General features: G+C 47.7%; 2 protein-coding genes across 2 annotated transcripts in view; both read left to right on the forward strand.

The window, feature by feature from the left end:
* Positions 1 to 3,386: 3,386 nt before the first annotated feature.
* Positions 3,387 to 29,159, forward strand: LOC149353337 (annexin-B12-like). Its single transcript, XM_089575804.1, has 13 exons — positions 3,387 to 3,588; positions 6,010 to 6,018; positions 7,293 to 7,562; positions 7,614 to 7,822; positions 9,835 to 9,910; positions 14,842 to 14,936; positions 15,046 to 15,250; positions 16,069 to 16,148; positions 16,325 to 16,381; positions 18,082 to 18,275; positions 20,953 to 21,004; positions 21,705 to 21,827; positions 29,103 to 29,159. Exons 1-13 carry the CDS (start codon positions 3,387 to 3,389, stop codon positions 29,157 to 29,159), a joined length of 1,629 nt encoding a protein of 542 aa, XP_089431930.1.
* Positions 29,160 to 53,199: 24,040 nt separating this feature from the next.
* LOC149353338 (annexin-B12-like) overlaps positions 53,200 to 71,185 on the forward strand; it is a 23,442-nt gene continuing 5,456 nt past the window's right edge. Inside the window, exons 1-12 of the mRNA XM_089577322.1 lie at positions 53,200 to 53,401; positions 55,775 to 55,783; positions 57,055 to 57,324; positions 57,376 to 57,584; positions 59,595 to 59,670; positions 64,825 to 64,919; positions 65,029 to 65,233; positions 66,037 to 66,116; positions 66,293 to 66,349; positions 68,066 to 68,255; positions 70,211 to 70,269; positions 71,103 to 71,185. The exon at positions 71,103 to 71,185 is cut by the window's right edge and continues 40 nt beyond it. Coding sequence (XP_089433448.1) covers positions 53,200 to 53,401; positions 55,775 to 55,783; positions 57,055 to 57,324; positions 57,376 to 57,584; positions 59,595 to 59,670; positions 64,825 to 64,919; positions 65,029 to 65,233; positions 66,037 to 66,116; positions 66,293 to 66,349; positions 68,066 to 68,255; positions 70,211 to 70,269; positions 71,103 to 71,185 — 1,535 coding nt within the window. The remainder of the gene's footprint in view (positions 53,402 to 55,774; positions 55,784 to 57,054; positions 57,325 to 57,375; positions 57,585 to 59,594; positions 59,671 to 64,824; positions 64,920 to 65,028; positions 65,234 to 66,036; positions 66,117 to 66,292; positions 66,350 to 68,065; positions 68,256 to 70,210; positions 70,270 to 71,102) is intronic.

Here is a 71,185-nt window from a genome sequence, read left to right on the forward strand (position 1 = left end):
GAAGGGGCTAGCGTCAGCTTCGGTTAGCTTGAACCATGCACCTCGCCGCGATCAGTATTAGCAGGCCTTTCTTTCTAGTCGACCGCATCGGATCCCCGACAACATACTGGCGGAAATTTCCGCGCTGCATTTTTCAAGCTCTTTGCTCGGTGAGCCGCCGTGGTGGCTCAGTGGTTACGGCGCTCGGCTGCTGACCCGAAAGACGCGGGTTCGATCCCGGCCACGGCGGTCGAATTTCGATGAAGGCAAGATTCTAGAGGCCCGTGTACTGTGCGATGTCAGTGCACGCTAAAGAACCCCAGGTGGTCGAAATTCCCGGAGCCTTTCATTTGCGGCGTCCTCATAGCCTGAGTCGCTTTGAGACAGTAAACCCAAACAAACGAGTTTCTTCGTTGGATACATAATTAATCGAGTCTGCTGTAGGTCGTATAGTATTCTTGCTTAACTGCCGTCTCTATTCTAAATTTGCGCTTTCTTTCCGTCCCTTCTCTCCTTAGAGAAGACAGGCGCCGCGCCTCTTCTTGTGGCTGTTACCAGCCTATTCCTTGCTGTTTTTCCTTTCTGCTGTTTTATATTGACAGCTTGCAAATGTGACAATAATAGCTTCTTCATATGCGTTTTATTAACGAGGGAGAAACCGAAATAGTATTAAAGAGCCCCCCTCCACCCGTTTCAATTTTAAGTCACCCTCCGTACAATCATTTTCACCTATGGACCAGCTTTCTCATGGACTTCCCTTTGAGGGCGGTCCTCCAAATAAAGCCCTTATCTTCTTTCTTCTTTGATTCGAAAGCTTACCTGGTTGCTGACATGAATATTGACTGAAGAGAAGGGCGAGGAAGATTTTATGCTATCGCAGGCACCACCAGCTCGCTTTTTTTTTGTTTTCATCTATATTCAAAACCCGCCCAAGCGCAAAAATCTTGCCTGGCACACGTTTGGCGTATCAAAGCCGCATCTTGCTCTCAGTTATTTTTATTTTCTCCTCTTCATCTTCAGTTTCGTCGGCTGTTTGCTTACGTGTGCTAACTACCATGAGCGGGCTCGTGCTGAGGCGTCTCGAGGTGCCTGCCAGATCGAGGACGTCACGCACTGCTGCCTCCGTGCCAAGCGCCTGAACGAAATTTTCACTCGTAAGCATATTCCGCATTTGCGTGTTAAGCTTCCCTCAGCAGCTAAGCTATTATCTAGCCAGCACAGTGCAGCATGTGCACTGCATGCCAGTTCGGCAGCTGAGTGCTTCCAAAGAACGTTCGTGGTGGCGTGATTAAGCCTAACTTGCCTGCTCTTTGTCTGGTCCTCACGATCTCTGCGCAAATTATTGCGAAAGCGTGGTGGTGTTTTTACCACCGTGAGCTGTCACCGAAAGCTGTTCGCTTTGGTTAAAAGCGCTTAGCACAGCCTGCATCAACGCGCTAGACATAGGCGATACAGATGCCGCAGATGAGCAGCCTGCTGCGGGCCGTGTTGATTCCTGTCCGGCGATTGTTTTCGGGCGTCTGACTGTAGTTTAGTAAACGCAGCCATGTTATAAATTGTGTATGTGCTATTGTGAAATGAGAAATAACAGGACCGCGTGCTGACGATGATTAGATTGGGTCTTCAACAGGCTTTAAACCCTGTTGTTGACACTTGTCGTTCACCATCGTATCAAATAACCAGTCCTATTGCTAACCAGTTCATATCGTCGATGTGTGCACGGAAGAAGACCAAAACGTTGTGTAGAATAACCTGGTGCACAGGTGCGTAGAAGTGCGCGGCAGAGAGTTCTTCTGTGTTTTTCTTATTCTTGTCGGGTGTTTTCTATTGTGCGGTGTGTATTTTTTTTTACCCTTTTGCCTAGTTCCCGCGCAAGACAAAATAATTCACCGTGTGTTTAACACATCATGAATGGATTAGCTCGCTAGTTCATGATTTGATCATGATCATGGTGACATCACCTTTTCAAACTTAGCTGTCCATGCGGTAGCCGACTTTTTCTGCGTGCTTTGCTCCAGTAGTTGCCTGGTGTTTGCTGCGTCTGTAAGCTTTAAGCAAAATGCCTGTCAGCTATAGCGCCTGTCTGCAAAATCATCAGTCAGCCTCGACTTTGTGGTGGCGATTTTGCCGCGTGTTCTTAATTCCAGCGCTTTTCTTCCAAGCAAGAAGTGGTCGCTCTGTAAGCAATTTCACAACTGCCTGCCCTTTTTTCCCGCTCATCCTAGCCTCGTGAAGTGCCTCTGAATGTCTGCTGTGCAATTCTGGCGCCCATCACTCAAACTTTCCTTTTGCTTCATTCTGCATGCTTTACCATTCTACTCAATCGGTGATAACCGTGACAGCTTCTAAATTCATGAGAATTTTCAGCTTTAGTTAGAGTTCGCGTGAACTGACGATGCCTCCTTCATGACGTACAGCTGCCGCTTGTTGCACTGCGTTTCGTACTATCGATAGCTGGATGCCGTAGCCAGGTTTCCAGTGCAACCAGTGCGCAGAGCAACACCCCACCAGTTGCCACTTATTTGCTTATTGTCTTATTTCATACGAAGTAGAGCGCTTCACTCTTCGAGGCCAAGGCCATGAGCTGTCGGAAAAAAACTTGATGGTGTCAGGGATGTATGCTGCAGCTTCTTTGCCAGAAGTAGCCAAACATCGGGGTTTGTTTCTTAACCTTTTGAGGCCTATCAATCCTTAGGGGTGCCGTAAGGGCTCCACTATAAAGCTCACAAGCAAACCCCATCGCCTGGCTACTTTTGGCAAATACGGTACGTGCACACGCGAGATGGGTTAGCCGGTTTATGGGTTTATGGGTGTTTAACGCTTGAAAGCGACTCAGGCTATGGGGGACGCCATAGCGAAGGGCTCAAAAAATATCGAACATCTGAGGGGTTCTTTAACGTGCACTGACATCACATAGTGCACGGGCCTCTAGAACATCGCCTCCATCGAAATTCGACCGTCGCGGCCGGGATCGAACCCGCGTCTTTAGCGCCATAACCACTGAGCCACCGTGGCTGCCATAGATGGGTAAACCATAGGAGGCTTTGGGATCCGGTGCATTAACATCCGAGCCCGAATAGAACAAAAGTAATTGAAAACCTGACCGTTTCAGGGTACAAAAGTAGTCATAAAGAAGTCGGTGTGCGCTAAGTAGAGGTAGGAAGAGGTGGCGAAATCAGTAAAATAAAACCAGAGAATATGTGCTTAGTCACTAAGACTGAGAGCGGAGTGAAGGTGAACTGTTGCAACCTTGCGAAATTTTAAGGTTTGTGGCCAGGCCTCGTGTTGGCTAGCATGGTGACAACCACCGCTGCTCCTGTGCGAAAGGGCGGCCTTTAAATATTTTTTCTGTCTATAGGCGAGCCGTGGTATAGCGCTGCTCCTTCACCGGGCCTTACGCATCAGCGATGAGCGCCTCCTCTGGTGGTGCTGGTGGAGCCTACAACCCAGGCTATGCCCCAGGATATCCCCCTGGCTACCCTCCAACCAGCTCGTCTAGTTACCAATCGGACGCCTCGAGACCGATGGGCTTTGTGGATCCTGACGAGCCGCCGCGGCGCATGCCTACACCACAGCCCAGTTTTCCGGAGTCCTCCACACCCGCCGCAGGTGCGTAGAGGCTGCTGCGTGTACTTACGGAAGAGCATCGTTTCACTTGTGAACTTGCATTAGTCTCCCTTACATGCGAACATAAGCTTGTTCACTGGTACTGCGCTTGTTAAGTGCAATGCCCCCCCCCCCCCTCCTTTCCCAAGAAAAAAAAAAGAAAAAAGATGGACTGAAAAAACTCATACCTTCAGGTTAAGGCGCGTGATCGGTGGTGTAGCTGTTTTGCGAAGTCATTAATGCAGTGATAACGCCACGCTAGACTATCACTGCCACTACACTGAACTGCCATTGATCAAGCACAAATAACTGCAGTAGCCTATGAATAAGTGAGCGGATTCGTGGCTGAGGGGCAGAATACTTTGAATCACGGTTCGGCTTAGTGCTTCCGTTGCAGTTCGAGGTTGCCCGAAATTGCGTTCATCGGAGAGAGCCGCAGTGTTGTACTTTTGTATGCTATCAGTGTCTACGTTTTAGTCCGACAGCACTATTGGCCTCATAGCCTGGAAAATGCGGTTGTGTGGTGAAGCCTCTGAAGTTAGTCACGTGATGCGAGAAATGGCGGGAAATGAACCGAGGCTTTGAATGAGGGTGACCTTGGCCAACCTGGAGAAGTAACAAATATTGCCGCGACTGGGTTTCGAACCCGCGTCTGCGCGAACAGATCAGCCTCGCTGCCACTGCACGAGAGCACTATGCTCTTGTCGCAGCCAATCACGCCTGGTGTTAAACCAACAAAATCTCGCGCTGGGCATTGCGCGTCGTGTCTCCATGAGGATCCGCCTGTGCGCAAGTCATGTAAGGAAAGGAAGCGCGCTTTCGGAATGGCGCTTTCAGGTAGGTGGGGTTGGTTGTCACCTGAAAAAACCTGCTTTAGCACAATACTTCCTGATTAGCAATGCTAAACCCCCAGCAATTTTTTTTTGCTCCGGGCCTTCCAACGATGGTGCATTCCTACAGTGATGGGAATAGGGCATGTGGACGCGATGTCGACTACGACGACGCGAAACAGGGTAAACTAGGTTAGTACACCTAGCGCTGGAAAAAGAAAGGCCCGGATGCAATGGTTTCCCTTAAAGACAGTCGACTCGTTACGAGCGAGATCTTAGTTAAGATAGCTAGGTATTGGTAACGATTACGCAAACTATTCGTAAGTGCTATTTGCTTAGGTAAAGCTGTTCACAGCGCTTATGTTCTCCAGATGCGTTATTAAAGCAAGATGAGTGCCCCATGTACAAAAATAGCACCTTGGTTGGTTATCTATTTGGGACTGAACAGCGCAAAACGAAAGGAGGTAGACAGGAGAGATTCGACAAGGAGACAAACGCAGGAGACAATTAAGCGCTAGACGGGAGACAAGACAGAAGACAGCGCTTGTCTTCTCACTATGTCCCTTCGTTTTGCACTGTTCACTTCCAAATATACAAAAAGTGTGTTCGGACAGTTGATAAAGATTAAAAAGTAAAGTGTCCCAGCCCGTGCCATGTCCCCATTTACAGAGAAAACGTGTCAGTCGTGGGCGTGTTTATTATTATCCTTTCCTGTCGCTAAGCCTTGATGCACGCAGCAAGAAGCTGGAAGAATTTCATTAAATTATATATTAAATTTTGGAGTGTAACATCCTGAAGCGACACATGTGCTTTGAGGGACGGCGTAGAGGAGGGCTGTGGGTAAATTTAGAACACTAGGCGTTCTTTAGCGTACTCTGACAGCGCATAGCACAGGGGTGTCTTTTGTATTTCGCATCCATCTAAATAAGGCCGCTGCGGCCGGGATAGACCCGGCAAATTTGGGATCTGTAGCGGAATGCCTAAGCCACTGAGTCAGCAATAGAGCGAAAGAATTTTAATATTTTTCTCTATGTCTGGCCTAGCCAAACCGAGACCTGCGCTTGACTGTTCACCCTGGTTCGTTTTACCTCCGACTGTTATTCTGCAAAAAAAAAAAAAAAAAAAAAAATACGAGGACGTGAGTGGGACAGGCCACAGCGCTTTGTCTTTTAACGCTTAAAAGTTTTTCTTTGGTATGAGTAACCAACTAACCAAAGAAACAGCCTTGCTATTTGGATTTCGATTATGTCCAGATGCGCTAGTAAAGCAAGCGTCCACCGGAACTGAGGCTTATTCACATTTATTAAGATTTCATGCACTTATTTCCAGCCGACAGTAAGGAAAAAAGTAAAAGAAAGAAATATCCCATAAAGAAGGCCATTCGCCCGGGATGTTAGGACAGTGGAATGGTTCATCCGTAGCCCGCAGTAACCCAACGTAGAGATTCGGCTTGCTGTTTGCAGCAGCTTTGTATCCGAAAGTGGGAGCTCTGTCTTGCTTGTGCATCAAATATTTGCATTCTCGGGCAATATATAAACTCTGCTTTGAGAACACGTCGGGCTGCTATAGTAAGGAATGCAGTAAACGCTGTTAGGAAACAAAAGTAGCAAGTGAAAGGAGGTAAATTATTATCGCGATAGCGGCAGGTCGGGCGTTCGTAGGGAAAGCCATGCGCGTTGACACACTAATTCAGGATTGGTCGAGAGGGTTGCGACGTTATACCCTTAATTCGCTTTGGATTGATAAGGAGTAAAACTCAATTTAAATTGTGTCCAAGAGGTCATAGCATGGCTGAAATGTCATTAGACGTACAGGGGTGCAAAGCAAATCAATTACGCTGAAAAGAAATTTGGGGTAATTAGTTGAGAATCGAACTCATGACCCTTGGGTTTAGAGTCATACACTCTACCCCTGGCCACTGAGGCACGTTCGTTCGACACGGTTAAAGGGAGACCATATGTGTTTTGTGGTTTATCACGTGGTCTGGTATGCCAACTGATGTATGCTAGTGAGTGTGTGTAATTAGAGACGGACTGATTAACAAAAAAAGTTGCAAATAACCATTAACGCTGCCGCATCATACCCTTAAGGCAGAGCTTAAGTGTCCCCTTAATTTTTATTTGCTCTAATTCTCTCTTTTTGTATTCAGCAGACAAGGCAAAGGAAAAGAGGGGCTTGTTATGATATACATGACGGAAGCCAACGGTCACCGAAAATAAGGAGCATAGGGGATGTTTTTTTGAATTATTAATTCTGTTGTTCATCAAAGGGAGGTCAATTAGGTAATAATTTTTTAAAATAATTGATTAAAAAGCAGAAGAAAAAACAACTACTCGACGCCAGTGGGATCCGAAACTACGACCCCGGAATTTCGCGTCCGATCCTCTACGGACTGAGTTACGGCGACGGCTGTCCATTCTTCTGCTTTCGGGGGTATTTACGAGTAGTGTAACCGAACCTTGAGAGTGTATACACCTGCGCCATCCTTGTCCTTAGCGGCGGACGTGGTACGTTCTCTTTTATCGCGAGTGCCACGTAGGAACGTGATCGAACGGTGAGGGCGCACATGTGCGCTTTGTGCATTCGCTTGACCACGCAGTTTGTGTCGCATTATTTTTACGCATTGCATGCATACAGAAACCTTCCCGTCTGCCGCCACGTAAATGGTTCCTGGGTCTTTGTCAAGCCACATACGTGGCTTTTATCCCAGGAATCCATCCAGTGAATACTGGAAAATAAATCTTATTCTTAACCTTAAAATAGGTTAACCTCGTTTCCCTCCAGGGTACCCACCACCAGCACCGGAACCAGTTTCACCTGCGACTTTTTACCCTCCTGCTCAGCCCAGCCGACCTCCGCCTGGGCGTACTCCATCAGAATCCTCTGTGTCTCCCGTACCTGGGGCTTACTACCCTCCCTCCCAGTCTAGCGGCCCCCCGCCGGGGCGTACTCCATCGGTCACTTCTTTGTCTCCCGTACCTGGGGACAACTACCCTCCCTCTCAGTCTAGCGGCCCCCCGCCGGGGCGTACTCCATCGGTCACTTCATTGTCTCCCGTACCTGGGGCCAACTACCCTCCCTCTCAGTCTAGCGGCCCCCCGCCGTGGCGTACTCCATCGACAACTTCTTTGTCTCTCGTACCTGGGGGCTCCTTGCAAGCAGGACCTGTTCCAACTATACCGGCGCTGATGTCATCAGCGGGGTACCCCAGGGGCACTTACCCACGTTACAACCCTCCTCCCATCAGCGCGCAGTCTATTTACGGGTCATTAAATGGATACAGTACTAACGGCTACTCTAGGTATGCAGGCCCCGTGAGCGGCATGCCCTACCCACCGACTACGCCCAGCAGACCTTTTATAACGGACGGACCGTCATACAGGCCAAGCTGTTACGCTCCAGGAAAGGTGAGCCGGCTGTGTGGTGGTAAATCTGCAACAGCGGAAAGAATCTCAATTCCCCATGATTTCTGGATTTGAAATAATCGTCCTGTCTGATAACAAATTGGCGATTCCATTGGAATTAATGTAGAACAGGCACTGGTTAATTTCCACATTGATCGAATCACAGTACGATGCGAATAGCGATGCGGGAGGAGTGTTCACCCGGATGAATGCAGTTAATGCTGCTTAATACGGACAACGATAATAGCTATGAAGTCGCACGTGATGGACGACAAAAACGGACTCGTTTTTGGCCGTTCTTTTCGTTCGTCTCGCCCTCAGCGCTGTTTCTGTTCAAGTTTTGCGCAAAATGTTTTTACTTTTTAAATTGAAATCTTGAAGCAGTCAGTTCTCGAAATGCAGGCGCACGTGTAAGAAGAAAATTTCGGTTGTAACTATTTGTTTTCATTGGCGCTTTCTCAGCATGCTGCAGCAAAATTTATGTAGGTTAAGACACACTGCCGCGTGAGTGAAATGTGCAGCCCTTTGATTAGCGTGAATGAATGTCCGCAGGGAATTATGTTGCGCATGGTGCATTTGGCTTCAGGGCTGCGCACTGTCTGACGTCCCAGCAGGACTAGTTTTTTGTCGGGGCGCGAAACGAAGTAGAGCAAAGCGATGGAATGTGAGCAAAGTGCAGGCCCACTTTTTAATGCGCCTATTTTTTTTAGTGGTTTCAAGTGTTGTGTCCACTTGCTATTTGTTCTGCTTGTGTCTTGCGGTTCTGCTTGCGGTTTGTCAATAACGTTCGGAATCATAGGAAGTGGGGCGGTAGCCAGAGCGTGTTCTATGCGAAAGAAGCCAACTTCCTTTGAGGACAGGCTGGGACAGCACAGACAGGCACTGCTGTTACCGCTTTTTGCGTGTTGTGATTGTTTGAGAGGAAAAGTAGTTGAGTAGTCACTTTGGACAGAAGATATGTTGCCCGGGATGGAGCCGAACTCAATGCTTCCGCATATTGCGCGTGGTGTTCTACCAACTGAGGTTAGGCGATGAATGCCTCCCTTTCTGCTTTATAAGGTACTTTACGTTCACTTAACCGTAGCCTAATCCCACGATGGTTCACCAGCGTCACGCTAGTACCCCATTAGAAATGCAAGCAGTTGTAGTGGCCAAGTATGCATAATATAGTAAGACACGCGTCATTTGTTTTGTGGTGAGTGACGAGAACCTACCCACAAGAGAAGAGGGCGATTCGCTGAAAGGGGCATTCTGTACAATGCACTGTGCTTCTTTTCATCGGTGCGGCTCCATCTACCGTAACTCAGGTGCAAGAGGGTGCTTCATTCAGCATCCTCTTCCTTCTATGTAAAATCCGCGAAATATGCTGCTTTCTCAGCATTGTTTTCCGGAGTGCGCAAGAATGCCTTTGATTTCTACCGGCTACTTTAAATGCTCAGCATTTACGAGACAGCTCTTGGGCTTTCCCAATGGATTCCCGTTAGGGTCTCTACAGAGATGCCCATATAGGTCATATAACTTACCGCTGCTCTTGTGTACACGCTTCCTCCCGTGGTAAGTGCGGTTCTGCCAGCGTATCTCACGGTTAATGTTTTCTGAGGCACGCATATATATAAGAACCTGCTGCGAATGTCTGCAGGTAATGTGGTTAGTTTCATGTGAGAATGAATCAGTAAGCTGCTCAAGGGCACAGCGACACTAAAGCGATCATTGGAGTGCAGGACTAGAACTATGTGATGGCGGCTATTTGAGTTTGCCTTATTTCAAACGAGAACGAGGCTACTTGAATTTTCTATGCGTCCGCAGTGTGGGCTTAGCGTTCCGCAAGGCAGGACTGGCATTGAATACATTTGTGTCCTTTAATGGACGTTCAACACTTCCCCTTTATGGGCTGCCCCCAAAGACCTTAAATATGGCGAGCATTAACTACTTCTTTGAAAGGTACTTAAGAAATGGAGTTTTTTTTTTTCGTTCAGTGCAAGAGCTAAAATGTTATTATGTTGCTGTATGTGCAGGGAACCCTCAAGACATGCGTGACCTTCAATGTCCACCAGGATGTTGAGGCGCTGAAAAAAGCCATGAGAGGATGGAGTAAGTGCAGAGACCAGCGCTTAACAGAAGAAGTGCCGTTGGTTGTAACACGCCACATGTGCTTCGCTTTTTTTTTTATAATTGCATTGTTGCTACGTTATCGGTGCATTATCATGCTTATCGTAGATAGATTTTTGTACACCGCATGGCAAAGCTTTCGTGGTACTGTGTGATTTTCAGTGCAGACTTTTAGCGTAGCGTTAACGTACACCGCTGTCGTTACCGTCACTATCCGACGCTAGCTAGTGCACAAGCACGCATGAGCCGTTTCTGCAGGCTTGGTGACGACAGCTGTAGCGCGGCGGAGGAAAGCTAAAACGTTCTCAGCGTGCTCGCGGTGAAAATGTGTACCTGGCGCATATTAGCCAGGGGTATCAGTTGCGGCATATGGACGTGTTTTGCTGAACCTTCTGTTTGTAAGCGGGAGCGTGCTGTCACAAGTAAGCCACCTTTTTCTGCCTTAAAATACGACTATCACGCTTAGCCCGTTCATCGTATCGTCCTACCGTTATTCGAGTAAAGTTAAAAAATGCGTGGTAAAACAACCATTACAATATTGTTGGCAGTCATCTTACTTAAGTAAGAGCATTGCATTTGTCAATGTATCCTTTGTTGAACTTCCGGACAAATAAAAATGATAAGATACAACTTCATCAGTAATGTGGAGCGTTCGAACAAGCAAGTAGTCTGTAGCTTCTGGAGATCTAGTACGACTGCAAGAAAAGTAAAAAAAATTCCCCTAGGTCGCCGCACTAGTATTTATGTGCGCAGGGCACCTTATGAAGCGCTTGATACTTGCGGGTCGCTGCGACGGCATCATCACGCGATTGGCACTGGGAGAGCTGTCAGCACACATCAGTATGCTCCGTGTTGTCCGCTTCCATCTGTTCTAGCGTGTTGCTAAAGCGCTGCCTCATTAGACAGGGCAAGTTCAGGAAATGTGGAGTTTAACGTCTCGAAGCGACACATGGCCTATGAGGAACTTCGAAGTGGAGGGTTCCGGATTGTCTTGGACCATTTTGGGTTCTTCAAAGCTTGCTGACATCGCACAGCACACGGGCGTTTTTGTATTTCGCTTCCATCGAAATATGGTTGCCGCGGGTATCGAACCCGCGACCTTGGAATCAGTGGTCGAACGCCAGAGCCACAGAGCCACGGCTGCGGGTGGAGAATGTAAGCTGTCAGGGACAGCAGAAGACTCAAAAACAACCTATCTGTTTACATAATTATTTTATCACTTTGGCGGACAGATGCAAAGCTCGACAAGAACACTACAGAAGGGAAAATTCGCATAATAGAAGTGCTTAAAAACGCTTCTAGTTGTGCAAGATGACTATGTATAACTACATCATGCGTTGCTTACGCTCCAGTTAAGACTTGAGTTTCCTTGCAGTGCTTGCGACAGTCTACGTGGCACACACTGAATGATATGCACATTTACGTTGACTGGACGACAGCGTGCAATGCGTTCAAGAGACCAGGATATAACTCAAGAACGACGTGGAAGGTTCCCCTGAAAGGGCGCTCTCCAGCCAATGGCGTCCCCTGGTTAATCGATTGTGCTGTGGCTAATCCCCTTTAATCCCCCCCCCCCCCCCTCTACTTCTCCCGCTCGTGGTGTCCCGCAAGAAGGTCCAAGGGGATTAACCACGACGTCATTGGTTGAAGCTCTCCTTTAAGGGGAATTTTCCGCTACGTTCTTGAGTTTTATCCGACTATATATAGTGTAGTTTAAAACAACACAAAGCCCGTAGGTTTCGATGCTACCACCGTGACAGTGACACCGAACCATTGCTGGCATGGCTATTTCGAAATCAATGCCGCGTTTTCTTCAATATCCTGCGCTTGTTTTTCTTCGGCTTTTATTTTTATGATCTGAATTCGTTTATTACATTTACAAATACAGCGTGTTCGAGGCAGCAACAGAATACTGTCGCGCAGGAAAATAGACAGAGGAGGATTTTGTGGTCCCTGGCTGTGAACGTGAACTGCCCCTCCAATTTCCGTTTTGTTTGGTGGTAATCATCATACACAATCATTAACCCCTTACAGTGATAGGATTAACGCCTTTAAATACTCATTTTTTCCACGCACCATTGAGGAGTGGAACAGGTGTCCGCCAGATCTCTTAACCAGAGCTGATTCTTTTGACTCTATGTTTTCTTCACAGCATTTAATTTGAGAGCCATTTATTTCTACGTTTACTTTTTGTATTTTGCATCTGAGCCTTGTATTTATTGCTGTATTTTGTGTTACAACTTGTATTTAACATTTTTCAATTTTGCTAAACCTGTTCTTTTTTGCATATATTATGTATTCGCCCCTCCTGCTTGGGCCTACTGTAGGCCTGCAGTATGTTCTAAATAAATAAATAAATAAATAAACTAGAGGAAAAAGAGGCTGGAAAGAGGAAAAAAGAAAGGTAACGCATATATGTGTTTCAGTGAATGATTGGCCTTCCTAATAATGCCACCAACAGAGATCAAGAGTCGTATTTTGTAACAAATGTGTTCCTCATTCAGTTTTCGCCTTTTTTCTATTGTCTAGTTCCGTCTTCGATGCCACTCTTTCGTTACACATGAGGCAACTTCTAGACAGGTAAAAGGATGAACAGAGGAAAGATTTGCTTCAAAGTACGTTCGCGCAATTATTGTGAGAACCCACTTATGATCTGGATAAAGAAAGGTTTCAATAAAATAAACTTCAATCCACGTATTATCTGTTAGGGGAATTTTCTCTTTAATCGGAGCTAAAAACAGTTTTTCCCTGAGAGCGAATGCTTAATGCGAAGTCATTTGTTGTAGAGTGGCGTGAGTCTCGCAGAAATGTTTCCGGCTTTTTTCCTCAATTTGGAATTATAAGGTCAGCGATATATTATACAGTCCTAGGAGGGAAAACCGGCAGGTGAATCATTCTACTGTCCCTGTCGTCGCATGGTTTCATACGCAGTCTGGTGTGCTATCCTGCGTCGAATTGAAAATGTTCGCTGCACACCTTCAATTTCTTCTGGCACTTTTCCAATAGGTTTCCCAGCTATCTTTAGGCAAAAATTTGAAATATACCAGGGCGAGATAGGTGTAGGCAACTTAAAACATGTTGCTGACCAATGCACGTAGTTACTTTCGCGGCATCATCAAACGCGACTAATTTCACCGATTCCGCGTTTGAGAGCGCTGCGGTCGCGGTGCGCAAGCCCATGGTGGTCACATGACATTTTTTTCATCTTTGGCGCGCATTTTGACAGCTTATCTACAGCACACATAAACAAACAGTGATGAATTAGACGTTTTTTGGCACGCTGTACATTTTGCCAGCGCAATTTTCGCCAGAAGCGCAATAGAAGGAAGTTTAATTTTGCCAAAATTTGTAGGTATTGAATTAAACAGAGCACGAACATACTCTGAGTAACGAAATACAATGGTCAACAACGTGGTTGAAGATGAATCCATTTATCTTGCCTCTGTATATTTTTAATCTTTGGATAAAGATAGCTGGGACACCTGGTGTAATAAGCAAGTCACAGCTTTTCGCATGCGCTGGTGATTCGTGAGCGTTAGATTTTTTTGTTACTGAATATACGCGTAAAATATGCTTAAACTTTACATAGAACTCTATTCTTATTCTTGCGGCACTAGCACTCGCCACCAAGTCGATGATTATCGGCCCTTCTTTCCCCTGTGGTGCTTTTTCCGTATTTCGGAGGTCTTCCAAGAAGTTTTGCGTTTTCTGTTAAAAAATAAACGTTGATCATATGTGTAAATGTGGGTTCCATGTCTTCTATTTCAAGAGCGAGCACTATTTAGGGGTTCTCACCGCATAAGTTTTTCAAGTGAGGGGCCCCATGATGGCACACTCACCAGAACCGTCGTTAAACAGGAAACTATTTATAATAAGGGAGTAACTACTCATTGACACCCACCCGAGCGCAGTGATACGGCTACAAAGGAAAGCTATACAGCTTTCTCAGAAACTTCGTAGTTAAAGAAAAATTCGACCTGGTTCGGGGACGACTATATTTATTTATAAAATTAGTCTTTGATAAACTTAAATTATATTTATTTATAAACTATATTTAGTTTAGGCCAGTTGGTTGCAACCGAAATATCGTGCACTTGTATTTAAGTGCACCTTCAAGAACAACTGTAGTTCGAAATTAACTCGCGGTTCCTTCCTGCTAGGCGTGCCTCACGACCCTCAGTACGTCTTCGGCACTTCAGAGCCAATCAATGAAGCCGCATATTCAAAGTTCCTATAGCATTCGTCCCTCATTGGTCTTTCATGAATTATGCTCTAAATGTGTATTGAAATAGAACGTCATAAAATTGTGGTAGCCCTTGTTACAAACACTGAGATCACTAAACCCTCGTGACTAGGCTATTTGATCTTACAGGCTAAACCTCACGAAGTTGAAATGTTCTGGCGCTTCTATACTTTCACTAACTAGAACCGGACGTGGTTAGGTGATGGCGCACTTTTTTTTTCTTGCCTTTGTTACGTCACCTTTTTTTTTACTCGGACAAGCAAGCTAAAATGAAGGTAACTACTTCATAAAAAGTGAACAAACTGGAGTTTTAGACTTTCCAAATGGGAGCGTTAACTATTCTGGTCCCGTTTCTTTGAACGATTTCTATGCTAACTGCCGGCGAAGCGCCTACCCCCACGTCTCCCATTTGTGCGTTAGGAACTATCCATCCGGCAAGTAGAACGTGTTTGTTTGTTTACTATTGCCGCGTTCAAGTTTCAATGACGCACGCGCAAATCTTAATGTCGCACAGCTTTATTAACTGGGATGTTTTGGCAGGACGTCCGGGCTGAATGATTAGCAACGTGACGCACGTGATAAATTTACAGCTACTGACAGTGTGTGCTGTTTAGCTACGTAAACAAGTGGCAGATCAATTGATTGACTGGATTATTTTTTTTTATTCCAGCTACAGACCACGCAACGATCATTGACATCTTATGTGCAAGGTCGGAACCGCAGCGGCAGGAGATCGTTGCAGCATACAAGCAGTCGTTTGGACGTGTAAGTTTTCCATTCAAGTTTCTGCTCGCTTGATACAGTGGATCTGGAAAGGGGGAATGGAAAGAGAGAATAAAAGAAACCGGGGATGGCCCTTGTGTGACCATCGCAGGACTTGGTGGATGACGCGAAGTCCGCCCTGCGCGGTAACCTCGAGGACATCATAGTGGGGCTGCTGTACCCGTTGCACGAGTACCTTGCTCGCGAGCTGCGCAAGGCCATCGCCGGCCTGGGCACCGACGAGGAGTGCCTCATCGAGATCCTTTGCACTCACAGCAACAACGACATCAGGCTCATCAAGGAGCACTACCAGAGAAGTGAGCTGCCCTGCACTAAACGCAGCGTGGACTTTGCGGGTGCTTTGCTGGTGCCTTGGTTTCTCCTTTCGCTCAAGTTCGGAGTCACTGTCAGGGCAATTTGATCCTACCAGTCATGAAACTCCTCACAGAGCCCGTGAACGCCCACACTCGAAGGTTAGCAGGCTGGCACGCGCCCCGTAGCATTCACAGGAAAATACGCATAGAATGGAGAAAAAAAAAAAGTTACGAGTCGTCACCAAGACAGTTTGCTCAGCCCATATTTTTCGCCACCATTTATTAACCTCATAAGGCTGGCCACGTGTCATGGCCGAGCTTTGAGTCGGAGTTTCGTAACTGGCAGGATTAAATCAGAACTTTGACCCGACGCACCGCGGCCATGGGACGGGCCCCAGGTAACGCGCAGCTCGCGCTGTTTTTTTTGTTCTTACGCTCGTTGTGCCGTATGTTCGTGGAAATATTTGGATGTGTTTGGCAGATTGCGTTCTCGACTGGCTGCGTTGCAAGCGCAGTTTCCGAGTGAGTTGCGCACGTTTGGAAAGCTGAAGACAAATGGTAGCACATTCATATCTTTTCTTTTTTTATACTTATCACGTGGTATTCCTCAGCGAAGTGCGAAAAAGATTGCCAGCTAAGCAAAAATGCAAGCATCACCTAATGCTTAGTGTGAGAATGGAATTAAATTTGCCTTTACTACCACGCGATGCTGCTCAGCATCTCAGCATGTTTAGGCTGCTGCTGAGTTCTTTTTTTCTATTCACATATGAAAAAACGCTCGCATACAGTATGACGTATGAAATTTATTTTTATATTTGCAGTATTCAAGAAAGACTTGGAGAAGGACATCATTGGCGACACATCTGGCGATTTTCGACACCTTCTTGTCTCCATGTGTAATGTAAGAGAACGCAGATTTATAAGCAACCAACTTGCGTGTTGGGCCGTTATGGTCCAATAATAATAACAAAAAAAAAGAACGTTTCTACTTCCTCGGAGCGGCGAGGCGTCCACCACCATCGGCTTTTGAGAACCGCTGATCGTTTTCCCGCTTTCTCTCTCGCGTTTGTGCTGCAGGCCCAGCGTGACGAGGGCACCCCTCTGGATCCAGTGCGGGCGCGCAACGACGCCGCTGTGAGCTCCATAATTCTCCTCTGAAAAGAAGCACCAGTGGCGAGCTGGAGCACTTTCGGTTGGGAATGCGCTGGTCCATGTCCCGAACCTCTGAATCGCTGAACTATAACTCGAGCTACGACAGGGGTGGAAAGCGCAATTAGAGATCCTGCTTAGGTCCTTTCTTTTCTTCGCTGACAGTGCTTACCGGCAAAACGAGGCCTTAGGAAATCTGTGCGCAATCCCTAAGCCAGAGTTTCTCATAGTAACACTCCTGAAAGCTTGTTTGTTGACATTAACACCGTTAAGAACCTGCCCTCTCCCAAATCGAAGCCTTCGAGGATTATTGTTTTGTAGTTAATCCTTTGCGGTAGTTGAACTGCCATTAGTCTAACGCGTTTTAGGTGAAACGCCTAAGATGGAGCGTTGTTTCATGTTTTGACACTTGGAAACACTTGGAAGATTTGAGAAAGCTGTATAACTTTCTTTTGTACCACGCTCAGGTCTTCTTAAAAGCTCTCATGTTTGAATTGCGTGTTGGAGCTACGCGGAAGTAAACAATTTGATGCTTTTATGCGACGCGAGTACTGCAATGCAATTTGTGTCCTCGATACGCCTGAAGTTTTTTTAGATTTTCCCCTTTGCTTTCCCTGTACTTCTCTTCAGTCGTCTTGAGTACGTGTGCGGAATTTCAAGGCGATTTACGCATTTTTCAGAGTATTTTTTACGTACCGGGCCTGTTAAATTGTTAAACAAATCCGAACGAGCACCATTTGAGACCTCCAAATTACTAAAATTGATGTTCATGGCATCACAAAAGATTAGTCACAAAATACTCGCGCATGACGCACTCGACGGATCCCACAAAGCCTACTGTTCCTTCTGCTACGGAAAATGTTCACCTCCCAGAAAAAAACAACAAAAAAACATGAACGAACGCTAGGGAACGAGGAACGTGAAAAAGGTGGCCATGCAGCCGTCGCGACAAATTTTGGTGCGACAGAGCTGCAGTATGTGTTTGCCTAAAAGCCTGAGAATACTGATAGTTCTAGAATACAGACAAGAGTGTGAAAAGAGAAGTGTGCACTGCTGATTGTGACGGGAAGAGGAGCTTTTTAAGCAGGAGTTGGCGTAAAGGAGCACACGATAGTAGAGGTCCTCAGGAAGTTCATAGAGCAAGCATAAAATATTACTTCCCATACATGCCATGCAAGCTGCGGTGCAGTCGTGCACCCGATGTCTGGAAAGTATGATGAATATAAAAGACCTATGAACTGAATGAAAACCTTTGTGTTATGTTGCAGGGGCCAGTAAAGAAGTGCTATCGAAGAACCCTTCAATCTTTATTCGCTTTAAGGGGATTATACAGGTAAAAAGGTGTGGGGATATTTACGGCGCACCCTGAACATGCGTATAAATATTATTTTGGTTTGTAACCCTCATCTCTAAGGTTTGGCTACCAAAATTCAATCCTTTGCCCGCGCACATCTTCTTTCTGCGCCCATGGAAATGAAAATTCAACTGATAAACATATAAAGTAATCAGATACGGGAAAGAACTCAGAGCAGAATATATTTAGCTAAGGTGAACGGCCAGGATATGTGGACAAAGCAGCACTGCGTGCGCCGTAAGATGCCGCCTAGCTCAAACGTGGAGAAAGAGTTCACCCTGTTTCTGCGCCCTAGACTGTAGCTTTGCCTTCTTCCCGCGACTGCGTGCAGCAGCTGCAAAAAGCGGGAGTGCTGCGCTGGGGCACGGACGTGTCGGCGTTCAACCGCATCATTGCCACTCAGAGCTATGAGCAGCTGCGGCTCGTTTTCCGCGAATACAACGCACTCACTAACCACACTGTAATGGAGGCCATCAAGAGCGAGATGAGCGGGGACATCAAGAACGGATTCCTTGCCATCGGTGCGTACTGCTCACCTGCACGTTCGCCAAATTGTACCTGTCAAATTGAGAAAAGGAATTTCGCTTTCACCCTGGGTGGCTTGAATCGTTCCATGGAAGGCGTAATGAAAGAACTGGAGTCCACGAACGCCTGCTTTCACTTCGGATGTGCACTGGCGTACTGGCTTACAGCGCACTTATCCTCAACTCGTGCCATTTGCTACGCTATGCTTCAGTGCAGAACAATCTTACAGCCGGCGTCTCTGAAAGAACCGTAGTAATGCAAGATAATGGGGAAAAAAAGCGCGTCACAGGAGTTTTATAGTGGCCGCCCAGAACCTAAATGTCCGGCCGTCCTCAACTGGGGCGCTTAGAGGCGGGTATGCGCCTCCTCCAAGCTTGAAATCACACATCATACAGCGCTTCGGTGCCAAACACTGGCATCAGATGTTTAGTTTTCTGACCACGCATGGCGTGGTGATCCGTAGTATTCTATATATTGGGCCATGAACGGGCCTGTATTCTCCTTATTGGGCTTTGACTACCATAGGGGGGTTACAGGGCTCCGCGGGGCAAACGCTTTCGGAATCCCGCGCGTGTTTGCATCACGAGCAATGCCACCAGAGGGCCAGGCGATTCGCGACTGGCATCTAGCTGCCATTTGAATTGTCGGAAAATGGCCCGAGCTGGCGGGCTTTCTTGCTTATCTTCATCTGCTCCAAGTCCACGAACTTCGCGCTGATATTGCTAGAACCTTAGGATATACCGGGTGTCCCAGCTAAATGTAACCAAACTTTTAAAAAAGGCGAAGTGTCCTAGTCCAGTGAAACCAACTGAGAGTTGTTAATAGTCGCGTGACCTAGTCTTGAGTATTTTTTTCGCTCTTCAAAGGTCATTAATTAGTTAAGTTTAATTAGCTAACTTTTTAATTATTGACTTCAGGAAGAAAGTGTCAATGAAAAACTTTTAGATCGCCTCGAAAAACCGCTAGTAGTGCTGTTTCCGTGAAGTTACGATTTACGTAGGTTCATTTATTGGCATTAAAAGAAAGTTTTCACGTGACCAGCTGCTCACTCACTTCTCCTCCCCAATGTGCACCCAAAGTCTCATTGAGGAGAGGACTTCAGAAATAACGGATTTTATTCTTTAAGGTGCGTCTTGGGACGTTGAAGTGGCACAGTTGAAATGTGGAAGCTTTTTCTTATTGTGCGGGTTATGGTGAAAGGCGAGTAAAAAAAAAACTACTTTACGTAAATATTACTTTGCTGCAGATGTCTCAGTAAGCTGTTTCTCTAAGTGATCGACAACTTTTCCATTGACACTTTGTTCCTAAAGTCAATAATTAAAAAGTTAGTTAATTAAGCTTGACTAATTAGTCAACCTTGAAGAACGAAAAAAATACTGCAGACTAGGTCACGCGACTCTAAACAACCCTCATTTGGTTTCAGACGGCTAGGACATCCCGTGTTTTTTAAAAGCTTGGTTACATTTAGCTGGGACACCTGGCATATTGAGCTGCCTCAGCTCAGTTATAGGTGTCGTGCTTGTGTATGCTGTCTGCCCTGCTAGAGATGTCCACACCTCCCTACAGCGCTCAAGCTACAGCTGCCGTTGGTCACTGGGTTCGGATAGCTCGTCGCTGTGCGTGCCTGCACTGAGTGCGCTACGTCACTATTTCGCATCCCAGTTGCCGATTTTTGCTGTGAGACTTGGCCGTCGCCGGGGGCCACCTGTCCTTTTTGAGCGACGGGCGGGAGTAGCGGCGCGCCATGCATGTCACGTGTATCGTGCACGACGCAGCATGCAGTGAGCATTAGTGCATTCGCCCGCCGTTACAGACAGCACCTCCAGTAGCGAACGGAGCGCATTGCAACCGCGCCTTCTAGCTTGACACAAGGCTTAACACTCTGCACGTTCAACGATAAGCAAATAGAGGAGGCTATGGAGAAGCTATCTCGAACCGGGAGACCAACGGCAGGTGTCGCTGATGCACTGCAAGGCATGCCACTCGAGCTCCCCAGGCAGGTTTCTGGACGTGTATATTTTCCAATGCATTTCATGAGCCTTACGAACTTTCCAGTGAACCAATGTTTAAATGGTAGCGACACTTAACTGGTAGGAATGAGTGGTCCTGTATTGATACTGCTTGCGGTCCCGGAAAATTAACTCCAAGAGGAATTCGTACAAGCCAGGAATCGCTTTACGCATGCGTAGGTTGATTTTCACGCTGAATTCGGTTTGCCGCTTGCACGTCTTGTAGTTGACTGTCGCTATAGCAAAGAGCTGTATCTGCCTTTTTGATAAATGCAAGGATAATTGCGAGAGCCGGCGACGGTGATTCAAAGGCGAGGCCTTGTTTATGGCACGGCAAAAAATTCGCCTGAGCTGGCACACATGTTTTCTTTGTCAGTGAAGAGAACTAATCGATGGTCTTGAACATTCGCAGCGGTCCACGGGAGTCGAGAGTTGAGCTACGTGGTTGCATGATTCTCTTTGCGGTATCAGAACGAATGAGCAGATGAGCTTGCTTGCGGCGGACTTGATTCAAATCTTGATGGACGTTGACTTAAAAATACCACTTGCGTTATGCTCCCGATGTGTACTGGCTGCACATACATTCAAGCAAAGCGCACGGCACGTTTGCTTGCAGGTATTACACGGTGGCGTGATTAAGTCAGTCTCTTTTTTTATTTGCAGTGAAGTGTCTACAGCCCTCCCTTTTATTTTGCGGAAACGCTGTACTACGCCATGAAGGTGAGTTGGTACAACTTTCTATAGGAGCAGTTAAGGCTGAGTAGTTGAAATAAGAGTAGCATGATGAATATTCGTTTTCTGGCATCACCTGCGCTCGGGCGAAGCCTCACTGTAGTTTCGCTTCAGATTTGGCTAAAGCATGGACAAATAAGCTTAGCCTTCCTCTCCTTTGTGCCAGGCACCCAACAGCTGTCAGCTAGGAATCATAAGTGTGTTGCCTCCACTCATAAAGCTGCCACTTCCCACACGGGAAACTAGATTCGTGGCGTGCATCGAATTATGACACTAGAGTTGTTCATCTAACGTAGATGAAGCTAAGAGTTGTTTCTGTCGGTCGCGGAATGAGTCAGTTAATCTGGTCAAGAGCGAACGAGTATGAGTTTCTGGTTTACAGACGGACTCAGAACTGTGCGATTACGGTCCTGCCTTCCTTCGTTAAAAGTGGCTACGACACAGAACATAATGCACTTGTTCCTTGTAAAATAAAGCCATTCTCGCAAAGGCACATCATGTTTCTTTTGAAATTCTTATTTGTATTTTCACCGGACGTGCCAGTGTGTCAAAAAGGCGATGCCGAAAGACACTATCATGTGGATAATTTTCTCCCGGGACGAGCTCTCGATGGTGTACAGGTCCAACGCCGTTAAGTAGCATTAGAGAGAGCATCCGACGCAGGACTCCCCTTATTGCTCTATCGCAGGGACTCGGCACCAACGACAGGGTGCTCAAGCGAGTCGTGGTGTCCCGCTGCGAGAAGGACCTGGAGCTGATTAAACAGGAGTACCTCGACAAGTACAAGGTGTCCCTCGCCAGCGCCATTCAGGTACGCGACGCAGACCGTTGTGGGCTGGGCGATTTTGAGGACAGTAGAGATCAGTAAAAAGAATGGGGAGTAAGTAACCTGAAATGATGTATTTTCAGCCATATGATCGCTTGGAAATTTCTAAAGAAAGGAATATTTAAGTTGAGCTTAAGCTTAGTCTTTGCAGCGATCGGACGTAGGAATAGAGCATCCTGCTCACTTGCCAGGGGTCCGGGGTTCGAACCCTCGTGCCTGCCTCATTTCTCCACTAAAAAAAAAAAATAAGGCTGATAAAATTCACCGACAACGCCTGGGGGGCTGTCTGTTCCCGGCGAATAGATCTGAGGACTAGTGAGGTTGTGCTGGTTAAGGTTAACCGCGCTACAGTACGGTACAAAGTGAACAAAAAACAGCAGTTGGTAACAATGGGTCATGGTCTGTGGCGTCCTGTATTACTCTGCTTACCGATCACAACAGTAAAATATTTCAGCTTTTCATTTCTTGTGTATATATATCATAGTCGAAAACAAGCCAGAGGCATCGAAATATTGCCTTTATAATTTCGTCTTCGCGTAAGAAGAAAAAGCTTGAACACCACACTATCTTCTTGGCATGGAGGAATATTTTTGGCGGCCCGGAATGTGGGCGGTGCTTCGCTGCATTCTTAAAGGCCCCCTGCCCACCCCATCGTCCCGAACACTCTCTACCTCACTTTGAGCGAGCCTCCTCTCCTTCCATTCCCTCCTCGAAATTTTTCTCTCCCGCTCCTCGTCGAGTAGGCTCGGCAAGGCAAAATCACCCCTTCCTTCTCCGGTGTAAGCCGGAGGCGTGGTGTCTGTGGAGTGCGTCACAGGGCGACGTCATGGCCCCGCCTTCAATAGAATTCTTTTCTTGGTTTTTGCATTTTCTCCGCACACTGAACGATCGAGAGGCGCGATCGGCTCGACCACCTAGACTTGTTAGCGAGCGCATCCTTTCATACATCTGTTTGTCATTCCCAGTTAACGAGCCACCTTTTCATTTTCTTTTAGGCCTCCCCACCGTTTCACGAGCGGAGGGGCGGAAGTCGGTTGTGTTCGAAACACACGGCGAAGCGCGGACCCGGCAACCGCCCGTTTGCTTTTCTCCATGCGTGTTTGTGTTCTGTGTGTTTGTGTCTTTTCTCCGCTCCAAAGCATATGTCATTCTTTGGAGTCAAGGCGTACGCAAGATGCACGAAAGATAAGCGGTGTGTGTGCGGAGCGGCCAAGTGGGCGAGCGAGGGAAAGGCTCTGCTGCACTACTAATTAAAACCTTGTTTTGGGGGGCTCGCATAGAAGAAAAGAAACTGATGGTTTGGTTTGGTTTATGGGGTTTAACGTCCCAAAGCGACTAAGGCTATGAGAGACGCCGTAGTGAAGGGCTCCGGAAATTTCGACCACCTGGGGTTCTTTAACGTGCACTGACATCGCACAGTACACGGGCCTCTAGAATTTCTCCTCCAAAGAAATTCTAGCCGCCGCGGCCGGGATCGAACCCGCGTCTTTTGGGTCAGCAGCCGAGCACCATAGCCGCTGAGCCACCGCGGCGGCTAAAAGAAACTGAGAAGGGAGCGCGCACGCAGAGCGTCTCGTGACGTGATCACGGCGGGGGGGGGGGGGGGGGGGGGAGGGGGGGGGGAGGGGGGGCGAACCAACTCCCTCCGTTTTACTATTTTTTTACTTTTTATGGCTAGGGTTCAAGGCTGTCGCCGCACGCTCCCTCCGCAGTTTTTTTTTTGTTCCTTCATGCGGGTTTGTAGGCATGAGCCAGAACAGAAGGCGCTGCGGAAAGCCTTGTGCAGACGACGCGACGCCAAGGCTACGCCCAACCTTCTCCCGTCAGTCAGAACGATGCACCAATGGAGTGCCTTTAGCGAAAGTAGCCCCCCTTGACGTCAGCGGGGTGCAGAGTAGTGGGCCGGGCCCGTTTTTGAAGGAAGGAAAGAACGAACGGGCTTTGATTTGAATTTTCGCAGCTTTTCGGGGCGCGCATGGCTCTAGTATTTTGCAGAGGTTATCTTCGATGCCTCATCTATGCAGTGGGCTTGTTTTTCAAAAATGTGCGGACCCTGGGCAGTGGCCCTTTAAGCTGTATCCGACCGTCTGAGGGAACAATGGGAAACACGCTCTCTCACTAGGACAGCGGTCGGTCATCCTGGTGCAGTACTTGACCAGCACCTCCTGTGTGAATACACTACTTGTACTATCGGGGACAAAAGTTTGCGGGACGCGAGTTCTAGGAAACATGTTTATTGTAGTTCCACTTCTATCGGGGACAAAAGTTTGCGGGACGCGAGTTCTTGGAAAAATGTTTATTGTAGTTCCACTTCGCAACCCAGTCGTCTGATAATGTATCAAGGTATTAAAGGCCTAAATGCTCCTTCCTCCGGTAACAATATCAGGCGGTTGGGTGGCGTGGTGGAGCTACAATAAACGTTTTTCCAAGAACCTGCGTCCCGCAAACTTTTGTCCCCGATAATACCTCGGCCCTCACCTATGCTATAGCGATAGGGTGCTACGAATCACTCTATACGGACAGGCTGCCATTGAAAACTGCACTGGAAGCTTCTAACGAAAGGACCTTACCGAGTGAGGCTAGCCTAACTTTGCTGTTCGAGGAGCTTTTGTGTATCGAATGAGATGCCATAGGGCTTAGCGTGGTTACGAGAACAGATCAGGCATATACATCGTTAAAGGGTATTCTGTTATCGCGGTTTGCCGAGAAAACGAGAGGTAGGTGTTGTGTTCTTGATCATTAAGGATATAGCTTGCCACATCGACAAATTCTTGAGCTTAAATGAGATGATGGTAGTTTATGATTGTTTATGGTGCGCTGACATAGTAACGATGACGAAATAGCTGAAAGATTCCGTGTAGACGTCAAATCGGCAATAAATTGAAAACATAGCACAATGAAGAAAGCCTCTGCAGAGCAGGTGGTGGTAAAAAAACAGTATAGACTGCACGAATGGCAGAGTGGAACGGAGAGTTGAATTTGCAGAGATAAATTTAATCAAATCAATTCATTTTAGACGTACTACCAGCCTTCACAGACAGTTTTAGGCAGGAATAGGATGTACATGATAAAAATAAAATATTCAGATTATGAATAACTTATTTCGCAAAGGCGTGGGCAGAAAATGGACACGGAGGAGCCTGAATAAGGGGACTAAAAATGAAACAGACTTCGTATGGTGTGCTAATCCCGGCATCATGCATGTTGTGGTGCTAAACAAGGTCATGTGTAGCGACCTTCAGATAAGGTCTAGAATTAGCCTAGATTTCAGAAGGGAACGAGAAAAACTAGTGGGGAGGAAGTGCATAAGTGAGTTAGTAGTAAGAAGGAAAAATAGAAGACATCACACGAGAACAGGTATTCCGGTTTTACAGAAGACGATTTAAGCGGGCGTAGATGGATTGACAGTCTTACCAATATAACCAGAGTGCGCTTAGAAGTAGGGGGCAGGGTAACTAGGCAGGATACTGGCAAGCTCTACCCCTTGACGATGGATCTAATTGAGAAACCCCAGACCATAAAAGTCTCGGAACCCTTATATAAGACAGAGCTAGCAGAACTAGTTAATCGGTGAGTTATATGAGGAAGTATAAGAAAAGTATTGAACTATCTCTAAAGTACAGAGGTAGCCTCATGACAAAACAAAAAGGAAATTAGGCATGAACCAAAGACATATGTTCGCACTAAGAGACTATCGCAATGCGTTCAGAAGTTTGGATGAGTAGAGTAACAAATAATTTTTATACGAATCTGTGCAGTAGCCAAAGTAATCATCGCAGTAATGACAGAAGTAGTGATGCCGGGTAAACTGATGTTCTGGAATAACGAAAGAGAAAGTGGGGGAAGCCCCGCAAGCAATGACAAGAGAAAAAGCTGAAGACCGGATTAAGTAACTTCAAATCTATTGAAGAACGCTGGAGACGTTGCTCTACGGAAAACTTTGCACCCTTTATACTCCATACCTCAGGACCGCGAGCATACCGGAAGCACGGAAAAATGCTAACATAGTTAGCCAGAAGAAAGATGATGTCATAGAGTTAAAAAATTATGAAGCGATTATCTTACAAGGACGTGACAAGGTAATCGCTAGTAGAATTAAAACAACCTTAAACTTCAGTCAACCAAAGGACCAGGCTTGCGTTCGGAAAGCGCACTCAACAACAAACAGACTATAGAAATGCCCAGAATGTGACCAGTGACATTCGTAAGTAACAAGAAAGCATTTAATTTAATCTAAACATCAGCAGTCATGCAGACAGTGCATAACCAGGGTGTAGAAGACACATGTAAAGGTGCTGGGACATACCAACAGGGACTGCACAGCGTCCATAATTCTCAAGAGTTAAAATACCGATCAGGAAAGGTGCCAAGCAAGGTGACACATTATCTCCGCTGGAATTTTCCGCGAGTTTACAAGTGGTGTTTACAAAGCTGGATTGCTAAAAGTTGGAGGCGGAAGTTAATGGCAAACACCTTCAGTTAAGTTTTTCTCGTAAGACTCGGCAGTCCGGATTAGGCTGGTCAGATGCTCGTCGAAGGAGACGAGCAACGATGGCACGTTAGCCAATGATCGTATGCGGTTAAGTACGAAGAGCACTTCGCGTCTTCGTACGCTCTTCCGGCGACACGTTGCCGGTTGGGGCAGTAGTTCCAGCTTCTTGACACACAAAACTTGTTTACTGAAGACGGCACCGAAATACAAGTACTTAGAGAAAAAGGCGGTTTAACAAAAAGGCTGTTTAAAAGAAGGGCTGTATAAAAGCGGCCTAGACTGATGCTTGGCGCGCTCCCTCTTCGCTCTTTGTTTGCAGAGGGTTTTAATCCCTTCGATAATTGGGCGGAGCTTTATTAAATCTGCTCTCGCCCAATTTCGACCAGTACCGCTGCAATGGCACTGTACATACAAGTGGGCGGAGCCCAGTGCTCGCCAGAGCCCGACTCGGCAGACGGCGCACTTTTCCTTGAACATGCACCCTGGCGAGGCGCCAGCAAAGCCGAACTCCATCGCTTAGCTCGACAATCGGGGGGTTTCAGAAGTCGCCGACCTTATTGACCCCCCCCCCCCCCCCCCTACTCTACCAATTGAGAGCTTATCTCTTTTCAATGTAAAACGGTCGTCGGCCCTTTGCGACCCTGACAAGGCTGTTCGCGGTCTTGCTCCCAGTTTCGCGCGGCCTTGGACAGCGTCCGAAGCGCGCGACGCGCTGTCATCATCTTTAACCCCTCCAGACTTGCAATGGACGCGGCAGTTACCGGCGAAAGGGGGGAAAGGAGCTACTGGACCCGTAGACTTCTAACTTAACACCTTTGATTTGCTGATTTGTAACGCCTTATTTGCTGGCGACACTGCCGTACTAATAGTAACTCAGGGGAGGAATTGCAGTGCATGATGAAGGCCTAAGCAGCAAAAGTATAACGATGGGAAAATTAATATGAATAAAACTAAAGCATTACTCAGCAGTCTGGGAAAGGACCAACAGCTTCGGATAGATGAGGCATTGATGTTTGTAAGAGGCTAAGTCTATCTAAGGCAAGTAGGGGCCGCAGATCCGCAACAAGAGAGTGAAGTTGCCAGGAGACTAAGACATTTGGATGGCATTCCTTAGGCGGGCACCCTCAGGTCATAAAGAGCAGCTCCCCAGTATCCTTCGAGAGGATTGCGTATAATAGTTGTATCTTGCCAGTACTCAAATACGGGGCAGAAATTTTTAGGCTAATTAAAATGGCTTTAAATTAAATTGAGACAACGCAGCGATCCATGGAAAGCAAAATGGCAAATGTAACTCTAAAAATCCAATTAAACGGTTTTGAAGGTAGCTATAAAATGCACGCATTATGTTGAGCCAAGGCCACTCAGCCCTCAGGCCGCATATAAGTCTTCAAAAGCGATCCGATAAATTACAAATGATAAAAAAAATTCCCACGCCTCGCGGCGCCATCCGGTGCCAGTCTCTCCGCACGAGTCCTGCCATGCGAAGTCATGCGGCTGGTGTGACGTCAGTCGTGATAGGCGTTCACTGGCTTCTAAAAACCGCAACGACGTTCGCAGACGAAGCAGGCAAGAGAGACATGGGAAACAAACCTCAATTTATGGTACCCAAGCTGAAATCAAGATGAAATGGACTGGAGTAGTTGGACATGTAGTGCGGAGGAAGGGTAGCCGGTGGTCTTTTAAGGCAATCGAGTGGGTTTCAAAGTAAGGTGAACTTAGCAGAGGGTGGCAGAGGTAGGCAGGTGGTATTAGGGAGTTTGCGGGGATAAGGAGGCCATAACTGGCGGAGGACAGAGTTGAATGGGAGAAAGAGTTAAGTAGGAAAGGCCTTTTACCTGCTTTAGACGTGACTGTCCTGATGACGATTAAATTTTACTTTGAGCTCAACTTCTGTTCAGTGGCCGAAACAGGGTGGAGACGTTGACTTAAAAAGATGCCATTTTGCGCTTCTACCATATTTCTGCATGTAAAAACTTTGCTCCGTGTATGACGAGCGTTCTTGACTCCACGTCGGATACGGCGGTCGGCTGAAGGCGTTTTACAATCCCCTCCCCCCTTGAGATTGCACAGATTATGCGCGGAGGTATTTCAGCCGCTTAAGTGAGCTCGCGGTCGTATACGAACATCACACTGCCAGACACTGAACACCTCACACGATGGAGAAGCGAGGGAAAGAAGGGGAGCTTCCTAAAAGGCTATACCGGAGGGCTATGGAAAGAGTATTGAATGAAAAAAAAATGCGTTTATCGCGCATGCTTTGGGAGGATAGCCATGACGGTACAGTGTGGATGATCGCGCAACTACTAGTCAAGAGACGTTGATTTGCAGTGAATTTTTGATGAACGCCTCTGATTAACAAGATGCGTTGTTGACCGAATTGGAGCATTTCGATTTCAACGAGAATAGCTGCGCTGTTTACCACAAGACAGAGAGGAAGGGAATGGCGTTAAATTTACAAGTTTTCCCAGCCCCATCCTCTCCATCCCGTGATCGTCTGAATAGCGCAAACTTTCTCGTTGAAATATCTGATTACTTATTACTAAATAAGAATGCTACGGCAGCTGTAAGCACAGCCTGCGAATAGTGCACCTGGTTCTAGTACTGTTCATATGTAGCCTGAGTGATACTACGTTTTACGGGCGCTATGTGTGGTCCGCTCGCGACGCCGCGATTTTTAGCACGGATATTTGTAACTTCGTACGCGCACTGTTGTCGGTCCATCCACTTGCCTTTCCTCTCCGGCGCAAAACGGCGTTTCTCTGTCGCAGTCGGACACGTCGGGCAACTACAGGAAGGCCTTGCTCGCCATCGTACAAGGGAACTGAGCTTCAGGCTACTCGACGGCCAGCTGCTGAGCTTACTGCCCGGACGAAGCCTGCCCACAGGAGCACCGCCGAGGCACTTGGAAGGGAGCTGCTCGAAGTTTGAGTGAATCAGCGAAGCGTCTTCCCGGTGGCCTACAGCAATAAACTTGGGCCTGGCCATTTTTTTTTTACTCCCGGCCGTTCAAGAAAACCATGCAAGATTTATTACTTCCCGCTTTCCGCATGCGTACTTCGAACGTTGTTCAGTACCATGTTCTTTTAAAGTTGCTGTGTGATGTAATTTGGCGTTGTCCTGAGGTGTAATCGCGTTGGGCATAAACAGCCATGTTCTGCCCACATAGCGAACTTACAGCAATTGTTGTGGAAGCGATAGCGTCTGTAACTCTACGCGACGACTACAGGTGTATCCTTTTGTGAACAACTGCAACGTGCTCTCTCACACTCATACATTCGCTCAAACGTGCCCACTTGCCAGAAGTCAACTGCGACGGTGACTGTCTACGGCCTACTAATTGTATATTTTTGAGGAGCGAGGCAAGTCCTAACGAACCAGCGCGGCTGCTTTTTTCGCTGTGCACGTTTGCATAACGGAGACCGTCACGAAGAAGTAGCAACACTTGTGAGGATTTCTGGATGCCATTTAAGTAGCTTTCCGTAACTACGCCGATATGCCCCCGTTACGTCACATTACGCGCAAGTGCTCGCGAAAGAATGTTCTTTTTCTTGCTACTGGGTTGTCGTAAATTCAGACCTTGGTCTTCCTCTGCTGCCCCTCGGAAATAGACGCAAAACAGGGGAAGAAACCAGAGTTGTCAATGTGTGGTGGCCGGAGAGAAAGCAGGTTTCGCTTTCCGGATGGCTATTTTAAGAGGCAAGCTTTCGTCGAATGTGAAAGGCTGTGTTGCGTAAAACGAGAAAGCCGATTATAGTCGAAGAGCGGCACTCTGCTGCTTGAATGCATTTTCTCAAGTCGCGAGGTGCTGTCCGAACAGCTGCGCGCTCGAGTGCCGCTGTGGAAACCGCACAGCGTCGCCCGCTCGGCGACCAATATAAAAACTGTGCTCTAGTCGAAAGTGAAATGGCGGACGCTGCCTCTAACAGGTGAAAGAGCAAGGGTGGTAGAAACTTCATCGGAATTTCGCAGTGAACTCGTTCGAATGGCCAATCGCCAAAGCAAGAAATGAGAGCTGAAAGGGGGCATCACTTTCTACAGGGATCGCTTGATGTAATTTACGGTAAAGCATCACGACTTTCTGTCTTCAATGCATCTTCTGTTGTAAACATGTCGGAGGAACAGGACAATCCATGAGCATGAGGTTCAATGGGCGCCATGCTGACGCAGCAAGTGATCTCCGAAACTCTGTTTCAGAACACTTAATCAGCTTGGCTATAACTTTGGTGCACTGTAACTATTCATTCCCACTCAGGCTTCAAGTCAGCCAGAGATATAACATACAGGCAAGCATTCCCAATGCAGAAATTTAAAGCATACAACCATCAGGGATAAACGTTTCTACGACAGACGGGGCCAGTGATATTTGTCGCGAATTCGGCGGAGATGGCGAATAAACCCGAAACGGCTGCTGTTGGCTCGTCGTGCGAAGCCTGTAGAATTTCTTCACAGATGTTCGTAGGGGCGACAAGAAGGCAGGCGGTTTTGTTAGGTGCGAAGTTTTTCTTACCGAGGACGCCATTCTGATGAAAAAAGGAGGCTAATCAACGTTTGAACGCTCTGGGGGGGGGGTTAACCAGACTTGCCTTCCAGGTACTCTATGATGCGCTGACTCTCAGGGTCTGAGCGCTGGTATTGTACAAAGTCGCTGGGCTTATGGGTCCCAGAAAGGCGTCCTCATCATCTTCCGGTGGCTTGCCGGCAGTGGCTCGTGATATGCAGTGTGTGTCGGTGTGCTTCCAAACTTATAGATGACGGCGATGTAGAACTCCTGGACACGCATATGGTGAGACGGGCCAGAACGGTCCTTGAAATTAGCGATCCAGAACAGTGCGTCGTCCTTCGACGTACGAAGTCACGATCTCATTTGGGCGTTGAATTCGTGACTACAACAGAAGCTCCGCTCTTTCTCCGGACGACGCCGCTGAACGTCCCCAGTAGCTGTTTACTGAAGGTCTGCCACGTCGTCAGGGAAAGCTCGTGGCTTTAATACTACGTTCTCGCTGGGCCATGCAATGCAAAGGAAACATCCCGGAGTATTGCTTCGCTGTGCCAAGCGTTCAGCGCAGCCACACGGTCGAACACGTCCAGCCTGTCTTTGACATCTTCTTGCGGTTGTCCATGGAAAGTCGGCGGCTCACGAGGCTGGCGAAGCACAATGGGCCGTTGTCTGTGCACTCGAGTCCACCTCTGGAGAGATGAAGGATTGAAGGTCCAGCTCCTCCACAAGATGTCACTTGGAGGTGGCAACGCCGTGGACAATGGACGAGCAGGCTGAAGTGGATTGGAAACGAATTCGTTAATGGGTTGACTTGCGCCGACAAACAGCTGGACAAGTCAGCGGTGACGACAGCTACAAACGTGCCCGGCGGTCGTCAAATAATAGGATTTCCGCAGCTCTCGACTGCCCTCACTTTAAAGCAGGCGAATAACTTTCCAGATAAGTCCCGATAATGATTTTCCTCAACCTGGAACAACGCTGAACCAAATGCGTGTGACTAAAACATTTCAGATAAATAATGGTACTTTAATAATAATAATAATAATAATAATAATAATAATAATAATAATAATAATAATAATAATAATAATAATAATAATAATAATAATAATAATAATAATAATAATAATAATAATAATAATAATAATAATAATAATAATAATAATAATAATAATAATAATAATAATAATAATAATAATAATAATAATAATAATAATAATAATAATAATAATAATAATAATACCTTACGTGACCTTGTTGGAATCTGATCTATAATAATTCCTATTTAATATAGGTACTCGACTAATTCCTCTTATCAACAATGCTGAAAAACGTAATAGCAACAATTCTGTTGATTCCTTTAAAATAATTCATTTAATATTTTTCACTATACCTCACGTAGAATGTGTAGGCGCTTTTGGGTCAGCAGCCGAGCACCATAACCGCTGAGCCACCGCGGCGGCCAACAACAATGGGCATCTAGCATTTCGCCTCCATCGGAATTCGACCGCTGCGGTCTGAGTAATGAATGACAAACTAGCACGAAATTGAATTTGTAATTATTTTTGCCGCCTTGTGTTGCCCGAGAGCATAATCTAAGCACAAGTCATGTGAATTCTGGATTTTTTGTGTGTGTTCTTAAGGACTGATTTTGAAAACCTTGCAATATTTTACGTTATGCTTGACTTCTGTTACTTGTAATAAAATGTGTCCGTGTTAAACACACATTGGAACTTCCTGAAAGTCGTATTGGGGCTGATAAACGAACCACTTGAAACGAAATGGCTCAGATCAAGGGAAGTTTCAAGTTTCATGCTACACAATACATTGGACCTCTTAAAAAGTTCATTTTACCCGTCCTTTTCACATGCAGTTAGTTACAGTGCCACTCTAATCGTACATAAATGCCAAAATGAATAAACAAAAAAGAACACCAAGGCGTTTATTGAGTTCATGGACGCATCTGTAAAGCAATGTCAAGGCCCCTTTTTGCGACATGTCAGCTAGCGCGAAAAAAAAGCGGACAGAGACAGAGAAAGAGACGGGACACACGCTAGCTCTCTGTCTCTGTCCGCTGTTTTATTCGCGCTAGTTAATACGTCGCAGCCAATGTCCCAGCACCAACTAGCCCAAGTTTCTTGTTTAATGGCCACTTTTGTAACATATCAAAAGGTTTTCTGTTTGAGCTTATTTTGCCTTCATGTGTGTACACTTATTATCAGCAGCCGCCGCGGTGGCTCTGTGGTTATGACGCTCGGCTGCTGACCACGAGAGATGCGGGTTCGCCTTTACAAAAATGTCTTTAGACAGTCTATAGACTGTCCATAGAGCTGTGTCTGTAAAGTCTATACACTATGTGTAGACAAATCCTAGAGATTAGTCTATAGGCAATACAAATCCTATAGACACTTTATAGAGAATGTATAAACCGTGGCCATGCACTTTTATTAGACTTTTGTCTATAGACAGTCTATAGACTGCGAATATACAGGAAGAAATATCTATAGGAGGGCGGTAAAGACTATAAGAAGTATATAGACCACTTTTCTAAGGATGATCCCGGCCGCGGCGGTCGCATTTCGACGGAGGCGAAATGCTACAAGCCCGTGTACTGTGCGATGTCAGTGGCAGTGCACGTTAAAGAATCCCAGGGGGTCGAAATTTCTGGCGCCCTTCACTACGGCTTCCTTCATTACCTGAATCGCTTTGGGACTTTAGGCCCCTATGAAACCACAAAAAAGCTTAATATCAGTGGTAAATATTTTTTTTTGTGGTTTGTCCGAATGAAACAGCGCTCCATTCACCGAGTGCGGTTGTTTGGAACGTGCGACAGACACAATTACACGCTACCGAAGATAGTTGCTATTTTAATTTTACGTACAGATTTTTAATTTAGCATAATTTCGAAAGCGAATAATCTCTTAACGCAAATAAATTTTCCCGCCATATGAGATACGCTGTCTTTGTTCTTCGGAGTAATGCATTCGAAGTAAGCGGTCTGTTTTTAGTAATTTCAACAACTTATCGAGAGTGCTGTTTTAGGTTATTCCAACTGCCAGTTGTTCCAAAATATTCCTTCGCGATACTGAAGAGAAGGCGTTCTGTGTACGTATCGTGATCGGTGATGGCAGCGCCCAACTTTTCGCATGCATTGCCACTGCTCAGCCCCTATCTCTCATAGGGCAACATGGTTATCTTTCATCGATGAAAAAGCTCCCTATGGTTTTCATTATGGATCCTGACCGTGACCAGAAGCCTCGGAGGCACGTTTTTTTTTCACGTAATATGGGCTTTTATTGACGAACTACAAATGGACAAATTAGTGCTTAAAGAAGCATCGCTGCGTGCTTGAAACGGCGGCAACAACAACGGCCTTCAAAGATCCGTTCAGTTGAACCCTTCCACCCATCTTCCGCGCTTAAAGCGATAGTCCAAACATGCGCTAACTTGCCGACCGACCAATTCACCACCAGCGCAATAGGCTTTCTAGGGAACTACTTCGGGCTATTGGACTGGCGTTAAATTGCAAGTACATGCAAGTGGTCAGCCCCTTTTCTCGCGTTAGTTCTTCCTGCGTGTCCGCCCGATCCCGCGGTAAACTATGCTCAAGAGTAAATGCCACCAGTCCATCAAGAAGTTCTTCTTGAGTGCAAGCCGCTCCGTTCGGTCAGACTGAGCGGAAAGTGCGAGAGCTCTCGTTGGCCTCGCATAATCGCTTTTTTATTTATCGTGCGGTCCAGAAACAAAAACTTTCACTCCTCATGTTTCTCGAGCAAGGGCACTGGTAAATCTCAGCACAAAGGCAGCGTGCCTTAGTTTTACTTTCATGATGCATGTGGCGCACTGTCATTTGTTTTTTCCAGGGCTCACGGGGAAACCTGTCGTCGTCCAGCTACAGCTCGGGATCCGGCACCTCTATGGGCGGCAGCTACAGACCGCGTTGCGTAAGTGTGTCGGCAGAGAATGCTTTGCTTTCGTTCTCCCGGGCTTCTGGTGCAATAATTCGTTACGGAGACTGTAGATTAGTCGACGTCACATGTCGCGATGTGTTCTGCGTCGGCCACCAAAGCTAGCTATGCCCACTTACGAACCTGACATTTCAATGTTGAAATTGACCTGTGACACGATCGCAGTGCCGCCTAAGGGCACCTTTTCTCACACTGATAAAAAAAAGTTACTCTTATAGTTCTGGCCGTTCAATGGGCTGAAGCAGCAGAACGGTGGCTGCATTGCAACCCCCTTCAAACCGGTAGTGCACATACTGACATTATAAATATCGAAATATGCACAAAATCACTTTGTAAACAAAAAGTTAAACAAAATAAAAGGCTTAAATACTCACGAGTCAGGTAATTTACATGGCCAGTTGATTCAAGCAGTTACCTTTTAATGCACAAACTTTCTGCGTTTATATTTTGGACAATGATATTCCTGTCATTTCTAGTTATGACGGGCTTGGCGAGTTGGTGCGGTGAATAGCGAAACATTACAAGGGTGGTTAGTTTTGCTACGTAAACAATACAAGTGCCATTGGGCGAAAATGCCGGCATGTGCCTCTGCGCGGCCTCCGAGACAGCATTTACGCTCTGCTGCCAACGCAATTAGGTTGGCTGGTTTAAGGGGTTTAACGTCCCAAAGCGACTAAGGCTATGAGAGACGCCGTAGTGGAGGGCTCCGGAAATTTCGACCACCTGGGGTTCTTTAACGTGCACTGACATCGCACAGTACACGGGCCTCGAATTTCTCCTCCAAAGAAATTCAACCGCCGCGGCCGGGATCGAACCCGCGTCTTTCAGGTCAGCAGCCGAGCACCATAACCACTGAGCCACCGCGGTGGCACCAACGCAATTACGTTACTATGAAGGATAACACTAATATATTAAAAGGACGGCAGAGACAAGTTGACGTTAGTATAACGACTCAGCAAATCATGATAGAGATGACTGCCTTGCTCCTGGAATGAAAAATTGCTTATGTAGTTTCATTAGTAGTACTGGATACCTTAGGCTCTGCATTTGGGCAGCTAAAACATAAATTTTTGTTCTCACCAATTTTTTGGCCCACATTACTGGTCCGTTCATTTTGCTTTCACGACATACTGAAATTGAAACGGGTGGCGCAAAGATTATAGCTTCGCTCAGAGCGAAACCACGGCCTGGATACAGCCATTTCTTTTAAAGGCTGAAATCACCGTATTGATCGCGGAACCGTGAGTCTATGCACGCTCTAACTCAGTTGACAAAGATGCGTTTTTTGGACCTGGATATGTGAACTATTGCCATGTTCTTTCTCTCTAACACAAACGGCAATGTCGACTGCAGTTTCTAAAGGAGGACTAACAGAACGAGTTCGCCCACTACAACGTATTATTTATTTTCAATGCTCGTTAAAACATAACCATGGGGCAAGTTTGCACATAATATGAATTTACATTTAGGCGATAAATGTATACAGCTCTGCGGTAAGCGCTGCGTTGTGAGGGATCGCATCCCTCTCCAGGGTTGACGCTTGAGGTGACCGCCAATTTGGAGCAGTCGCTCTGCCTTGCTGTCTAATCAGGTGATTAGCAGGTTGTAATGCGAGACAAATTGTCGGCAATCCGAGTGGGTAACGATCTTCTGGCGTAGTTTGAAGGGAGTGCCTGAGTTCGCGCTCGTAGTTAATGCGATATACACGTCGACAATGCCCTTCACAGCTCGACAATGGAGTGCATATTGCAACCGCGCAAAACGACGAGGGACGAAGAGAGGAAAGCACAAGACAAAACGCGGAACTTCAACTAAGGTTTACTACGAGGAAAACCACGTTTACAGAAGATTCGTAATCACACCTGATAAACAGCCTTGTGAGATGGTCACCTCGGCGATAGAAGCCCTTGCCAATGAAGCTCGATGCCCACCGAAGCACTGCCCAAGTGAAAAACAGCAACGTCGGAGACCCGTGGCTACGCCGTACTTCCACCAGATTTCCCATCGCCTCAAAAAAGTGGCCATGAAATGTGATGTCCCGGTGATCTTCAAGGCGCCCAAAAAGCTTTCGGGCATGTGCAATATGGTGCAGGGAAATGGAAAAAAGAATGAGTGCCGCACTAAGCACGTAGACAGGTTCGTTCCCTGCAAAACTGGGGTGGTGTACCAAATACCCCTCACATGTGGGAATTGTTACATTGGGGCACACTGGACATTGCCTGAATGTTAAGACTTCAGGAGCACCGCGCAGCCGTTGAATCATTGGCGAGGGGCAGTGAACTGGCAAAACATTGTCGCCATTGTCGTAACTGCACGCCCAGGTTCCACGACACAATTGTCCTGAAAAATTAATGACCCAGCTTAGGAGGGAAATTTTTGAAGCCTACTGCATAAAAAAAGAAAATGACCGTTCCTTAAGCACCACTTCAGTGTCCTTATCCAAGAAAGAATTCAACTATCTAGAAGCTAACTTGCGTCACGCGCGCCCACGTGCCTGTATAATGTGATGGTGTCTGCTGTTTATCAGGGGTGATTACGAATCTTGTATAAATGTGGTTTTCCTTGTAGTAAACCTTAGTTTAAGTTCCGCGTTTTGTCATGTGCTTTCCTCTATTCGTCCCTCGTAGTTTTGCGCGGTTGCAATATGCACTCCATTGTCAACCACCAACTAGCCCGCCTTCGCCTGTTACTTCACAGCTCGCTTCACAAACTTGTTTTAGCACGTTTCAGAGGGATCGTATTCAGCCTTTTGAACACAGGGCCATTCTTGGTGGCAGAGATGCCGGGATTCTTGCCGCATTCTTCCGTACTCAGAGTATACACATCTTCGATACAGCATCGTCCTTGTCTGTGTGTCCCTCCGTTGTCGTTGTTTCTTTTCCGCTGCAGTTTATTATTAATAATGTACCAACTCGCTCAGCAATCCGCCCTAGTAACCTTCTTTCGTCGTCACTAACATGGATGATTGTGCGCTGCTGCGATACACGGAATCGGCAAGCCTGAGCGGCTGCCATTGGTTATATCATGCCCACGCGCATTGCGTTTCATCTCCCTTCTTTCCATGATTCTTTGTCAGCTGTGTACAGCAGCTTACATGAAATAGTCATACCTAATCTCTCGGCCTTCCGTTTGCCCAGGTGCGCTCAGGTTATCACGAAAAAAAGAAAGCGGGGTCGGAGCTTGTTTCAAAAAGCAATGGGAGCCCCGCGGCGGTGAAAAGTCATGAATCCAGCTGCCAATAAAAAGGACGCATTCAAGTGCTACAGAGCGGTGAACTGTGGTTGCCGTCTGAGCGTTGCAAATTATTCTGAAAACTACTCTGCGTTTACTAATGCGTGGCCGTCTTTAAGATGCTTTAAGATACATGCGTGACTACGTGTAAGGTAATTAAACATATTGTTACGGGGAGGTGTCTACACAGAAATGTGCAGCGCACAATTTACCGAAGATGAATAAGTTCGCGTCCTGAAAATAGTCGAAAACTGGCTTTAACTCTATTCACCTGCCGTTTGCTAACCCCATGAGAATATTAGGAGCGGGCGTTCAGTAAGCTGGAGCACATAAATATGCACATTTTATTACTTTCTGCTATTTCTTTCGATACATTTTAATTTTTTTTGTTAACGTGGTTGCACGTGGTTGCGTTTTCTTGCACGCAATTTTGGCATATACTACTGTTTTCACGTCCTCATACTATATCGACGTCTGATACTATTTTGACACGTTCTTGGTTCTAATTAATTACCTAATTACTCCACATCGACTAAATTTTGACATGCATCATCCTGACATCATCCTCTATCGCACACAATCGTTCTTTTTCGCTTAACTCTCACAATAACGGAAAAATCACTGCCGACACGTTTCGTGGGCACGAAATCGTCGACATAGCCAGAAAAGGTTTTCGCCTTAATCAATAAATAAAAACGAAGTTTATTGCGTTCGGCTCGACGTGCACATATCTCGCGCTGAAATGCCATTAAGGCAACAACAACAAATGCGTGCAGAACAAAAAAAAAAAAGGAAACGCATGGCCTTGGCTTAAAGTATCTCGATAAGAAAAAGTTTCCGCACGGGCAGCGCGTCACTGCCCCCAATTGCACGCCTCACATCGCCTCCTCCTGGTATCCTACCTGAAGCATGCGTATTGTGAGATGGAATAACCGCAATCCCTCCAGCGCAGGCAACCGGGCACGGCAGAAATGCGCAATGGAAGAATCTTGATATGGACACAGCCTTGTACCGTTTTTTGGGAGGCGGATTAGATGCACGGCAAAGACGAACAAAGGACACCGAAAGAGGCACGTAAGTACAAGTTAGTGTCTATCATGCGTGTTCCTTCCTGTGTAGTTCGCAATGCCTGAATTAATTCCGCTTCAGAAGCGAAATACGCATTCTATAGCCATGTCCTCCTACTGTAATGCCCCATTTCTTCAGTGCTTTCTTTGAGCCTTTGGACCCGACGTTGTAAACGCATGTGCCAAGGAAAGTAGGTAGCTCGAGACGGCGTTGAAGCCTTAGTTGCCCACGTAGTGAAAGCAAGAAAGCTAAGTTATAGTAGACCCCACAATGTGTCCGCTATTGCGTGAAATCATCTTTTCTTACGCATTCACCATACGCAGCGCCCTACGCCGCCGCGGTGTAAGGGGTTATTCTGCTCGGCTGCTGACCCGAAACACACAGGTTCGATGGAGGCGAAGTGCTAGAGGCCTGTGCATACTGCGCGCATTGTCAGTGCAGGTTAAATAATCCCGGGAAATCGAAATTATCCGAAGGCCTCGACTATGTCGTCCCTCATAACATAAGTCGCTTTGAGGCGTTTAAACCCCCTACAACCAAAAAACCATCCGCAGTGCCCCCCCCCCCCCCCTCTCCCTCCAAAGAAACCGAAAGAAAATACGTACAGAAAAAACTGCATCTTCACTTTTTAGTTTCACCGCGCGAACAAGCGCTTTTGGCTTAGCTGCGCCCGTGACATGCACGGTTGTCGAGCTTCGTATCGTCCTATGAGCTGGCCAGAGCCTGTATAGCGTGTGAGGCCTAATGTATTAAAGGGCACACCCTTGTTCCGGCTGCCCTGAAACTGGCCTGCAAAAAAACTTCGAGTGTGGAGCTCAACAAAACGGAGTCATTGCATTTTCGGTAACAACGTGAAACCAGGAAGATCCGCACGGCGCTTCAAAGATCCGGTAAGCGTCTTTTCTGCTTTGCATGCGTGCTACCCGTAGCCTAACATACGCTCTCTGAGCCTGATCATTCGTCGTAAAAAAAAAGCGAGTTCCTTGCACTCATAAGCATCGACTATACTTCAAGGACGAGGTGAGCTGACCAAGATTGTTTCCGCAGAAATTGTCCGTCATCACTGCCTGAACTCGGTCACGCAGAAAGAGGAAAACGCGCCTACATTGTTGGTGTCGCAATGTAGCTTGCGGTGAAACAGGCTCAGTTACTATAAAGCCGTGTGCAGTAAAGTTTTACTTATAAGTTTTACTAAAGAACGCGAAAAGTCCTGCGAAAGGCAACTTCAACATCATGAGTGTTCATGGCAGCGTACTGAGTGTAATTTTATGTCACAAAACGCATAAAAAAAACTCGGACGGCAGGCTATCAAGTAGTAGTAGTAAAAGACTTTTATTCGACCAAAGTTTATAGGCCGAGCATTTCGACCGCCTGGGGGCGACCAGAAGCCGCTGTTCTTCTTCCCCTTCAGCGCCAAGCCAGTCGAGCCAGGTGGTGATGGATAGAGAGGGTGGGGGGAAGGAACCCGACTGCTGAGCAGCCGGGCAATAGAAGAGGCAATGGGCCAGGTCCGCATAGATACAGGGGCAGTTGGGACAGGAAGGGTCCGATCGATAGCGATAGAGGAAGAGGCGGGACGGGGTGATAACTGCATTCATCTGAATGTGCCGAAGAAGGCGAGACTCCGGCACCGTGAGTGATGGATGAGGGGGAGGGTAAAGGCGTTTGTCGAGGCGGAGCTCAAGGTAGACCTCTTTTATGGTGCGGCGAAGGGTGAGTCTCCCACCGTCCTCCGAGGGCTTGGGCCAGGGGATCAACGGTGCCCGGAAAAGTGTGTCGCGGGCGAGCTGATGGGCCAGCTCATTGCCGTCGATCCCTGAATGCCCAGGGACCCAGCGGAGGAAAACGATGGAAGGCTGCAGTGCGGAGACCGCTCGTTCGACCTCCTGTTGGAGAGAAGGGGTCAGGGTGCGTTTCTGTATGTGGTGTATAGCGGCTTGTGAGTCTGAATAGACTGTGTACTCTTGGAGAGAGGGAAGGAGGGCAAATGACTGGAGGGCATGCGCAATGGCGAGAACCTCGAGGGACAATGCGTCTGGAGGGTGTAGATACGGCCCGCTGGTGTGGGTTTCAGGAGCAGGGAGGTGTGGATGGTACAGGGCGTAGCCGCAGGAACCTCGAGGAGCCACGAAAGAGGCATCCGTGTAAGCTACACCCTGGGTATCAAAGAGAGGGGGATGTTGCTGCGCGGCCGCATGACGACGTCCGGCGTGCAGGACGGGGGACATGTTGGTCGGGAGGGGAAGGATACGAAGATTGGGGGCGGCGGTGGGAATAGGAGAGGTAAACGGGGAGTTTGGAATGGGCGAGATACCCGCTTGAGTCAATAACCACTGACCCTGACGGGTAAGGGAAAGCCGGGCAAGCTGCGAGTCACGATGGAGACTGAGAAGAGTACGAAGAGGATGGAGAGGCCTGTGGCAAAGAGCTTAGTGGTAGAGGTAGTGATAGGGAGGTTGAGAGCTGCCTTGTAGAGGCCCACAAGGGCAGTCTCGAGAGCGTTAAGTTGAGTCTGAGTGAAGGAAGCGTAGGGTGCAAAGTACAAGACCTTGTTGAGGGCCAGCGCGTGGGCAACTCGGCACGCGTGAGCCTCGTGGAGACCTGAGCGTCGAGTGACCACGCGCCGCAGGAGGTGAGTTACAGAGTGGCAGGTGGTGACAGCGCGGTGGAGGGCTTGCACATTCTTAGTCGCATGCAAAGGGAAGCCAAGAACTTTGCACTGTGTGACGACAGGAATGGGAGAGCCAGAAAGGTGGAGAGAGACGAAGTGGTTGTGTGAGCGCTGGTAGGAGGAATGGTTGAGAAGGAGAAGCTCGGATTTCTCAGGAGCAGGAGAGAGGCCAGCGGTGGTGAGAAAGGAGTCGATGAGATCTAGGCCACGTTGCACGGTGTCCTGTACGTGACCGGGAGAGCCAGATGAACACCAGAGTGTGATGTCATCGGCGTAAAATATATGATGCAGGTCGGGAATTTTAGCTAGCTGGGAGGCGAGAGGGGCCATAGCGAGATTGAAAAGGGTAGGAGAGAGAACAGCACCTTGAGGAGTGCCACGGGTGAGGTAGTGTGGGTTAGACAAGTGGGTATCTACTCGAAAGCGAGCCACACGTTTAGAGAGGAATGAGCGGATATAGGAGTACATGCGGGAGCCACAATCCAAAGAGGCGAGTTGAGAAAGGATGTGATCGTGGCAAACACCGTCAAAGGCCTTGCGAACATCGACGGTCACAAGTGCGTAAATTTGAGTGGGTGTAGGGGACAGAAACGTTTGCTGGAGAATCAGAAACATGTCCTGTGCACAGACGCGGCGTCGGAAGCCAATGAGAGAATGGGGGAAGAACTCCCGTGCCTCAAGAAAATCTGAGAGGCGAGTCAGAGCCATTCGCTCAAGGGTCTTACCAACGCACGACGTCAGGGAGATTGGGCGGAGGTTAGAGAGAGAGGGAGGTTTGCCCGGCTTTGGAATCATAGAAATAAGGGAGGATGTCCAGGAGCTCGCCAAGCAGCCGATCTGCCAGGCCTCATTGTAGGTTTGGAGGAGGAATTCTTTGGCGCAGTCAGGAAGGTTACGAAGTGTGGTGTATGTAATGGCATCCTCACCGGGAGCCGAGCGTGTAGCATTAGCAGCCAGAGCAGATTCGAGCTCCCGGAGAGTGAAGCATTGGTCCAGATCGGGGTTAGGTCCACCTGAGTACACCGGGTAGGAGGGTGCCAGAGGGGGCGGGAGGTAGAGAGAGGCGAGTTGATCAAAAACTTCGGAGGGAGTCCCCTGAGTGAGGGCTTTAGCTAGAGTGGGAGCAAGGGCAGGCTTAGTGCCAAGGAGGGATTTAAAGAGAGACCATGCGGATCGCGAGTGCAAAGAAGAATCAAGGCCATCACAAAGAGCACTCCAACGAGAGTGCTCGAGGGAGGCGCAGTGGGCGACGATCTCGGCCCGCAGAGCAGTGATCCGGGAGGAAAGTTGGGAATTGTGTGGTTGGGAGCGAAAGGAGCGTTGAAGACGTTTACGGCGACGCCATAAACGGAGAAGGTGAGGATCTGGGTCTTGGATTGGGTAACGAGAGCGAACGCGACGGCTACTGGACGTGAGCGCTGCAGAGATGCGCGACGTCCAGTCGTCGTAGGATTGAAAGGAGTCGGAGGCGAGATTAGTGCGAAAAGCATGCCAGTCAGTGTGAATAACCGGATGACAGCGAGGGATGTGGGAAAGAGAAGCGGTGATATGGATGAGAAAGTGGTCACTTAGAAGAGTTTCGGCTGTCACCTGCCAGTGAAAGGAAAGTGAACCCCGAGAGAAAGTGAGGTCGGGTGTCGTGGGGCGTTGTGAGGCAGTGCCCGCTCGAGTAGGAGAGCCAGGAGTATTAAGAAGGGTGAGGTGGCGTTCCTGGGACAGACAATGGAGGAGGCGGCCGGGTTTGAGGGTTTGTGGGTAGCCCCAGAATGTGTGAGGGGCATTAAAGTCACCACCAAAGAGGATATGGGAGGTAGAAGGAAGAGAGTGAAGGAATTTACCAAGAGCAGAGAATAAAGAGGAAGTGACAGGGGGGTTATAAAAAGACAAAAGGACGAGTGAGATGCGGGAAGAAGGGTGGTAATAAACCACACCAACTAAATATTTAAGGAGGGTGGAGGGGATGTCAATTTGCTCTACGAGCACGTCACTGCGTACATAAATAGACGCAAGTGGTGTGGCCGTAGTGGCATGGTAGGCGCGGTAGCCTGGGACATTGCGGGCCGTCCGGGTCTCCTGGAGAAGGAGAAAATGAGGCAGAGAGGGGCGGGTGAGTAGATACTGGTGGAGGGGGGTCTTATTGTGGCAAAGATTTCGGCAGTTCCACTGCACAATCTCGAGGTCCTCGCCAAACGCCATTATGATAGTGGAGAGGAACGCGATGGTACGCGTTCCTTCTTTTTGGCCGGGGGCAGTGACTCATGCAGGGATTGGAGCGTAGAAGTGAAGGATTCTAATTGTTTGGATTGTGCTTGGAGGGTGGTAAGGATCTGGAGAACCGAAGTTTCCAGCTGAACCAAGCGAGTGTGATGGGCCTGTGTGGTGGTTTCTACAAGGTCAGCCAAAGGGGCGACCTGGGCGCTGGAGGAAGGAGTGGTGAACGTGGCAAGGTGCTCATTTAGCTTGCTAAGCTGGGAGGTAAGAGAGGAGGTGGTTGTCTGGAGGGTTTGAGTCGAGGCATGTATCTGCTGTTGTAGATCGTGGGAAATGCGCTGCTGCTCTCGCTGCTGGCATTCCAGCATTGCCAGCCAGAGGTCGAAGGAGCGTCTCTCGTCAGTCAAGGATGGAGAGGGTGGTTTAGTGGAAGAGAGGGACGCTGGCACCGAGGATCCTTTAACTATGGCGGCGTAGGAGCCTGGTGGTGACGTGATCGGAGCTGATGGAGATTCATGATTAGAGAAGGAGGAGGAGGGGGTGGTGGGTTGAGTGGCCCGGCGCAAAGCTAGGCGTCGGAGGTATGCAGTTTTAGCACACTCGCGTTGTTTAGCAAGGAGAAAGGGGCAAGTGGGGTCGAGGAAGGGGTGGGTGTTCACCTTGCAATGAACGCACCAGGGCTGGGCACACACATGAGCGGAAGGGTCAGCGGGTAGAGGAGCAGCACAGCGACGGCACTTGGCCGGAACGCTGTGCTGGGGGCATTGGTGGGCGCGGTGGCCTAGAGTGAGACAACGGGTGCAGGTGAGAGGCTTAGGTTTATGAGGACGGCACCGGAAGGCAACGCGTTTGAAATAAACAAAGTGGGGGATGACGGTACCAGCGAACGTAATGAGCACTGATTGAGTGGATCCCATCATGCGAGCAGCGAGAATATCTGTTTTAAAAGACTCTAGATCATGCATGAGCTCATCAGGAGTGAAGTGGCCACCGACGTTATGGATGACGCCGAGGCATGAGATGGGAGGATGGGGGGAATAAGTGTTGATGCTGACAGGCTTACCGTGAAGGTGAAGGTGAGTGATCGAAAGTAGGAGGTGGGCGGTGAGAGGAGAATAAGTTTTTAAAAACACAAGGCTTTCGGCTGGCTTGGCCTGAAGGGTGATGTCTGCACTAGTCTTGGAGGAAAGTTGTGCAGCTGAGGTGACTGCGGCGAGCACGTCGTAGAGAGGCAGCTTGGGATTGAGGGTACCAGGAGGGAGTTGTATTCCAACAGTGATGAGCTCGGAGCGGGGTCGGGTGGTGGAAGCAGGCTTACGGCTGGCACCGATGGTGCTCCAGCCGATTTCCGGGGATGGAGTGTCGTCTACCGGGGACTCCATGAAGTCCATGTCTGCCGACGAATCGTCAGCCTGAGGCGCAATCTGCGACGCTGATGCCGGGCTGCAGGTCTTGGTGTCAGCGGGTAATGTGGCAGGTGTAGGCGCGGCGGCACCGGCGGCGTCGACGAAAGCAGGCGGCTGCGACGCGTCTATGGGCCCAAAGGTGTTGGCGTCCCTTAGAGCGTGGAGTTGGCTAGCAGCCGAACGCTGCCGGCTGCGCCGCGGCCGTCGATCCGGAGCTCCCAGCGTCGTTCACAGTGTTGGTTGCAACAGGATTTTGCGCGGTGACGTGGGCGGTTGGAGTAGGCCCCGCGGTGGCGGCATCAGTGGGTCTGGGCTGCAGGGGCTTCGTCAGACGCTGCATTGCAGAGGTGCAGGCGCGGCGCGTTAGGGTTAGCGAGGCGCCGCGCCGCATCAGACTTTTGGAGGCGCTTGGAGGGCCAGCTCGGCAGCGGGCCGTGATGACGATGGTATCCACGTGCTTCGGAAGCCTTCCTGAATCGATGGAGAGGAAATCCAGGGGCGGGCGAAGCCCTGGACTATGCCAGGGGCACAGGTGAAAACGGAGCACGGTAGGCAGCCAGCTAACTAGGGCGGCGCCACCTAGCGGGAATCCAAGGAAGCCACTTACCGACGATTCGCCGTCATTATTAGTTGTGTTGTGTTGTGTTGGGTTTTATGGCACATAGGCAGCTAAGGCCATATCATGCGCCAAGCACAAGGTATAGGAACCCAGAACCTATTTATTTGATGTGGTCATGACCGAATGTCAAAATAGTCTGCGTCCCTCATAGCTTGAGTCGCTTTGGGACGTTCAACCCCCATAAACCAAAATAGTGTGTGGGCATCGTACTGAGCCCTTGTTTTTGCAGATGTTACGACGATGTATTTTTGGTACAGGCTGGATCTTTTTTCGTAGCGTGATGTTCCGTAGCGGCACCACGTCTGTTCTTGTGTACGCGACCTCTCGAACTTTTTCGTGTTGTCCAGAGTCGTCTTCCTTGAGTCAGTGATGTCTTCTTTATTAGAAATCGCTGCTGGGCAAAATGATAAGGCCATTTTGTGTCTAGAAAAAACGATCGCTTTTCATTATGAAGAAATAAAGATGGGTGTCACGAAGTTTACGGTGCACCTCGGAAGTGCTGTAGCTTTTTTCTTCTCTCATACGGAGGAATGTTTTACTAAAAGATATGTGGCTGATTTCGTTGCGGAATCAGCTTAGGATGATAAGGAACATAATTAATTCGGCATAAGTGTCTTTTAGAAGAGCGCTGCAATTGCGCGAGCGTGGAAGTGGGCGCTGTGCGTGAATTCTTAAAATTTTTAACCATTGGGGTTATTTTTGTGAAACAAGGGGTTCTAAATATACGCCCAGAAATTTTCAGATTTTTCTGGATGGTGGGCCACAATGCGTGCCTGAAAGTAATGTTTACATTAATCCACGTGCGAGTGAACCTTTACCTGTGCTTCAAACCAACGCCGTCAGGAGAATGCGGCGCAGTTTGCTTGGAGAACGTCTTTCCTTTAACTCGTACTCTCGCATCTGGTCACTGACGCAATACTGGTGTTTAGCTACAGAAGCAAAATGCGCTTTTTCTACGCGGTCCAGTTTTGAGGTGAGAATAGCCAAATGAATCCTAAGTAGCGCTTCTTCCCATGGCATCTTTCTTTCTGTGGCAGATGTGGTCTCAAGTGAAATTAATACACCGAAGCTGCACGTGGGCCATGAGAACCGCCGCAATGGAGGGCTCCGGATTATATTAGACCGAGGATTATGTGATGTTCAGCGACATCACACATTACATGGGCATGTTTGCATGTCGCCGTCATCGAAACGCGGCCGCCGCGACCGGTACTGTTGCGAAAGCAACACTACGCTAGTCGCCGAGCCATTTCTTGGAGCCGAGGAAAGGCCATACTGCGCATGCGCAAGGAGCAGTGACGTCACACGGCACACAGCTGGCGCGCCGCCACCGTCGCTACGCGGGTGACTCAGAGGTGCCGCCGGCACGCTCGCCAGTTGCGCATGCGCAGTAGCGGCGCACAGCTAGCGTGCCGGGGCCGCCGCCGCTGCCGTGCCCTCTCTGTTGCCTCCTCTCTCTCCTTTCCGATGCGCAATAGCGGCGCACAGCTAGCGTGCCGGGGCCGCCGGCACGCCAGCTGCGCTAGTGACGTCACTTGCTCCTCGCGCATGCGCAATATGGTCGAGCAAGAGCACGCGAAACGGCGAGACTGTGGGCAATGCAGCTCACGCAATAATATATGGCTACGCGCAGATGTTGCTTTCGCAATCCTCCAGGTTTAACCAGAGCTAAACCATAGCCAATTTTTCCGAACCTACTTCCTTGGGTTCAGCACCCGAACGCTATAGCCACTGAGCCAACATGGCGGGTTCTTTCTTTTCTGTGTACCCAGGCAGGTAACCAGGGTGCCTTGAAGTAGCCCGGCTTCGAAACCACAGATCAAGCTCCCCCCCAACCCCCTCGTAACCTCCTGCCGTGCTTTCGTTGGGGATGCGCCGCCCAGTGCCCCTCCCCCTCTAATAAAATACCCTGGAATAAAAAAAAACCGGTGGCAGAGGCATCCCATATAGTTCATAAACAGTGCTCATCTACAACATCTGCTCAGGAGTGCATGTTTGACGTAAAGATAAATGAGGGAGTAATTACTCATTGACATCCACCTATACAGCTTTCTCTTTAACTGCGAAGTTTCTGAGAAAGCTGTATAGCTTTCCTTTGTAGCCGTATGGCTGCGCTTGGGTGGATGTCAATGAGTAATTACTCCCTTATTACAAATCTACTCCACCTTGGGGGATTCCCCTAAATATTTGTTCAAAGATAAATGAGTTAAAAGATTTATAAAAGGGAACATGGGAGCGCGTGTCGCTTGGTGAAGCTAGCGCAATCTAATACGTGAGTAGTTCGCGGCTATCGCTCAAGTTCTCGCATCACCTGCAGCGGCGACTGCAGAAAGCGCCGTGCCGCTGGTGTAATCCGAGGTGCGTGAAACTGCCATAGCACACAGCTACTGGCCAATCGTCGCATCTCATCAAGATCCGAACTTTTCGTTGCCTGTGATGCACAACCGACTTGAGTACAAAATGCGCAAAATGCAGGGAATCATTTTTATCAAAGGAACCACATACGGCCAGCTGGCAGAATGGTCATGAAACATTTTGACCAACCATTATTCGCTCAAAGGACACCGGAGCACAGGGCCGGCTAGGAGGCGAAGCGCGATCCGGGGGAAACGTGCACGGCACAGCGCGGAAAGAGGCTAGGTTGTGCTAACTTCTAGAACGTTTCCAATGACTCCACCAGGAGCGGCACGCGAACTCACGTTTCCTATCATACACTTTTTTTTACTGCACCAAAGTGTAATGAAAGATAAAAGCCGATAAAATCGCCATCCTATGAGAGCCGCCGCCGCGCTGCATCCTACAGAAAACTACATGGTAAAGTCACCCCAAATGCGCACAGCACTGTCGCGGTTGCCCGAGAAATTGCAACTCATGAAACGTTCGTAATTGGCCAGTGGATTCCCTTACAGCCTGTATGGCATGTGTAAATCAAGAGACCTGATCATCTGGCTTCTTGCGCTGCGTAGTATGGCGACTCATCGAAAATTTCGCGTCACCTTGATGACGCTCGCTTCTTAAAGAGCAAGTGAAGAGGTTTTAGAACTCGACAAGTTGAAAGCGGTCGAATGTAAAACGTGCTGGTAAAGCATGCGAAGTATTCTTGTGCTAGTGCTTGAATTGGCGGAGTAACCGTCGAATCAAGCCACGTCGGCGTTTAAGCTTCTTTGCCGTGCACAGCGACGGGCAGATGCAGCAACGACGACGTCAGCTACGTTTCCAGCGAATAAACGTTGTTTCAAAGAAGCAAACCAACGCTACCGAAAGTGAAGCCCACGAAGCATTGTTTGACTGCTTCGGACGACACACGGTGGCATGTGGGCGAAGGCAGTGGTCATCCGAAACTTTGGCAACAGTTACGTCATCCCAAGTTTCTCCGCATTTCTCCAACGAAGTGAGGAGAAGCCTGAACATTGTCGCGGTTTTAATCGGCGATTGCGTTACAATTTTAAACGCTAGCACAAAACGAGATGGCGCGCTTTACTTAGTTAAACTTCATACATTCGAATTATTGTATAACCTCGAATTCTTCGAATTCCTTTTAACTTGGAGCCACCCGCTCAGGCAGTCCCCTGACCTGCGCGTCGGCATCGCTGACTTCTTTCCTTCCCGTGGATGTAAGCGCAGTGCTTACCTCGTTGCGATAGAGCACTGCTTCTCCAATGCCGTTGGGATTGCACATTGGCATTTCAGCGCTTGCACCGACAAAGACGTGTGCCCAGTCCAATTTTTGCTCCCTACAGTGCCGCTCAGACTTTTGGCCGCACGATGTTGAATTGGTCCGCATTCAACGTGCAGCGTAGTTCGCATCGAAGGGGCTAGCGTCAGCTTCGGTTAGCTTGAACCATGCACCTCGCCGCGATCAGTATTAGCAGGCCTTTCTTTCTAGTCGACCGCATCGGATCCCCGACAACATACTGGCGGAAATTTCCGCGATGCATTTTTCAAGCTCTTTGCTCGGTGAGCCGCCGTGGTGGCTCAGTGGTTACGGCGCTCGGCTGCTGACCCGAAAGACGCGGGTTCGATCCCGGCCACGGCGGTCGAATTTCGATGAAGGCAAGATTCTAGAGGCCCGTGTACTGTGCGATGTCAGTGCACGCTAAAGAACCCCAGGTGGTCGAAATTCCCGGAGCGTTTCATTTGCGGCGTCCTCATAGCCTGAGTCGCTTTGAGACAGTAAACCCAAACAAACGAGTTTCTTCGTTGAATACATAATAAATCGAGTCTGCTGTAGGTCGTATAGTATCCTTGCTTAACTGCCGTCTCTATTCTAAATTTGCGCTTTCTTTCCGTCCCCTTCTCTCCTTAGAGAAGACAGGCGCCGCGCCTCTTCTTGTGGCTGTTACCAGCCTATTCCTTGCTGTTTTTCCTTTCTGCTGTTTTGTATTGACAGCTTGCAAATGTGACAATAATAGCTTCTTCATATGCGTTTTATTAACGAGGGAGAAACCGAAATAGTATTAAAGAGCCCCCTCCACTCGCTTCAATTTTAAGTCACCCTCCGTACAATCATTTTCACCTCTGGACCAGCTTTCTCATGGACTTCCCTTTGAGGGCGATCCTCCAAATAAAGCCCTTCTCTTCTTTCTTCTTTGATTCGAAAGCTTACCTGGTTGCTGACATGAATATTGACTGAAGAGAAGGGCGAAGAAGATTTTATGCTATCGCAGGCACCACCAGCTCGCTTTTTTTTTTTTTTCATCTATATTCAAAACCGCCCAAGCGCAAAAATCTTGCCTGGCACACGTTTGGCGTATCAAAGCCGCATCTTGCTCTCAGTTGTTATTTTTATTTTCTCCTCTTCATCTTCAGTTGCGTCGGCTGTTTGCTTACGTGTGCTAACTACCATGAGCGGGCTCGTGCTGAGGCGTCTCGAGGTGCCTGCCAGATCGAGGACGTCACGCACTGCTGCCTCCGTGCCAAGCGCCTGAACGAAATTTTCACTCGTAAGCATATTCCGCATTTGCGTGTTAAGCTTCCCTCAGCAGCTAAGCTATTATCTAGCCAGCACAGTGCAGCATGTGCACTGCATGCCAGTTCGGCAGCTGAGTGCTTCCAAAGAACGTTCGTGGTGGCGTGATTAAGCCTAACTTGCCTGCTCTTTGTCTGGTCCTCACGATCTCTGCGCAAATTATTGCGAAAGCGTGGTGGTGTTTTTACCACCGTGAGCTGTCACCGCAAGCTGTTCGCTTTGGTTAAAAGCCCTTAGCGCAGCCTGCATCAACGCGCTAGACATAGGCGATACAGATGCCGCAGATGAGCAGCCTGCTGCGGGCCGTGTTGATTCCTGTCCGGCGATTGTTTTCGGGCGTCTGACTGTAGTTTAGTAAACGCAGCCATGTTCTAAATTGTGTATGTGCTATTGTGAAATGAGAAATAACAGGACCGCGTGCTGACAATGATTAGATTGGGTCTTCAACAGGCTTTAAACCCTGTTGTTAACACTTGTCGTTCACCATCGTATCAAATAACCAGTCCTATTGCTAACCAGTTCATATCGTCGATGTGTGCACGGAAGAAGACCAAAACGTTGTGTAGAATAACCTGGTGCACAGGTGCGTAGAAGTGCGCGGCAGAGAGTTCTGTTTTTTTATTTTTCTTGTCGGGTGTTTTCTATTGTGCGGTGTGTATATTTTTTTACCCTTTTGCCTAGTTCCCGCGCAAGACAAAATAATTCATCGTGTGTTTAACACATCATGAATGGATTAGCTCGCTAGTTCATGATTTGATCATGATCATGGTGACATCACCTTTTCAAACTTAGCTGTCCATGCGGTAGCCGACTTTTTCTGCGTGCTTTGCTCCAGTAGTTGCCTGGTGTTTGCTGCGTCTGTAAGCTTTAAGCAAAATGCCTGTCAGCTATAGCGCCTGTCTGCAAAATCATCAGTCAGCCTCGACTTAGTGGTGGCGATTTTGCTGCGTGTTCTTAATTCCAGCGCTTTTCTTCCAAGCAAGAAGTGGTCGCTCTGTAAGCAATTTCACAACTGCCTGCCCTTTTTTCCCGCTCATCCTAGCCTCGTGAAGTACCTCTGAATGTCTGCTGTACAATTCTGGCGCCCATCACTCAAACTTTCCTTTTGCTTCATTCTGCATGCTTTACCATTCTACTCAATCGGTGATAACCGTGACAGCTTCTAAATTCATGAGAATTTTCAGCTTTAGTTAGAGTTCGCGTGAACTGACGATGCCTCCTTCATGACGTACAGCTGCCACTTGTTGCACTGGGTTTCGTACTATCGATAGCTGGATGCCGTAGCCAGGTTTCCAGTGCAACCAGTGCGCAGAGCAACACCCCACCAGTTGCCACTTATTTGCTTATTGTCTTATTTCATACGAAGTAGAGAGCTTCACTCTTCGAGGCTAAGGACATGAGCTGTCGGAAAAAAAACTTGATGGTGTCAGGGATGTATGCTGCAGCTTCTTTGCCAGAAGTAGCCAAACATCGGGGTTTGTTTCTTAACCTTTTGAGGCCTATCAGTCCTTAGGGGTGCCGTAAGGGCTCCACTATAAAGCTCAGAAGCAAACCCCATCGCCTGGCTACTTTTGGCAAATACGGTACGCGCACACGCGAGATGGGTTAGCCGGTTTATGGGTTTATGGGTGTTTAACGCTTGAAAGCGACTCAGGCTATGGGGGACGCCATAGTGAAGGGCTCAAAAAATATCGAACATCTGAGGGGTTCGTTAACGTGCACTGACATCACATAGTGCACGGGCCTCTAGAACATCGCCTCCATCGAAATTCGACCGTCGCGGCCGGGATCGAACCCGCGTCTTTAGCGCCATAACCACTGAGCCACCGTGGCTGCCATAGATGAGTAAACCATAGGAGGCTTTGGGATCCAGTGCATTAACATCCGAGCCCGAATAGAACAAAAGTAATTGAAAACCTGACCGTTTCAGGGTACAAAAGTAGTCAAAGAAGTCGGTGTGCGCTAAGTAGAGGTAGGAAGAGGCGGCGAAATCAGTAAAATAAAACCAGAGAATATGTGCTTCAGTCACTAAGACTGAGAGCGGATTGAAGGTGAACTGTCGCAACCTTGGGAAATTTTAAGGTTTGTGGCCAGGCCTCGTGTTGGCTAGCATGGTGACAACCACCGCTGCTCCTGTGCGAAAGGGCGGCCTTTAAATATTTTTTCTGTCTATAGGCGAGCCGTGGTATAGCGCTGCTCCTTCACAAGGCCGGACGCGTCAGCGATGAGCGCCTCCTCTGGCGGTGCCGGTGGAGCCTACAACCCAGGCTATGCCCCAGGATATCCCCCTGGCTACCCTCCAACTAGCTCGTCTAGTTACCCATCGGACGCCTCGAGACCGATGGGCTTTGTGGATCCTGACGAGCCGCCGCGGCGTATGCCTACGCCACAGCCCAGTTTTCCGGAGTCCTCCACACCCGCCGTAGGTGCGTAGAGGCTGCTGCGTGTACTTACGGAACAGCATCGTTTCACTTGTGAACTTGCATTCGTCTCCCTTACATGCGAACATAAGCTTGTTCACTGGTACTGCGCTTGTTAAGTGCAATGCCCCCCCCCCCCCCCCCCTTTCCTAAGAAAGGCGCGTGATCGGTGGTGTAGCTGGTTCCCGAAGTCATTAATGCAGTGATAACGCTACGCTTGACTATCACTGCCACTACACTGAACTGCCATTGATCAAGCACAAATAACTGCAGTAGCCTATGAATAAGTGAGCGGATTCGTGGCTGAGGGGCAGTATACTTTGAATCACGGTTCGGCTTAGTGCTTCCGTTGCAGTTCGAGGTTGCCCGAAATTGCGTTCATCGGAGAGAGCCGCAGTGTTGTACTTTTGTATGCTATCGGTGTCTACGTTTTAGTCCGACAGCACTATTGGCCTCATAGCCTGGAAAATGCGGTTGTGTGGTGAAGCCTCTGAAGTTAGTCACGTGATGCGAGAAATGGCGGGAAATGAACCGAGGCTTTGAATGAGGGTGACCTTGGCCAACCTGGAGAAGTAACAAGTATTGCCGCGACTGGGTTTCGAACCCTCGTCTGCGCGAACAGATCAGCCTCGCTGCCACTGCACGAGAGCACTATGCTCTTGTCGCAGCCAATCACGCCTGGTGTTAAACCAACAAAATCTCGCGCTGGGCATTGCGCGTCGTGTCTCCATGAGCATCCGCCTACGCGCAAGTCATGTAAGGAAAGGAAGCGCGCTTTCGGAATGGCGCTTTCAGGTACGGGGCGTTGGCTGTCACCTGAAAAAACCTGCTTTCGCACAATACTTCCTGATTAGCGATGCTAAACCCCCAGAAATTTTTTTTTTTGCCCCGGACCTTCCAACGATAGTGCATTCCTACAGTGATGGGAATAGGGCATGTGGACGCGACGACGACTACGACGACGCGAAACAGGGTAAACTAGGTTAGTACACCTAGCGCTGGAAAAAGAAAGGCCCGGATGCAAAGGTTTCCCTTAAAGCCAGTCGACTCGTTACGAGCGAGGTCTTAGTTAAGATAGCTAGGTATTGGTAACGATTACGCAAACTATTCGTACGTGCTATTTGCTTAGGTAAAGCTGTTCACAGCGCTTATGTTCTCAAGATGCGTTATTAAAGCAAGATGAGTGCCCCATGTACAAAAATAGCACCTTGGCTGGTTATCTATTTGGGAGTGAACAGCGCAAAACGAAAGGAGGTAGACAGGAGAGATTCGACAAGGAGACAAACGCAGGAGACAATTAAGCGCTAGACGGGAGACAAGACAGAAGACAGCGCTTGTCTTCTCACTATGTCCCTTCGTTTTGCACTGTTCACTTCCAAATATACAAAAAGTGTGTTCGGACAGTTGATAAAGATTAAAAAGTAAAGTGTCCCAGCCCGTGCCATGTCCCCATTTACAGAGAAAACGTGTCAGTCGTGGGCGTGTTTATTATTATCCTTTCCTGTCGCTAAGCCTTGATGCACGCAGCAAGAAGCTGGAAGAATTTCATTAAATTATATATTAAATTTTGGAGTTTAACATCCTGAAGCGACACATGTGCTTTGAGGGACGCCGTAGAGGAGGGCTGTGGGTAAATTTAGAACACTTGGCGTTCTTTAGCGTACTCTGACAGCGCATAGCACAGGGGTGTCTTTTGTATTTCGCATCCATCTAAATAAGGCCGCTGCGGCCGGGATAGACCCGGCAAATTTGGGATCTGTAGCGGAATGCCCAAGCCACTGAGTCAGCAATAGAGCGAAAGAATTTTAATATTTTTCTCTGTCTGGCCTAGCCAAACCGAGACCTGCGCTTGACTGTTCACCCTGGTTCGTTTTACCTCCGACTGTTATTCTGCAAAAAAAAAAAAAAAAAAAATACGAGGACGTGAGTGGGACAGGCCACAGCGCTTTGTCTTTTAACGCTTAAAAGTTTTTCTTTGGTATGAGTAACCAACTAACCAAAGAAACAGCCTTGCTATTTGGATTTCGATTATGTCCAGATGAGCTAGTAAAGCCAGCGTCCACCGGAACTGAGGCTTATTCACATTTATTAAGATTTCATGCACTTATTTCCAGCCGACAGCAAGGAAAAAAGTAAAACAAAGAAAGATCACATAAAGAAGGCCATTCGCCCGGGATGTTGGGACAGTGGAATGATTCATCCGTAGCCCGCAGTAACCCAACGTAGAGGTTCGGCTTGCTGTTTCCAGCAGCTTTGTATCCGAAAGTGGGAGCTCTGTCTTGCTTGTGCATCAAATATTTGCATTCTCGGGCAATATATAAACGCTGCTTTGAGAACACGTCGGGCTGCTATAGTAAGGAATGCAGTAAACGCTGTTAGGAAACAAAAGTAGCAAGTGAAAGGAGGTAAATTATCGCGATAGCGGCAGGTCGGGCGTTCGTAGGGAAAGCCATGCGCGTTGACACACTAATTCAGGATTGGTCGAGAGGGTTGCGACGTCATACCCTTAATTCGCTTTGGATTGATAAGGAGTAAAACTCAATTTAAATTGTGTCCAAGAGGTCATAGCATGGCTGAAATGTCATTAGACGTACAGGGGTGCAAAGCAAATCAATTACGCTGAAAAGAAATTTGGGCTAATTAGTTGAGAATCGAACTCATGACCCTTGGGTTTAGAGTCATACACTCTACCCCTGGCCACTGAGGCACGTTCGTTCGACACGGTTAAAGGGAGACCATATGTGTTTTGTGGTTTATCACGTGGTCTGGTATTCCAACTGATGTATGCTAGTGAGTGTGTGTAATTAGAGACGGACTGATTAACAAAAAAAGTAGCAAATAACCATTAACGCTGCCGCATCATACCCTTAAGGCAGAGCTTAAGTGTCCCCTTAATTTTTATTTGCTCTAATTCTCTCTTTTTGTATTCAGCAGACAAGGCAAAGGAAAAGAGGGGCTTGTTATGATATACATGACGGAAGCCAACGGTCACCGAAAATAAGGAGCATAGGGGATGTTTTTTTGAATTATTAATTCTGTTGTTCATCAAAGGGAGGTCAATTAGGTAATAATTTTTTTAAATAATTGATTAAAAAGCAGAAGAAAAAACAACTACTCGACGCCAGTGGGATCCGAAACTACGACCCCGGAATTTCGCGTCCGATCCTCTACCGACTGAGTTACGGCGACGGCTGTCCATTCTTCTGCTTTCGGGGGTATTTACGTGTAGTGTAACTGAACCTTGAGAGTGTATACACCTGCGCCATCCTTGTCCTTAGTGGCGGACGTAGTACGTTCTCTTTTATCGCGAGTGCCACGTAGGAACGTGATCGAACGGTGAGGGCGCACATGTGCGCTTTGTGCATTCGCTTGACCACGCAGTTTGTGTCGCATTATTTTTACGCATTGCATGCATACAGAAACCTTCCCGTATGCTGCCACGTAAATGGTTCCTGGGTCTTTGTCAAGCCACATACGTGGCTTTTATCCCAGGAATCCATCCAGTGAATACTGAAAAATAAATCTTATTCTTAACCTTAAAATAGGTTAACCTCGTTTCCCTCCAGGGTACCCATCACCAGCACCGGAACCAGTTTCACCTGCGACTTTCTACCCTCCTGCTCAGCCCAGCCGACCTCCGCCGGGGCGTACTCCATCAGAATCCTCTGTGTCTCCCGTGCCTGGGGCTTACTACCCTCCCTCCCAGTCTAGCGGCCCACCGCCGGGGCGTACTCCATCGGTCACTTCTTTGTCTCCCGTACCTGGAGACAACTACCCTCCCTCTCAGTCTAGCGGCCCCCCGCCGGGGCGTACTCCATCGGTCACTTCTTTGTCTCCCGTACCTGGGGCCAACTACCCTCCCTCTCAGTCTAGCGGCCCCCCGCCGTGGCGTACTCCATCGACAACTTCTTTGTCTCTCGTACCTGGGGGCTCCTTGCAAGCAGGACCTGTTCCAACTATACCGGCGCTGATGTCATCAGCGGGGTACCCCAGGGGCACTTACCCACGTTACAACCCTCCTCCCATCAGCGCGCAGTCTATTTACGGGTCATTAAATGGATACAGTACTAACGGCTACTCTAGGTATGCAGGCCCCGTGAGCGGCATGCCCTACCCACCGACTACGCCCAGCAGACCTTTTATAACGGACGGACCGTCATACGGGCAAAGCTGTTACGCTCCAGGAAAGGTGAGCCGGCTGTGTGGTGGTAAATCTGCAACAGCGGAAAGAATCTCAATTCCCCATGATTTCTGGATTTGAAATAATCGTCCTGTCTGATAACAAATTGGCGATTCCATTGGAATTAATGTAGAACAGGCACTGGTTAATTTCCACATTGATCGAATCACAGTACGATGCGAATAGCGATGCGGGAGGAGTGTTCACCCGGATGAATGCAGTTAATGCTGCTTAATACGGACAACGACAATAGCTCTGAAGTCGCACGTGATGGACGACAAAAACGGACTCGTTTTTGGCCGTTCTTTTCGTTCGTCTCGCCCTCAGCGCTGTTTCTGTCCAAGTTTTGCGCAAAATGTTTTTACTTTTTAAATTGAAATCTTGAAGCAGTCAGTTCTCGAAATGCAGGCGCACGTGTAAGAAGAAAATTTCGGTTGTAACTATTTGTTTTCATTGGCGCTTTCTCAGCATGCTGCACAAAATTTATATAGGTTAAGACACACTGCCGCGTGAGTGAAATGTGCAGCCCTTTGATTAGCGTGAATGAATGTCCGCAGGGAATTATGTTGTGCATGGTGCATTTGGCTTCAGGGCTGTGCACTGTCTGACGTCCCAGCAGGACTAGTTTTTGTCGGTGCGCGAAACGAAGTATAGCACAGCGATGGAGTGTGAGCAAAGTGCAGGCCCACTTTTTAATGCGCCTATTTTTTTTTTAGTGGTTTCAAGTGTTGTGTCCACTTGCTATTTGTTCTGCTTGTGTCTTGCGGTTCTGCTTGCGGTTTGTCAATAACGTTCGGGATCATGGGAAGTGGGGCGGTAGCCAGAGCTTGTTCTATGCGAAAGAAGCCAACTTCCTTTGAGGACAGGCTGGGACAGCACAGACAGGCACTGCTGTTACCGCTTTTCCGTGTTGTGATTGTTTGAGAGGAAAAGTAGTTGAGTAGTCACTTTGGACAGAAGATAATATGTTGCCCGGGATGGAGCCGAACTCAATGCTTCCGCATAATGCGCGTGGTGTTCTACCAACTGAGGTTAGGTGATGAATGCCTCCCTTTCTGCTTTCTATGGTACTTTACGTTCACTTAACCGTAGCCTAATCCCACTATGGTTCACCAGCGTCACACGAGTACCCCATTAGAAATGCAAGCAGTTGTAGTGGTCAAGTATGCATAATATAGTAAGACACGCGTCATTTGTTTTGTGGTGAGTGACGAGAACCTACCCACAAGAGAAGAGGGCGATTCGCTGAAAGGGGCATTCTGTACAATGCACTGTGCTTGTTTTCATCGGTGCGGCTCCATCTACCGTAACTGAGGTGCAAGAGGGTGCTTCATTCAGCCTCCTCTTCCTTCTATGTAAAATCCGCGAAATATGCTGCTTCCTCAGCATCGTTTTCCGGAGTGCGCAAGAATGCCTTTGATTTCTACCGGCTACTTTAAATGCTCAGCATTTACGAGACAGCTCTTGGGCTTTCACAATGGATTCCCGTTAGGGTCTCCACAGAGGTGCCCATATAGGTCATATAACTTACCGCTGCTCTTGTGTACACGCTTCCTCCCGTGGTAAGTGCGGTTCTGCCAGCGTATCTCACGGTTAATGCGTTTTCTGAGGCACGAGTATATATAAGCAACTGCTGCGAATGTCTGCAGGTAATGTGGTTGGTTTCATCCGAGAATGAATCAGTAAGCTACTCAAGGGCACAGCGACACTAAAGCGATCATTGGTGTGCAGGACTGGAACTATGTGATGGCGGCTATTTGAGTTTGCCGTATTTCAAAGGAGAACGAGGCTACTTGAATTTTCTATGCGTCCGCAGTGTGGGCTTAGCGTTCCGCAAGGCAGGACAGGCATCGAATACATCTCTTTAATGGACGTTCAACAGTTCCCCTTTATGGGCTGCTCCCAAAGACCTTAAATATGACGAGCATTAATTACATCTTTGAAAGGTACTTAAGAGATGGCCAGTTTTTTTTCCTTCAGTGCAAGAGCTAAAAGGTTATTATGTTGCTGTATGTGCAGGGAACCCTCAAGACATGCGTGACCTTCAATGTCCACCAGGATGTTGAGGCGCTGAAAAAAGCCATGAGAGGATGGAGTAAGTGTAGAGACCAGCGCTTAACAGAAGAAGCGCCGTTGGTTGTAACACGCCACATGTGCTTCGCTTTTTTTTATAATTGCATTGTTGCTACGTTATCGGTGCATTATCATGCTTATCGTAGATAGATTTTTGTACACCGCATGGCAAAGCTTTCGTGGTACTGTGAGTTTTCAGTGCGGACTTTAAGCGTAGAGTTACCGTACACCGCTATCGTTACCGTCACTATCCTACGCTAGCTAGTGCATAAGCACGCATGAGCCGTTTCTGCAGGCTTGGTGACGACAGCAGTAGTGCCGCGGAGGAAAGCCAAAACATTCCCAGCATGCTCGCGGTGAAAATGTGTACCCAGCGCATATCAGTCACGGGTATCAGCTGCGGCATATGGAAGGATTTTTGCTGAACGTTCTGTTTGTAAGCGGGAACGTGCTGTCACAAGTAAGCCAACTTTTTCTGCCTTAAAATACGACTACACGCTTAGCCTGTTCATCTTATCGTCTTACTGTTATTCGAGTAAAGTTAAAAAAATGCGTGGCAACTCAACCATTACAATATTGTTGGCAGTCATCTTACTAAAGTAAGAGCATTGCATTTGTCAGTTTATCCTTTATTGAACTTTCGGACAAATAAAAATGAAAAGATACAACTTCATCAGTAATGTGGAGCATTCGAACAAGCAAGTAGTCTGTAGCTTCTGGAGATGTAGTACGACTGCAAGAAAAGTAAAAAAATTCCCCTAGGTCGCCGCACTATTATTTATGTGCGCATGGCTCCTTATGAAGCGCTTGATACTTGCGGGTCGCTGCGACGGCATCGTCACGCGATTGTCACTGCGATAGCTGTCAGCACACATCAGTATGCTCCGTGTTGTCCGCTTCCATCTGTTCTAGCGTGTTGCTAAAGCGCTGCCTCATTAGACAGGGCAAGTTCAGGAAATGTGGAGTTTAACGTGTCGAAGCGACACATGGCCTATGAGGAACTTCGAAGTGGAGGGTTCCGGATTGTTTTGGACCATTTTGGGTTCTTCAACGCTTGCTGACATCGCACAGCACACGGGCGTTTTTGTATTTCGCTTCCATCGAAATATGGTTGCCAAGGGTATCGAACCCGCGACCTTGGAATCAGTGGTCGAACGCCAGAGCCGCAGAGCCACGGCTGCGGGTGGACAATTTAAGCTGTCAGGGACAACAGAAGACTCAAAAACAACTTATCTGTTTACGTAATTTTTTTACCACTTTGACGGACAGATGCAAACCTCGACAAGAACACTACAAAAGGGAAAATTCGCATAATAGGAGAAGTGCTTAAAAACGCTTCTAGCTGTGCAAGGTGATAATGTATAATTACATCATGCGTTGATTACGCTCCAGTTGTCACTTGAGTTTTCTTGCAGTGCTTGCGACAGTCTACGTGGCACACACTGAATGATATGCACATTTACGTTGACTGGACGACAGCGTGCAATGCGTTCAAGAGACCAGGATATAACTCAAGAACGACGTGGAAGGTTCCCCTGAAAGGGCGCTCTCCAGCCAATGGCGTCCCCTGGTTAATCGATTGTGCTGTGGCTAATCCCCTTTAATCCCCCCCCCCCCCCCCTCTACTTCTCCCGCTCGTGGTGTCCCGCAAGAAGGTCCAAGGGGATTAACCACGACGTCATTGGTTGAAGCTCTCCTTTAAGGGGAATTTTCCGCTACGTTCTTGAGTTTTATCCGACTATATATAGTGTAGTTTAAAACAACACAAAGCCCGTAGGTTTCGATGCTACCACCGTGACAGTGACACCGAACCATTGCTGGCACGGCTATGTCGAAATCAATGCCGCGTTTTCTTCAATATCCTGCGCTTGTTTTTCTTCGGCTTTCATTTTTATGATCTGAATACGTGTATTACATTTACAAATACAGCGTGTTCGAGGCAGCAACAGAATACTGTCGCGCAGGAAAATAGACAGAGGAGGATTTTGTGGTCCCTGGCTGTGAACGTGAACTGCCCCTCCAATTTCCGTTTTGTTTGGTGGTAACTAGAGGAAAAAGAGGCTGGAAAGAGGAAAAAAGAAAGGTAACGCATATATATGTTTCAGTGAATGATTGGCCTTCCTAATAATGCCACCAACAGAGATCAAGAGTCGTATTTTGTAACAAATGTGTTCCTCATTCAGTTTTCGCCTTTTTTCTATTGTCTAGTTCCGTCTTCGATGCCACTCTTTCGTTACACATGAGGCAACTTCTAGACAGGTAAAAGGATGAACAGAGGAAAGATTTGCTTCAAAGTACGTTCGCGCAATTATTGTGAGAACCCACTTATGATCTGGATAAAGAAAGGTTTCAATAAAATAAACTTCAATCCACGTATTATCTGTTAGGGGAATTTTCTCTTTAATCGGAGCTAGAAACAGTTTTTGGTTTGGTTTATGGGGTTTAACGTCCCAAAGCGACTAAGGCTATGAGAGACGCCGTAGTGGAGGGCTCCGGAAATTTCGACCACCTGGGGTTCTTTAACGTGCACTGACATCGCACAGTACACGGGCCTCTAGAATTTCTCCTCCAAAGAAATTCTAGCCGCCGCGGCCGGGATCGAACCCGCGTCTTTTGGGTCAGCAGCCGAGCACCATAGCCGCTGAGCCACCGCGGCGGCAGAAACAGTTTTTCCCTGAGAGCGAATGCTTAATGCGAAGTCATTTGTAGTAGAGTGGCGTGAGTCTCGCAGAAATGTTTCCGGCTTTTTTTCCTCAATTTGGAATTATAAGTTCAGCGATATATTATACAGTCCTAGGAGGGAAAACCGGCAGGTGAATCATTCTACTGTCCCTGTCGTCGCATGGTTTCATACGCAGTCTGGTGTGCTATCCTGCGTCGAATTGAAAATGTTCGCTGCACACCTTCAATTTCTTCTGGCACTTTTCCAATAGGTTTCCCAGCTATCTTTAGGCAAAAATTTGAAATATACCAGGGCGAGATAGGTGTAGGCAACTTAAAACATGTTGCTGACCAATGCACGTAGTTACTTTCGCGGCATCATCAAACGCGGCTAACTTCACCGATTCCGCGTTTGAGAGCGCTGCGGTCGCGGCGCGCAAGCCCATGGTCACATGACATTTTTTTTCATCTTTGGCGCGCATTTTGACAGCTTATCTACAGCACACATAAACAAACAATGATGAATTAGACTTTTTTTGGCACGCTGTACATTTTGCCAGCGCAATTTTCGCCAGAAGCGCAATAGAAGGAAGTTTAATTTCGCCAAAATTTGTAGGCATTGAATTAAACAGAGCACGAACATACTCTGAGTAACGAAATACAATGGTCAACAACGTGGTTGAAGATGAATCCATTTATCTTGCCTCTGTATATTTTTAATCTTTGGATAAAGATAGCTGGGACACCTGGTGTAATAAGCAAGTCACAGCTTTTCGCATGCGCTGGTGATTCGTGAGCGTTAGATTTTTTTGTTACTGAATATAAGCGTAAAATATGCTTAAACTTTACATAGAACTCTATTCTTATTCTTGCGGCACTAGCACTCGCCACCAAGTCGATGATTATCGGCCCTTCTTTCCCCTGTGGTGCTTTTTCCGTATTTCGGAGGTCTTCCAAGAAGTTTTGCGTTTTCTGTTAAAAAATAAACGTTGATCATATGTGTAAATGTGGGTTCCATGCCTTCTATTTCAAGAGCGAGCACTATTTAGGGGTTCTCACCGCATAGGTTTTACAAGTGAGGGGCCCCATGATGGCACACTCACCAGAACCGTCGTTAAACAGGAAACTATTTATAATAAGGGAGTAACTACTCATTGACACCCACCCGAGCGCAGTGATACGGCTACAAAGGAAAGCTATACAGCTTTCTCAGAAACTTCGTAGTTAAAGAAAAATTCGTCCTGGTTCGGGGACGACTATATTTATTTATAAAATTAGTCTTTGATAAACTTAAATTATATTTATTTATAAACTATATTTAGTTTAGGCCAGTTGGTTGCAACCGAAATATCGTGCACTTGTATTTAAGTGCACCTTCAAGAACAACTGTAGTTCGAAATTAACTCGCGGTTCCTTCCTACTATGGCGTGCCTCACGACCCTCAGTACGTCTTCGGCACTTCAGAGCCAATCAATGAAGCTGCATGTTCAAAGTTCCTATAGCATTTGTCCCTCATTGGTCTTTCATGAATTATGCTCTAAATGTGTATTGAAACAGAACTTCATAAAATTGTGGGTAGCCCTCGTTACGAACACTGAGATCACTGAACCCTCGTGACTAGGCTATTTGATCTTACAGGCTAAACCTCACGAAGTTGAAATGTTCTGGCGCTTCTATACTTTCACTAACTAGAACCGGTCGTGGTTTCACGACGCTCAGGGAAACCTTACCTAGCCGACTCCACACTGTGTGTCTGATTAACCTCCATGAATTTATTAATTAGTGTGTAGTGTTTATATAATTTGCTATGCCTGAAAAATATTATGCATTTTTGCTTTACATCGATCCCTACTCTCGTAGTGATATATGTTTGCAATATTTGGTTGAAAATGGTGCTGTAAGAGTGAATGTTTTCTTCTTTCAGAGTGTTGGTGTAAGTGAGTGTTAAATTTATTGATGAGTTGCTTGTGAACAAGCACCGTAATAAGTTTTGTTTATTGAAGTTGTTGCCATCAACGACTAGCGGCGGTGGTCATCAAAAGGTGATGGCGCACTTTTTTTTTTCTTGCCTTTGTTACGTCTCCTTTTTTTTTACTCGGACAGGCAAGCTAAAATGAAGGTAACTACTTCATAAAAAGTGAACAAACTGGGGTTTTAGACTTTCCAAATGGGAACGTTAACTATTCTGGTCCCGTTTCTTTGGATGATTTCTATGCTAACTGCCGGCGAAGCGCCTACCCCCACGTCTCCCATTTGTACGTTAGGAACTATCCATCCGGAAAGCAGAACGTGTTTGTTTGTTTACTATTGCCACGTTCAATTTTCAATGACTCACGCGGAAATATTAATGTCGCACAGCTTTATTAACTGGGATGTTCCGGCAGGACGCCCGGGCTGAGTAATTACCAACGTCACTCACGTGATCAATTTACAGCTACTGACAGTGTTGGCTGTTTAGCTACGTAAACAAGTGGCAGATCAATTGATTGACTGGATTATTTTTTTTTTATTCCAGCTACAGACCACGCAACGATCATTGACATCTTATGTGCAAGGTCGGAACCGCAGCGGCAGGAGATCGTTGCAGCATACAAGCAGTCGTTTGGACGTGTAAGTTTTCCATTGAAGTTTCTGCTCGCTTGATACAGTGGATCTGGAAAGGGGGAATGGAGAGAGAGAATAAAATAAACCGGGGATGGCCCTTGTGTGACCATCGCAGGACTTGGTGGATGACGCGAAGTCCGCCCTGCGCGGTAACCTCGAGGACATCATAGTGGGGCTGCTGTACCCGTTGCACGAGTACCTTGCTCGCGAGCTGCGCAAGGCCATCGCCGGCCTGGGCACCGACGAGGAGTGCCTCATCGAGATCCTTTGTACACACAGCAACAACGACATCAGGCTCATCAAGGAGCACTACCAGAGAAGTGAGCTGCCCTGCACTAAACGCGGCGTGGACTTTGCGGGTGCCTTGGTTTCTCCTTTCGCTCTCAAGTTCGGAGTCACTGTCAGGGCACTTTGATCCTACCAGTCATGAAACTCCTCACAGAGCCCGTGAACGCCCAAACTCGAAGGTTAGCAGGCTGGCACGTGCCCCGTAGCATTCACAGGAAAATACGCATAGAATGGAGAAAAAAAAAGTTACGAGTTGTCACCAAGACAGTTTGCTCAGCCCATATTTTTCGCCACCATTTATTAACCTCCTAAGGCTGGCCACTGGTCATGACAGGGTTTTGAGTCGGAGTTTCGTAACTGGCAGGATTGAATCAGAACTTTGACCCGACGCACCGCGGCCATGGGACGGGGCCCAAATAACGCGCAGCTCGCGCTGTTTTTTTTTTGTTCTTACGCTCGTTGTGCCGTATGTTCGTGGAAATATTTGGATGTGTTTGCCAGATTGCGTTCTCGACTGGCTGCGTTGCAAGCGCAGTTTCCGAGTGAGTTGCGCACGTTTGGAAAGCTGAAGACAAATGGTAGCACATTCACATCTTTTTTTTTTATATGCTTATCACATGGTATTCCTCAGCGAAGTGCGAAAAAGATTGCCGGCTAGGCAAAAATGCAAGCATCACCTAATGCTTAGTGTGAACATCAAATTAAATTTGCCTTTACTACCACGCGATGCTGCTCAGCATCTCATGTTTAGGCTGCTGCTGAGTTTTTTTCTATTAACATATGAAAAAACACTCGCATACAGTATGACGTATGAAATTTATTTTTATATTTGCAGTATTCAAGAAAGACTTGGAGAAGGACATCATTGGCGACACATCTGGCGATTTTCGACACCTTCTTGTCTCCATGTGTAATGTAAGAGAACGCAGATTTATAAGCAACCAACTTGCGTGTTGGGCCGTTATGGTCCAATAATAATAACAAAAAAAAAGAATGTTTCTGCTTCCTCGGAGCGGCGAGGCGTCCACCACCATCGGCTTTTGAGAAGCGCTGATCGTTTTCCCGCTTTCTCTCTCGCGTTTGTGTTGCAGGCCCAGCGTGACGAGGGCACCCCTCTGGATCCAGTGCGGGCGCGCAACGACGCCGCTGTGAGCTCCATAATTCTCCTCTGAAAAGAAGCACCAGTGGCGAGCTGGAGCACTTTCGGTTGGCAAGGCGCGGGTCCATGTCGCGAACCTCTGAATCGCTGAACTATAACTTGAGCTACGACAGGGGTGGAAAGCGCAATTAGAGATCCTGCTTAGGTCCTTTCTTTTCTTCGCTGTCAGTGCTTACCGGCAAAACGAGGCCTTAGGAAATCTGTGCGCAATCCCTAAGCCAGAGTTTCTCAGAGTAACACTCCTGAAAGCTTGTTTGTTGACATTAACACCCGTTAAGAACCTGCCCTCTCCCAAATCGAAGCCTTCGAGGATTATTGTTTTGTAGTTAATCCTTTGCGGTAGTTGAACTGCCATTAGTCTAACGCGTTTTAGGTGAAACGCCTAAGATGGAGCGTTGTTTTATGTTTTGACACTTGGAATCACTTGGAAGATTTGAGAAAGCTGTATAACTTTCTTTTGTACCACGCTCAGGTCTTCTTAAAAGCTCTCATGTTTGAATTGCGTGTTGGAGCTACGCGGAAGTAAATAATTTGATGCTTTTATGCGACGCGAGTACTGCGATGCAATTTGTGTCCTCGATACGCCTGAAGTTTTTTTAGATTTTCCCCTTTGCTTTCCCTGTACTTCTCTTCAGTCGTCTTGAGTACGTGTGCGGAATTTCAAGGCGATTTACGCATTTTTCAGAGTATGGTGCGCTTTCACACGTACCGGGCCTGTTAAATTGTTAAACAAATCCGAACGAGCACCATTTGAGACCTCCAAAGTACTAAAATTGATGTTCATGGCATCACAAAAGATTGGTCACAAAATACTCGCGCATGACGCACTCGACGGATCCCACAAAGCCTACTGTGCATTCTGCTACGGAAAATCTTCACCTCCCAGAAAAAAAAACAACAAAAAAAACATGAACGAACGCTAGGGAACGAGGAACGTAAAAAAGGTGGCCATGCAGCCGTCGCGACAAATTTTAGTGCGACAGAGCTGCAGTTTGTGTTTGCCTAAAAGCCTGAGAATACTGATAGTTCTAGAATACAGACAAGAGTGTGAAAAGAGAAGTGTGCACTGCTGATTGTGACGGGAAGAGGAGCTTTTTAAGCGGGAGTTGGCGTAAAGGAGCACACGATAGTAGAGGTCCTCAGGAAGTTCATAGAGCAAGCATAAAATATTACTTCGCATACATGCCATGCAAGCTGGGGTGCAGTCGTGCACCCGATGTCTGGAAACTATGATGAATATAAAAGACCTATGAACTGAATGAAAACCTTTGTGTTATGTTGCAGGGGCCAGTAAAGAAGTGCTATCGAAGAACCCTTCAATCTTTATTCGCTTTAAGGGGGATTATACAGGTAAAAAGGTGTGGGGATATTTACGGCGCACCCTGAACATGCGTATAAATATTATTTTGGTTTGTAACCCTCATCTCTAAGGTTTGGCTACCAAAATTCAATCCTCTGCCCGCGCACATCTTCTTGCTGCGCCCATGGAAATGAAAATTCAACAGGTAAACATATAAAGTAATCAGATACGGGAAAGAACTCAGAGCTACAGAATATATTTAGCTAAGGTGAACGGCCAGGATATGTGGACAAAGCAGCACTGCGTGCGCCATAAAATGCCGCCTAGCTCAAACGTGGAGAAAGAGTTCACCCTGTTTGTGCGGCAGAGACTCTAGCTTTGCCTTCTTCCCGCGACTGCGTGCAGCAGCTGCAAAAAGCGGGAGTGCTGCGCTGGGGCACGGACGTGTCGGCATTCAACCGCATCATTGCCACTCAGAGCTATGAGCAGCTGCGGCTCGTTTTCCGCGAATACAACGCACTCGCTAACCACACTGTAATGGAGGCCATCAAGAGCGAGATGAGCGGGGACATCAAGAACGGATTCCTCGCCATCGGTGCGTACTGCTCACCTGCACGTTCGCCAAATCGTACCTGTCAATTTGAGAAAAGGAATTTCGCTTTCACCCTGGGTGGCTTAAATCGTTTCATGGAAGGCGTAATGAAAGAACTGGAGTCCACGAACGCCTGCTTTCACTTCGGATGTGCACTGGCGTACTGGCTTACAGCGCACTTATCCTCAACTCGTGCCATTTGCTACGCTATGCTTCAGTGCAGAATAATGTTACAGCCGGCGTCTCTGAAAGAACCGTAGTAATGCACAGATAATGGGAAAAAAACGCGTCACAGGAGTTTTGCAGTGGCAGCCCCGAACCTAAATGTCCGGCCATCTTCAACTGGGGCGCTTACAGGCTGGTATGCGCCTCCACTAAGCTTGAAATCACACATCATTCAGCGCTTCGGTGTCAACCACTGGCATCGGAAGTTTAGTTTTCTGACCACACATGGCGTGGTGATCCGTAGTATTCTATATTTTGGGCCATGAACGGGCTTGTAACCTCCTTATTGGGCTTTCACTACCATAAGGAGGTTACAGAGCTCTGCGGGACAAACGATTTCAGAATCCTACGCGCGTGTTTGCATCATGAGTGATGCCACCAGAAGTCCAGGCGATTCGCGACTGGCATCTAGCTGCCGGTTGCATTGTCGGAAAATGGCCCGAGCTGGCAGGCTCTCTTGCTTATCTTCATCTGCCTCCAAGTCCACGAAATTCGCGCTGATATTGCTAGAACCTTCGGATATATATTGAGCTGCCTCAGTTCAGTCATAGGCGTCTGCGTTTCGTGCTTGTGTATGCTGTCTGCCGTCCTATACAGATGTCCACACCTCCCTACAGCGCTCAAGCTACAACTGCCGTTGGTCCCTGGGTTTGAGATAGTTCGTCGCTGTGCGTGCCTGCACTGAGTGTGCTACGTTACTGTTTCGCATCACAGTTGCCGATTTTTGCTGTGAGACCCGGCCGTCGCCTGGGGCCACTTGTCCTTTTTGAGCGACGGGCGGGAGTAACGGTGCGCCATGCCTGTCACGTGTATCGTGCACGACGCAGTGACCATTAGTGCATTCGCCCGCCGTTACAGACAGCACCTCCAGTAGCGAACGGAGCGCATTGCAACCGCGCCTTCTAACTTGTGACACGATAAGGCTGAGCACTCCATGCACGTTCAACGAGAAGCAAATAGAGGAGGCTATGGAGAAGCTATCTCGAACCTGGAGGCCAACGGCAGGTGTCGCTGATGCACTGTAAGGCATGCCACTCGAGCTCTCTAGACAGGTTTCTGGACGTCTTTATTCTCCACTGCATTTTATGAGCCTTACAAACTTTCCAGTGAACCAGTGTTTAAATGGTAGCGACATTTAACTGGTAGGCATGAGTGGTCCTTTATTGATACTGCTTGCGGTCTCGAAAAATAAACTGCAAGAGGAATTCGTGCAAGCCAGGAATTGCTCTACGCGTGCGATGGCAGTTGACTTCTTGCAGCTGTCTGCAAGAAGACTGACCCATGTCTTGCAGTTGACTGTCGCTATAACAAGGAGCTGTATCTGTCTTTTTGATAAATGCAAGGGTGACTGAGAGAGCCGGCGACAGTGATTCAAAGACGACGTCTTGTTTATGGCACGGCAAAAAAATTCATCTGAGCTGGCACACATGTTTTCTCTCTGTCAGTGAAGAGGACTAATCGACGGTCTTGAACATTCGCAGCGGTTCACGAGAGTCGAGAGTTGAGCTACGAGGTTACATGATTCTCTTTGCGGTGTCAGAACGAATGAGCAGCTGAGCTTATTTGCAGTGGACTTGATTCAAATCGTGATAGGCGCTGACTTAAAAATACCCCTTGTGTTATGCTCCCGAATGTACACCAGCTGCACATACATTCAAGCAAAGCGCACGGCACGTTTGCTTGCAGGTGTTACACGGTGGCGTGATTAAGTCAGTCTCTTTTTTTATTTGCAGTGAAGTGTGTCTACAGCCCTCCCTTTTATTTTGCGGAAACGCTGTACTACGCCATGAAGGTGAGTTGGTACAACTTTCTATAGGAGCAGTTAAGGATGAGTAGTTGAAATAATAGTAGCATGATGAATATTCGTTTTCTGGCATCACCTGCGCTCGGGCGAAGCCTCACTGTAGTTTCGCTTCAGATTTGGTTAAAGCATGGACAAATAAGCTTAGCCTTTCTCTCCTTTGTGCGAAGCATCCAATAGGTGAAGGCACAGCGCACGAAAGACAGGACTAAGGCAGAGGCAAACACAGCGCTGCCTCTGCCTTAGTCCCGTCTTTCGTGCGCTGTGCCTTCAGTTTTAGCAATGTACTGACTAGCCCAGACAAATTTCTTACCCAATAGATGTTAGCTAGGAATCATAGGTGTGGTATCTCCACTCATAGAGCTGCGACTTCCCAACCGTGACGTGCATCTAATTCTGACACTAGCGTTGCTCATCTAACGCAGATGAAGCTAAGAGTTGTTTCTCACGGTCGCGGAATGAGTCAGTTAATCTGGTCAAGAGCGAACGACTACGAGTTTCTGGTTTACAGGCGGTCTCAGAAGTGTTCGATTACGGTCCTGCCTTCCTGCGTTAAAAGCGGCTACGACACAGAATATAATGCACTTGTTTTTTTTGCAAAATAAAGCCATTCTCATAAAGGCACATCATGTTTCTGTTGAAATTCCAATTTGTACTTTTACCGGATAACAGAAGTGCCAGTGTGTCAAAAAGGCGATGCCGAAAGACACTATTGTAAATAATTTTCTCCCGGGACAAGCTCTCGGTAGTGTACAGGACCAACGCCGTTAAGTAGCATTATAGAGAGCATCTGACGTAGGATTGCCCTTATTGCTCTATCGCAGGGACTCGGCACCAACGACAGGGTGCTCAAGCGAGTCGTGGTGTCCCGCTGCGAGAAGGACCTGGAGCTGATTAAACAGGAGTA

This window comes from Amblyomma mixtum, chromosome 3 (genome assembly GCF_055824585.1).
Source record: "Amblyomma mixtum isolate Tamu chromosome 3, ASM5582458v1, whole genome shotgun sequence".
NCBI lineage: Eukaryota > Metazoa > Arthropoda > Arachnida > Ixodida > Ixodidae > Amblyomma > Amblyomma mixtum.

Coding starts and splice junctions, on each gene's coding strand:
- LOC149353337 (XM_089575804.1), top strand. CDS start 3,387: ATGAGCGCCTCCTCTGGTGGTGCTGGTGGAGCCTACAACCCAGGCTAT. Junction 16,382..18,081: donor GGGCGCGCAACGACGCCGCT/GTGAGCTCCATA, acceptor GACTGCGTGCAG/CAGCTGCAAAAAGCGGGAGT. Junction 21,828..29,102: donor CCCTCGCCAGCGCCATTCAG/GTACGCGACGCA, acceptor TCTCTGTCGCAG/TCGGACACGTCGGGCAACTA.